A 69,597-nucleotide genomic window follows, 5' to 3' on the forward strand; every position below is an offset into this window, starting at 1 on the left:
GAAGGTGGTGAAAGTAGTAGCTGTAATATGGCACTTGAAAATGGTGCGGTGGTTAAATAACTCCCAGAAGTGTGAAACTAATGACGAGCCCCTTTGTGGTATGATTTTTGAACTTGATGTCAGCCTGTTGCACTGGACGTGGTAATGCTGAAGGGTCCTTGAGATGAGAAGGGAGTGTTTGCCATAGCGAGTTATTGCGTGTTGAGACTGACTCAGTGAAGAAGAAATTGTGTCACCCCAGTGAGTATTTGATTAGCAGACTCCTCCCCCTTTTCAGAATCTGAACTCAGTCTGAATTCTGTGAATTTTTAACTGATTTGTGGAGCAGGAAGAAGCTGAGTGCCTCTAAGATTTGGATTTCAAGAACTTGAGTCTCTCCAGCCCTGTGATAGAGCCACTGCTAGAACTGAGGTGCTTTTTAATACTACTCTTGCCTACTGTGAACAACTTTGAAGTTAATCCTCCTTGAGCTGGAAGTTGGACTAGATGACCTCCAAAAGTCTCCTCCAAGGTAATTCCTTGATCAGGAGCATATTAATGACTAAATGCAAAGCACCAGTGCTATTTTTCCTGTCCAGGCTACGGCAGAGTGCACTTCTTCATCAGCTGGGCAATACCAACAGCAGACTTCCTAGGAGTTTGTCCACAAATGCTCATGGTTGACGGTTATAGGGATACCATCTGACTCTGAGCAGTGAAGTTGGATAAGGGATCACAGTCTGAGATACACCTCTGGGAGCAAAGCCAGGTCATGTGCACTACCCAAGCATGTGCTAAGCACAGCCTTCTCCAGAAGGTGTGAGACAGCATCAGCTCTGGAAGGGAGGGGACTTTCATCTCCTTAATAGCATTCAGCCTTTGGCACCAGCTCTGAGTGCTTGTGCTGCAGTGAATGACTTCTCTGCCCTTGCAAGTTTAGTTTGGTCTTAGCTCCTCCACAGTGGACAAAACGAAGGGCAGAGAAGATCAGGTGTCTGTTCCAGCCACAGAGGGAATGAGGTAGAACTGGGCCAGTCCGAGGAGTGCTGGAACCAGACCCAAAGGGTAGGCTTTTTCTGGAAGGGAAGCTAGCTTGTTCCAACAGTTAGGGATATGATTCATTGTTCAGAAACCCACTTGCACCCTTCCTTGCATGCTGGGCTCCTTGCCACAGAAGCATTCTTCCTTCTGCCCTGAACCTTCTTGCACACTGAAAATATTCTGTTTACTCAATTCCAAACAGGATGCTGCATTCCAAGTAATCAATCATTCAAAGTTTCTTAGTTTATGACACATCTTAATATACTGAGGAATAATTCCTAGCAGCGAAGGGATACTGAGTCATGTGGAAAAATAAACAGTCCTTGTATGCTTTAAACTGTTGATGCTTCACTCAGAAGTTTTGTAACTTCAAACCTTCACTGCTGCCACAGGGCAGAAACAAGCGGTGACTCCTCCTGAGACTGGGTAGTGAGTTCAGAGTTTAGGCAGCACTCTGGGGCTCTGACACATGGCCTTGAGCACACTGAGCTGGTTGCGGTGTTGCTGTCCCTCTGACAGTGGGCAGAGCATGTCCCTGTCCCTGCAGTCCAGGCTCAGGCCAGCAGTGCTCTGTCAGCCCTATGTAGCTGTGAAGGCGATGGTGGACTCCCCAAAACACACCTCTCAGGCAGTAGAGAGGTTGACTCAGTGCTGCTAGTTTAGGTCTTCTGGTGGGCTCCGAGGCCTTGCTGTGCTGCTGGAGGAACTAGGAGCACTCTTGTACCCTGGGTTTGAGTTTCGCGCTGGGAAACAGTACACCCATGTGCAGAACAGGACAGGGGCTGTTCTCCCTGCCGGCACAGGGTGTAGGATTACAGCAAGGGAGTTAAGTTGAAGTTGTGTAGCAATCCTAGCAGCAAGGCCAGGTAATCAGGCCTTGATGGCTAGCAACACTGTAAATACTGCAGGGCCTTGTTTTTGCTAGGCTTGCACATTTAGGTGAGGCAGTGTTGCAAAAATACAGCCTCCCTGGGGTCTTGTTTTAGTGAGGGGATGGTAGAGGTGAGATCAGAACGGATACCCTGAGTCATTTGGAGACTTTATCTTCTGCCCAATAGAAATGTGGCTTTGTTATCGACTAAATGTAAGTGTTGATTATAGCTTTTATCTGTTCCAAACCTGCCTGGGTGACAGCTGAGATGGTTTGTCACGTACTGGAGAATGCATGTTTCGCTCAGGATGCTCTAAGGAGAAGTTAGGTCAACTTTATTAAAAAAAAACAAAACTGTTTTACAACACGAGGCTCCAGAATTTGGCCTTATGCTCAACACCAGCAAAGAGAGATAAGTGGTCCATATAATTTTAGTGTTTAGAGAGGAGAGAAGCAGGACAAATGCTGGTTATGCTGCCAAGGTCTAGGTGAGCACACAGCAAGCTGCAGTCAGAGAGGAGCCTTAGCTCTATGTGAGCTGGCCTGAAACAGGATGGCATCGGGGTCCTTGCTGCTTCCTGCTTTTGCTTGGATGTGCTGCCATAGCTGCCTGGGTCACTGTTCCTAACCCATGTCTGGCAAAGTGAGCTGGGATCAGATAAGCTGTTGTGACTGACTCAGCAGGCTGGTCCTGATCGGTTTGACAGAATGAGGCTAGGGAACAACTAGGGATGCAGTTAGGGAAGAGGGTGTGGTCATCTCAGAGGTTAGCCTTGTAACCTGGTTCTTCTACCCAGTGATCAGGGTAGTGTTTTGGTTGGGATTGAGCAAGCACTGTGAAGGCATGGGAAGCTTTTCCTTCTGGGCAGCTGTAACAAAGCAAGATTGGTAGGAGTGAGATGCTGGGCTCCAAACAATGCTCAACAGCTTGTATAAGGGGCACTCCCTCATTGGTGGTTGAACTGTGTTTGTCTAGCAGCTTGTTTCTTGATGCTTTGATGCCAGTCTGCAGAGCATCTCTGGCTTTTTGCCTGGTCTTGTAGGCAACACTGGTAGCTTTTACTGGTCACTCTAATTTCTAAATTAGAAGCTTGTTTGTTGTTACATGGTTCACGGTGCACAGAAGAGCTTTTAACCTTGTGAGAAGACTGCAGCTCAGGGGTACTGAACTCAGCTTTACAGTATAAGCATCTGAATTATATTCTCTACTGAATTATATTCTCTACTGAATTCAGGCAGAGGCTCTTGCTGTGCTTTGTAGCACGCTAGTGATGCTGTTAGAACCCTGTATGCTGTGGAGTACAAAAGTACAATAAGTTGCTGAGACCCTAGTGTGTGATTGCCATAAGAAAAAGGAAGTGAAAAAAATTCTGTACTATGCCCAGAGTTCATAATTCTCTTATTTCTTAACAGGGCAGCTTACCAGAATCCAGATGGCTCTCTTGCACAGGCGATTGGGATTTTCCTTAACCCATCTGAGCAACACAGTCATCCAGCGACACCTCAGGTGATTTTTAAATCCTGCTTTTGGTTTTATTTTCTTGGTTGGAAGCGATGCTAATAAGTAAATCTAGCATAAGATATAGTGTTTCTAATTAAAAAAGAGTAATATGAGAAAAATATCATAGAAGTCTCTTTGCAGATTGTAAAATGAACCCAAACAAATGCAGGTTCCTGGCAGTCAGAACATGGAATGTCTGCAGAGTTTAAATCATGTTCTCTAAACTTTCCATTTAAGTTTTAACATGAGCTCCTTGCTCATCCATGTGAGTTTCCTGCCACTTTTCCCCGATTTTTACTCTTAGGGATGCACTGATCTTGAGCTTGGAGGAAGTGGCACTTGAACCAACTCTCTTGGCTCCCTTACTTTTTAGTGCTCTAACCCACAGGATACCTCTAACTAGATCTTTGCAGAGATCAGAGTTGGCTTTCTTGATGTCCAGGACTTTAGACATTCAGAACAGAATTCTGGGTATTGCCCTGTTTCTTCCATATAAGACCCTGAGCACTATCTCATGGTCTCTGCAGCCAAGGCTGACATCAGCCTTCACATCCCAAATCTTCCTTGTTTGTAAGTATAAGATCCAGCTGCACACGTCTTCAGCTCCTTCACCACGTATTTAAAGGATATGCACTGACAATGAGAAGGAGGTGAAGACCCTGAGGCAAGGAGTGCTGCTGCTGGAAGGCAAGTCAGCAACCTGAACTGGGAAATCATTCCTGTGTGGTGAGCCTGCTTTTGGATGTGGGGGTTTCCACCCTAAATCTGTGTCAGAAATGAGAAGAAAACTCCACTTTGTGCAGTTATCTTGTCTAGCAGTAATCAGGCAGTCACACATTCATAGTTGTGAGTTTGCTACTACTGCTTCCTAACTTTGTGCAGCCTAGATTTCCCTTTCTCCCTTTGGCAATACTCCTTTCCAGCTTCTGCTGTTCTGCCTTCTGTGTTGTGCAACCATAACCTGGCAGACAGAGGATGGGGTGTGATAAAAGAAGAACAATTCCTGAAAGGGCAGTTAAATTCTCAGCTTATCCTTTCTGCTCCCAAGTGTAGTCAAAGTCATATCTACTAATTTAGAACCATGCAGTGTATTCCTGTTATTTCTTACTCCTGATAATCCCACAGTGCAAGCAGACACAGAAGGGAATGCTTCTTTCTGGGTTCCTCCCACATGGGGATGGCAATTCTAATTAGCAGAAGCTTAGTACAGCCACAGTGGGACTCAGAGGTCTCATTGAGAGCAGAATAAGGTTGGTGAGAGCACCTCATGCACTTCACTGAGAAGAGATTGGTCAGAAAATTGCTGGGTACTGTGTACAAGATCAAAAGAGGCTGACTTGAGTCTTAGCTTTCTGTAGGCTGGTTCTGGGAGAAGCAAGCACATTTTTTTTTGCTTGTAAGTTGAAGTTGAACTGAATCATTCACAGTTGCTTTAAAAAAAAAAAAGGCAGTAAATGCAATCCACTCCTCACTCCTTTTTTTAGTCGTGTTTCAGAGTAGAACAGTTGTCTTATGTTTGATGTTACTGAAGAGTGTGCAAAGCTCAAAGTAGCATCTGGCTTTCAAAGAACGTATTGAATGCAATGAATGTGTCATCCATATGGTATGTATTTGTCGCTGGCGACTTCTGAGTGATCTTGTAGTGACAAGATCCCATGTTGGTTTTGCCCTCGCACCCCAAGGATTACTGGGGAGATCTGTCTCTCATTCTTTCCTGTCTTTTGCCAGTGTCAGTGGAGCATGCCGAGCAATACAGAAACTTACTCGCGTGCGAGTGGTGGACAACAGTGCCTTGGGAAACGCGCCATACCACCGGCCACCAAAGTGTATCCACGTGTATAACAAGACTGGAGTTGGCAAAGTAGGAGATAAGATCCTTCTGGCTATCAAAGGAGAAAAGAAGAAGGCTTTGATTGTAGGACACAAGATGCCTGGTCCTCACATGACACCTAGGTTTGATTCTAACAATGTGGTGCTCATAGAAGACAACGGAAATCCGTTAGGAACGAGAATAAAGACACCCATACCTTATATCCTGCGGCGGAGAGAAGGAGAGTTCTCCAAAGTTTTGGCCATTGCCCGCAACTTTGTATGAGAGCTAAGAAAGATTTCTGGCAATCCTGTTCATACCCTTTCCTACAGTACCCACTCCTTGGTCCTTTTCTAGAAAAAGGTGAAACACGCAGAAGTTGAGGTTAATTAAGAGTCTCTTTTCCTGCTTATGAAATACAAACAGCTAATTTAAGTACTGAAATGCCTTGCTTTTCTCCAGAAGAGACAACAGCATGTTTGGGAAGTGGTCCTATACTCAAACTGCTCTGCTGGTGTTACTTTGGTTTCCAGTTATTAAAGTAAGAAGATGAAAATCCTTATTATTTTGTACTGCCTATGCCTTGTTTTCCCTATTTCTGCTGTTCACAGTTCTGCTGGAGCAAGACACAAAGCCCAGTCCCTGGCCTGATGGTTCTGGGATGTACAAAATGGATTCACTTATAATAAAGTAGGAGAGATGAGAGCAGTATAATGAATTATTGGTCCTTTCAAGAAAAGTGTTAGTTTCCACATCTTTGCCTCAGAAAGAAGACTTTAGGAGTGAATGGGATTGGGAAAACCCTGATGGCCTACAACTTTGATGGTGTGTAGTTGAACAGGATATAGCAGAGCTGGGAAGGGAAGGAGAATGTGGTAGGTCTGGGATATAGCCTATGCTTTCCACCTGATCAACCTAAGGAAATTAACTTCTGTTCTTTCTGGACTGTACAAGGGTTGGGTTCAGACTGAAAGTTTGACAGGGAGAAACATTGTTCCATACAGCTTTTTGAGACTGCATCAGAGAACCTAGGTTTGTCCATTATCTGTTGCTGATAAGCAGCATGTACTCATTGCTGAGGCCAGCTATTGTCCAGAAGTGCTTCCTAAATTTAGGCACAACAATGTGTAGGTGCTGTGCTGTTGTGTTCAGGGGTAACTGTAGTCCAGGAGCCAAACTGCTTCATTCATATGAAGCCAGGCAGAGAAACTTGGTGCTTGCAGTGGGTAAAAGGACGTGGGAGAGCCTGGATCCTCTCCTGCTCCGTTACTCTAAGTAATGTGGATTGGACAACAATTTGTGTTTAAATTGAGCTTTAAGGAGCTGCACTGTTCTCCTTAGTAAAACTTCCCTGTGAACCAGAGGAGCCTAAGCCTATGGGCTTCCCAGTTCAATACAGGCAAAACCCCCCTCTGCCTGCAGCACATTACTTGTTTGCTGCTTTCCATGGGCCAGAAAAAGCTGGATTTGCAGCTCTAGACCCTCCCAGGCCCCAGGCTGTTGCCAGTAAGCCCTCCGCCTGCCTGCTGGATGAAGCAGCACAGCAGGTGCCCAGCTGATGTCAGTCTTTCCAGTCTATCTGAACACAGTTGCTTTCAAGGAGAGATTTCTTTGCTGGAAGGTGACGTTTATATCGCTTTGCTGGGCGGGTTAGTGAACAAACAGTGCATTCTGGTTGCAGCAAGAAACGTGGCTGGGTCCCCTCCTGTTGTTTCCTAGAAGGAGCTGCAGCTGCTGGCCAAGCATCCCCGGGTGTGCATGCTGGCCATCTAGTGGCTTCTGCAGCTGTGGAGCTGTGAGAGCTGTTCTGCAACCTCAGGCATTGGAGACTTACTTCTGCAAAGGTGGGTCTTGCTTGGGCTGCTCAGGTTGGATTCCTGCCCAGGTACAGTGATCACTGGGGTTCTGGGAAGTGTAGCAGAGGGAAACTTCTTATTTCAAGTAGAAAAGAGTGTGTGTCACCTGAAAATGGGAGGATGTAAATTCCCTCAAAATGTATATCCTTTTGAGAACAGAAAAGAAATTTTACTTCTGCTAACTTACGGCTAGAAAATAGCTTTCCACTGCTGCATTTGGTTTCTGTTCAAGGCCATCTGCGTGGTGGAAGAGGGGTCCAATTAGTTCCAGCTAACCCAGTCTGTAACTCACTGACAGAGCTACTCAAGTGGATTGTTTGGTCTTGCTTAGCAACAACTCCAGACTTGGAGCAGTCCCCTGGTAGGACACAAGGACCTCCAAATAATTTTTTGTTTTTCTTGTCCTGACCATAAGGGCTATGAGTTCTTCATGGGATGCGTGGACCCTGCTGTTTGGATATTAAATATTTCACAGAATATTTGTTAATAACTTTGCAGCATTTTGCAGGGATAGAGGTCGTGGGGAGAGGGCACCAGAGGAAGCAGGCAAGACAATAGAGCAGACTTGAGATTAAAACGTGGAGAGACGCTTTATTTGTAAGTAAACTGATATGTGGAACTAAATCCTTAACCTCAGAGCTTAATAAGCAGACATGCAGACAGCTAAGCTCAGCACATCCCACCGAGCAGCTCCTGCAGTTTGTAAGTGTCTTTTCCTGACAAGGAACGTGGCCTCAGCAGAAATCACTGTCTGCACTTGGCAAATCCCAGGCACTCACCAGGGGCAGCTTCTCACTGGGGTCTCTCCTTCGAGCAGGACCCACATGCAGACCCTTGTTCTGTGGGGCACCTGCCTGTGTGGGCTTGCAGCCTGCCCCATGCTGCGCTTGGGATGCAGTGAACCAGGTGATCTTCCAACCCAAGCATTTTGATTTTATGGAATTAACCTGGTTTCTCCTGGGGGTAGTGATTCTTGCAGGTCCTTTCCTTGAAGGAGGCTGGCTGTCTTTCCCTTCCCCTCTCCCTGTTTATTATTCTGCCATTAAAATGATTTTGCTATGGGAAAGTTTCCCAGCAGGGGATGGTGCCAAGGAGGAATCCTCTCCTGTGCAGCCTCTGGAGGAGCTGTAAGCTGCTGTGGAGAGCAAAGGAAGCTGGAAGCCGGAGTTCAGAGTCCTTCCAGAGTCCCTATTTTTGCCCCAAGTAATTGCTCACGGAACTTTACAAATGTGCCTTCCTGGCCAGCTCTGCCTGGGTCCCTGGATTAGTGCTGTTCCTGTGTTTGGATGTGGGACTTAGGTCAGATTCTGCTCCCACGTGGTGCCTGTACCCCTGGTGATGTGACCAGATGTCTTTTGGTGGGTCCTGAGGGAAAGTGGTCCCTTCTTACGGTGTTCTGCGAGGGCAGGGAGAGATGGCCAGTGCCCAGAAAAGACATGGGGTAGAGCTGGCTGCTGGGGCCCAGGGCTGGACTGAGGAAGGCAAACTCTGGGGATTAGCTGGCCGTGAGAAGGGGTGTCTCAAAAGGAAACGGGCAAGACAGATTATCGCTCAGGGATGCTGCACGGAGCTGATGGCTTCCATCTGCCTGGAGACAGAGGCTGGGAGACAGGCTTGTGGCCCCACGCCAGCACAGCAGAGGGACTGTGGGACCAAGGAAGGCAGAAGGGGACATAGCGGGCTGGGAGGGGGAACACAACATATGTCAAAAGCAAGTTGCTGGGCTCATTTGCCAGCTTTTGTTTTCCCCCATAGCATCAGTTACTCCATGCAACTCATTGCTCCAGGACACCAGCAAGTACAACTGGTTAACGGAACTGAAAATGAGCCTGAGCACTCCTCTGTGGCAGTGAGGGTGACTGTGTTCAGCAGTAACAGCAAACACACCTTCCCCAAAGGGAGGTGATGTGCCTGATCATTGTGGTGTGGTCGCTGCAAGCAGGCTGTACCTGGGCTCCTGAAATACGAGGTTCTTCTGAAGGTGGCTCAAGGCTATAAAACTCTGTGCCGTAATGTTGTTCTTTAAAAACAAACATGAGCCCTGAACTATGGGGCTGGGTACTGGAACGCTTCCCAAAGCAAGCTGCAGGCTTTGGACCTAATGTCCTCTGCTGGGCCATGTCATCCCATGTCAATCCTCTTTTCCCGTGTAATCTGCATCTCTCAGGTTTAAAGAATTCATTGCTCTAGCTTACTAGTCTTCACCAGTACCAGAGAACTCGCTGTTGTGAGCAGGAGATGAAGAGAGGAGGTGGTAGGATGGGAGATGTAATCGCGGCCCTTGCTTCCTGAGGTTTCTGCTTGGCTCTTGGTCCTCTTCCAGGAGGCCCTTGGCAGCCCTGGGCACCCTATAGCTATGATTCCTGATGCTGGGAACAGCAAACAGCTGGTTTTACTGGCTTCCCTGGCCTGCCGCTCTGCCTCTGATGTGCCTTGCAGAACAAGGGACCTCGCCTGCAGCCAGGTGAGCTGAAGACAGGGGCCCTGGGGCATCAAGCCCAGACCCACCACAGCTCCTGGGCATACAGGTGTCTGCTCAGTGCACTTACAGCATTTCACATTGCTTGCTGGAAAACTCAGTGGTGAAATGTTCTGCTCATGGCCAGCAGGTAGCATCTTGCATTTCTGAGGAAAGTAGAGTGAATCTTAAAGACTTGCAAGAACTGGGAAATGCAGAGTTAATGGGCTGTGCAAATTTTGGGCCACTGGAAGTTGGCCCTTACACAACCTCCATCTCTAGCTGCCTGGGGTGGATGAAGCGTGAGTGAGATCCCTGGGAGACCCTTGCTGTTCTGCCAGCTGGGAAAGGAACTCTTGCAAGTCAAGAGCAAAGGGACTGTGTAACCTGGGAGGCACACACTGGGGTTTTAGGGCAGGTGTAGGCGGCTCTGATGCTGTGCAAAGGTGGGTGCTGCTGGCAAATCTGGGTATCTGAGGCACTGCTCCCCTAGATAAGCCAGCTCTGTGCCATCAGCCTGGCTTGGTTCTGGGTGCTGGAATGCAGTGTGGCTGTGGCACCAAAATGCCAAACCCCAGCCGTGAGCTGTGCAGAAGGGTTAACAGCTCACTCCCTCTGCTTCGGGGAGCTTTGTTCATTGGAGTATTAAATTCCACAGCTGTAAATAATCTGCAGCAGGAGAGATTATCAAGACCCTGGGAAGAAGCAGCTTTTATTAATAAGATCAGTTCTCCCTGAGCAGCATCACGTAGCCGCTCCCCACCCTTTCTTTGCTGTAGTGCACCTCGCCATGCCTCCGGAGGGCGGTTGGGCAGCTGCCTGCCTCCATCCGTGCCATCCTCAGCCGAACTCTCTCACTCGATAAGAGGGCCCGGTTCCCGCCGGGTTTCCAGGGCACTGTCGGTGTTCCCAGGGTGCACGGTGCCCGTGGTGCAGCACCTCGTCCCGTTACTTCTCTCGCGGAGCCGTCGGGCCCATAGCTACCCCTGGGCAGCCATCAATCCCTCCGCATCCTTCACCGCCAGTCTGCAAGGCGGGTTGCGGCCACACGGTGTCACCCCACGCCGCCCTTTCCGCTCCGGGAGGCGGCAGTTGCGGCTGTGGCTCCTCCCGTGGCGCCGTCCCGCGTGTCCCCATCCCAGCGCGGGGCCGTGTCACCGCACGGCCGGCTTTGGGGACACGCCGCCACCCGATGTTGGGCGCCCGCTGTCACCCTTGTGAGCTCGGAGCGGCTGTGGCACTCGGAGCGTCCCTGTGGCACTTAGGGAAAGGCGCTGCGTTTTGCAGGTGCTCTGTGGATTTGGCGTTTGCTTTGCCACGGGGTGAGATGAGTTGTGTCGGTTCTCAGCAGATTTCGGCAGTGCGCTGCCCCGCGAGGGGAACAAAGAGCAAGCGGCACCGGCAAGCAGGGAGCGTGGCAGCACGGCTGCCATTGCTCAGGGAGGAAGCTCTCGAGGAGGGGTGTGGGGAGAGGCTGGGCACAGGGGTCCCCAGCAGGAAAAAGGGTGCTACCACTTATGCCCTGAAGCAGAGGCAGCAAATGAACCCCAGCCATGGCTCTCCCTGCTCCCTGCTGTGTGCCAGGCGCAGAGGGGAACCCATTTTCCCACTGCCTTTTCACAGTGGAGGAGGGGGTGGTGGGAGGGAGGCAGGCTGGGAGGATGCATCAGGAGGTGACGTGTGATGGTGGAGCGAGCCGTGGCCCAGCCTTGCTCAGGTGCAGCTCTCCGTGCTGCGCCTCACGTACCAAGATGCTGTCTATCCTCCAGCTATTTACTGCCAGCTCATTTTGCAAACGCTGCACTCACAGGATTTTTTTTTCCCTCTCTCCCTCCCTCTCTCCTTCTCTTTCCCTTCCCTGCAGAGATGCTCGCACAGTGCTCCCCATTCAGCCCCAGCAGTGTGCTCTCCCACCTGCACGCACGCTGCACACGCTGCCCCACGTGTGGGCTGTCCTGCGGGGCCGCTCCATGCCCACTCCCTGCCCCTTCTCCCCTGGCTTCAGGCCTGTTGCTGGGGAACAAAGAGCTCCATGGGCCTGGGGGCTGCTGGGGAGTAGGGGCTGCTGGGGAGCCCCAGCCCTGCTGGCTTCCCTCTGGGCTGTGGGGTCACTGCCCTTTGGTGCCTGGGGATAGCCGTTCCCTGGGTGGGGAGCTGGAAGGGGGTTGCTGTGCTGGAAAAGTGGCTGCTGCCACGGTCACCTCATGTAGGGGCAGCTTGGCTGTAGGAGGGTTTCTTCCAAGTGGGGCCTATGGCTGAGGGCTGGCTCTCACCCTTGTCCTGGCCACCATGTGCTCTGGAAGCCTCAGGCCCTAATTAATGAGGCGTAGGGCTTTCATCTCCCCTATCTCCCCATCTCAACTGAGGACTGCGGTTGTACGGAGGTGTTTGGAAACATGAGCTGAGGGCTTCCTAGGGGTGGGAGGCTGCTGCCCGCTGCTTGTCACTGGGGTTCATGGGGCTGAATGGAGGCTCCAAGCCAGCACTAAGGGAGAGGATCCCCTCTGAGTCACTGGAGGGTGCAGGAGGTGGGCTGGGGGGTTGCAGGGTGCCGGTGGGATGAAGGTTTGTGTGGGCTGGAGGGGCTGCAGGCTGCCCGCAGGCCTAGCAGGGTGGTGGGGCGGCCTTTGCACGCTACGGTAGATGGCAGTGCCGCCCGGATTTATGAATGGAGGAGGAGGAGGGGAGGCAGATGGATGCGGGGAGGTGGTGATGGAGCGGAGGGGGGGAATTTGCTGGCTGGGCTCCGGCCTCCACCTCCGTTCCCCCTCGCCCCTGAGCCAGGCGCCCTCCCCCAGCCATTAGCATAGGCCTGCCCGGGGTTTACATGTCAGACTGCACGTTGCAGCGGCCGGATCCAGCAGCCAGCAGCGCTGGCAGCCGCCCCGAGTCAGCTGCTTCCCAGCGAGTGCGAGAAGCGGGAGGCAGCCGCAGGCCGCAGGCTTCCACGTTAAGGTGTCCTCGCCGAGATGCAGCCGTGCACCCGCTGCCTCCCGCCCCGTGCCCCGGCACAGCCCGGTGGTGGTGGCCCGTGTGGTCCGGCACAGCTGGACGGTGGTGGGGAGCAGCCTGACTGCCTGGCAAGGTTTGAGGGCTTGGGAGGTGCAGAGACACCGGGCAGGAGCTTTGGGGAAGGCCCAGTGAGCAGGCAGGAAGCTTCAGTATAGGAAGCTTTGCTCCTACCGTTGGTGGGGACACATCCCAATGTCCCTGCAGTGCAGGAAAGATCTTGCAGAGAGCCTTTGTTTGGGATGGCCCGGGCTCGTGCCCTCACAGGGCCAGTCTGCCTCCGGGCACCACTGCTGCAGAGGGGAAAGCTGCAGAACACAGCCCAAGCCCCTGGCTGTCTGTGGTGGCTGCAGGCCTGGGATACCAGCCGCACCAGTTGGGTACTGGTTCCTGCCCAGGGTTCCCACATTTCCACCTGCCTGACCTACATTCTGCAGAGAGATGCAGGGTTTCTCATCGCCTCTTCTCCAAACCAGTTGTGTAGCATTGCTGCCTCTGTGAGGTGTCATCATTAAGGATTCCACACTCCATGAGCATCCTAAGTCCTGTGGGATCCTCTGCTTGCAGTGTGGGCAACATGGGTATCATCAAACAGCGGGTGGGTGCAGCACCCCTTGCATGTCTGGCTCGAGTGAGAGCCGCTACTCGGCAGCTGCAGGTCTCCCATGCTCTGGGAGTTTGCCGAGCGCTGGGATGGTGCCTTGCTGGGGAGAGCTGACAGTTAGTGGATTTTTGTTTCCACATTAAAACCATCTAAGTATTCAGAACCAGCTCCAGCTACCGCTGTGGGAAGACAGCTCCAAGGTACAGTGCTCCCTGCCAAGCCTGCCTGTGGGGTGCTGTCCTCCAGAGCTCTCTGCAGAGCGCTGGCAGCACATAGGGAGCTTGCCTTGCTCCAGTGGCACCGAGCAGCTTCTTCCAGACCTCAGTCCATCCTTGGGAAGCAGTCAGGATCGTTCAGGTCATGCACCTGCATGGGGAAGAGATGGAGGGGTTTTGGGAAGCGGGAACTGGGAGCACGCACTGCCCAGCACGTAGGACATCATTGGGTAATGAAGGTGAGCGGTTGGCAAGGCTGATGCAACGAGCTAATTAGGAATCTGCCATCACCGCAGCTGGACTCACCTGCCTTGTGTGCTGTCGCTGGGTGATTCTCGCTCTGTGTGACAGTCCCTTGGACCAGGAATAGCAACCAGGGTGTCACATGCCCGCCCTGGCTGTCCCCCGCTGTTCTGCATGAGCGTGCTGCCAGCCACGCACGCCAGCATCCTGAGGCAGCTCTGGCGGCTGCGGAGGAATGTGCTGCTCCTCACCAGCCTTGGGGACAAGCGAGTGACACATCTGATGTGCTAGCAGGAGCCCAGCAGACAGACTTCTTCAGGAGTTGGCATGATGTGCAGGGACCCCATGGCCTAAGCCTACCCCAGATAATGCACAATGCAGAAGACTTTCAGCACCGCTGAGTGGCTTTGTTACCTGTTGAGTTGGCAGGGCTGGCTGCTGGGCCTACGATGCCTTGATGCTTTTGAATATCCCAGCATCAGTGGGTTTTCCCAGGGGAAACTCATGTGAGGACCCCATTCCTAGTATGTCCCAAGGGCTGTGAGTGGACCCCATCCTACAGGGAACAGAGTGGTGGCTGTGACAGAGGTGGGTCCTGTGGAAAACGCACTGGGCACCAGCAGATTGCTGCTGGAGGAGCCTTGGAGAGGAAAGCACTGTGGCCCATAGACAAGGAATTAGTGTTGATGTTTACAGAGCATTTGTTTAGGTTAAGCAACATGGCTCAGAGCTGCTCAGACCGGCTCCCTGCCTCACTGAGTGGCTGTGGTTCAGTGCTGCTGGTCCTGCTGGGTGGCTGATAGTTCCCACAGCACTGCCACCTGTGTTGGGGATGTGCCAGGGATGTGTTGGTGGCACTGGGGGCCTGCAGCCATCTGGGCACCAACTGTCTACCAGCTCCAAAATGCAGAGTTCAGCCCATGGCTGGGGAAGGTGGTGTTGAGCTGTTTGTGTGTGCATGGAAAAAAATGCATCTATTTCATAGAAGCCCATATAAACTGGAACCATCTCCTGATGAGGAGAGTTGAGTTAGGTTTCCCAATGCAAAGCGGCAGCTACAATAAAGAAAGAAAAATCCCATCCGGACCACCCACCGCCTGCAGAGCAGTCCTGGGGTGCGGGGTCCTGCAGGTGGGACGTTTGCTGCCTGCAAATGCAGGGCTGGCTCCCCACAGCTGCCCCAAACCAGGGGGAGCCACCTTAAGAGCTCTCCCTCCATAGGACCGAACGGGATACGCCAGGCATTTCATATACCATATTCTATAGCCAAGGAAACCCTAACAAAGAGCCGTACGCTCTCACGTTTCGCTTCAGGCTTCTCCCTGCTGCAGCTGGGGCTGAGTTTTTAAAAATCTTTGTGTCATTATTTCGTTCCTCTTTTGATTCGGCCATAGAGGGACAAGGAGATGCCAAACGAAAAGAATGGGCATTTAAGCAGAACTGGATTGAAGAGGCAGTGTGTGCGCAGAACAACAAGGCTTTTTACATTTCATATGATCTTATACATGGGCTCCATTCAGTATATTTCCCCTCTGTTTCATTTGAATGTACAGAATTAGCCATTCACATCCTCTGGAATTACGTCTCTCTCACATTTCCATGCGGCGCTGCCTCCATGTTCTGGGGGCTGGGAGCACTGCTAGCTCAGCTGGGAGGCGCGGGCTGAGGTCAGAGCCTGTGCTGCAGGCTGGGAACAGCTTTGTCTTTTTTTGGAAAGTGCCAGATTTGATGCTCGGTGACTGTGGTTGGGGAAATATACGAGCATACACAAATGTATGTGTGTGCTGGAGCATGCGTGCGCCTGGTTGCAGTTGAGGGGGGTCTTTTTAATGTTAATCCTGCTGGATTTATGTCTTCAAATAGAAAGGCGAGCCTTGGGTTTCAGACACGGGCTGCAGTGGTTTGGGGCCACATGCGTGGCCCTATCATCCTGCGTGTCTGCTTGCGGCGGCCGCCTCATTGTCTGCTTGCGGCGGGGCTATTGAAAACAAATATTTATTGTGCTATTTACCAAAGCTCCCCGGATGCTCCTACACATGTAGAAGAATTGGCCCAGAAGACTCAGAGAAACCAAGCTGGGAGTCCTAGGAAGAGAGCCAGCAGGGAGAGGTGCATGAAGCTGGTCTTGCAGAGAGAGGGAGCATCCTGCAGTGTGCACTGCTGGACATGGGGGTCCCAGGGCATTGGCTGCCTTTAGGCCACTCGTGGCCATCTGACCACATTGCAGAGCACAGCTGGCCCAGAGTAGTGTTGGCTCCCGTGCATCGTTCAGCCCCCCACTGAACCTGGTTATTTATACCTTTCCTGTGTGTGTTTAATTATAGCAGAACCTGGCAGCACCGTGGTGCTTAACGGTCTGCTGGCATTTCCATTATGAGCCCAGACTGGAAGGATTATATAGCTGGAGCGTTTGAACCCAGTCTCAGACAGAGACTTGGCATCGGCTCCCAGTGCAAATAAAAAGGTTTTCAGTTGGCTGATGGCAGGTTTGAGAAGGGAACATTTTTCACATCCTTAGCCCCTTCCGTTTGCTTCAGCGGCCTTCCTCTGTTGTAATGATTCTTGTTCACGATAAGGGAGGTGAGGCACTGGAACAGGTTGCCCAGAGAGGTGGTGGATGCCCCATCCTTGGAGACACTCAAGGTCAGGCTGGATGGGGCTCTGAGCACCTGATGGAGCTGTAGGTTCTCGTTCACTGCAAGGGAGTTGGACCAGGTGGGTCCCTTCCAGCTCAAAACATTCTATGATTCTGTGATGACACCAGCAGGCAGCAAGCAAGACCAAAAGCAATGTCTGTTTTTATGCGTGGGCATCTTTGGTTCATCCATTGCAGCCTGGCCAGGGGGCTGCATGAGGTGCCCCAGCTGCTGGTCCCCACGTGCTGAGCTCTTTCACGTCCCACAGGGCATGGGATGGGACATACTCGCCTGCACCTCAGCTCATCCAAAATGGCAAGAAGCCAGCAGGGCTCCTGACGGGATGGTCACCATGGGAACTTTGGGGACTGGGGACATTCACAGAGGGTTGTAAAACCTGCAACTGACAGCAGAGGCTTTCTTCAGTTCTTCCTCTGGGCCTGGCCCTGCTGTCCCCAAGCAGGCAGTCTGGCTCTGCGTGCACATACCTGGCACCGAGTGCTGGCCTGCTGTGTGGGAACCCTGCTACCCGGGGAACCTGTGCCCTATCCATCCATCCTGGCCAAATGGAGTGCAGTGATGAGCTGCTGCAAATCTATGGGAGCTGTGCTTCTTCTCAAAGTCTCAGCATACCTGTGCTCCTCTGCAGGCAGCCCTGCCCACTGTGTGTGCCAGGGCTGTCCTCATGTCCCTGCTACAAGACACCCCCCAGCAGAGCAGCACGCTTGGGAGCAGAATGGACCACTGCAGCTCCATTCTTCTGTGCTTCATGCTCCCTCGTTCCCACAGCAGATGAGTCATCTGCTGGCACCCGTCTGGAAGATGGGCAAGCCCCCCCGTGGCACTGACACAGCCTGGATGCTAACTCTTGGGTTTGCATGGGTTGGGTAAGAGGAGATGCATTTCCCAGGGAAAAGCAACAGGGTCTCCCCTTCCATGTATCTGGGGGCAGGGCACTGTCTGCTCCATGCAGGACTCACTCACCTCCTGCTAAGACAAGCTCTCCAAGTAATATATCTGTGATATGCAGATTTCTTCTCATGCCTCATGTCAGATCTGCAGATCTGTATTTGCAGATGTGATCTCATCCTGATGTCCCCAGGTGTAAGCCCTGATGCTCCTGTGCACCTTTTGGCTGTCACCTCTGCCTGCGATGTTGCCCAGAACCTCCTGGTCTTGTCCTCACTCTGTGCTGATGACGTTCAGCTACCCAGGCTGGGACAAGGGAGCACGTGGGTGCTAGGAAAGGTTGGACTGGGGCACAGAGATCCACATCTCTGCCCTGGCAGTACTGCTTAGCACCCGAGTGGGGAAATGTCAGAGCATTGAGCTGGGGAGTGTTCTCAGGGCAGTACATGTGAAAGGGATTATTTCAAAGGCTTGGCCGATTCGGCAGCAGCAAAGGGTGAGTCTGGACTCAACCAAAGGCCTTCCCTGCTCCTCCTTTTGCCAAACTTCAGGTCTGCGTGCCAGAAACATGCCACGTTGGGATCTCTTCAAAAGAAAGGTCATCAGATTTCCCTGTAACAAAAGCAAGAGAAACCAAATTGTTTGTCCCCGACAATGTTCTTGGAAATGGATGAATCACTTTGGCTGAAATTATATATTTTACATCTATATTTGTGGAGATAGTTAGCACTAGGCAGCCAACAAGCGAGACAAAGCTCTGTTAAAGACGGTAAAGTATGGCCAAGTGGAAACCAGCTGAAACCAGCACTTGGACTGGGAAGGAAAACTGAGTGGAACTCATGGAGCTTGGGATGCACACATGGTCCTCATGATTGGGAGAAGAGGGAGGAGAGCAGGGAGCCAGGTGGCATGGAGTGATGTAGTGGGAAATGCAGATGTGCTAGAAGAGGAGGACTAAATGGTGGGTGGCTTTTGTATACTGGGGTGGAGGCTAAAGCTAAAGAGGATGGAAGGAGCCTCAAGTCCCTGGCTAGAACTCCGTGGTGCAGCACCATGCAATGAGAGATGAGTATGGACATCAGCACAGAGTCCCCTGCACGTCTCTCTTCAGTATTACCATGCTCTGGATGTTAGAAGTTCAGTGGCAAGGAGAGTCAGGCAGACAGTGCATGACCTACTGTAGTTTTGAGGTGCTCTGGGGAGGGCAGAGGACACCCCAAGAGCAGGGGTAGACTCACAGAAGTTAACGTGGTGCCACCAAGATGTGTCAAGCAGCCTCTGAAGATGGGAGCCACTGCCCATCCTTGGTTGTTGTGGCCAGTATGTGCTCAATGCAGAGCCTCCCCAGTCATCTGCTGATGTTTCCCGGCCGTAAGCTGAGGGAGACCGGCGTGTGTGAGTCACCAGGCTCTGCTGGCTGCCATCCACGTGCTCCATTTGGTGCTGCTTTGTGTGTGTGAGAGCATGCTCTCTCTCCCAGCTGTGTGTGCTTGCCTGCCAGCTCGCGGCTGATTGCCTTTGCAGCTGTGCTGGTTTTCGCCTCTCTTCGAGCTCTGAGAGCCTTGTCCATGGGTGAGGGGAGAGGAGGAGGAGGACAAGGAGGAGGGAGGGAAAATGAAAAATAAATTAATAAACCAGCAGAGTGAGAGATGCCGTATAGAAGAGGATGTCTGCTTGCAGAGCTGTTGATCCCCCAGGCATGTGGTGTGCTGTTGTCCCCACCACACCTCCATTAACAGCAAACAGAAGATGTCACCCTCCCACACCTTCCTGAAGATGAATGGGGGTCCCTGCTGGAAGCCCTTCTACTTGGCACAGGGCTACTAGCTCCTCTGGGTGATTCCCACTCAAGTTGGCTGCTTCTAGGGCTGCTTCTGCTCTCTCCATGTGGTGAGGGAGGACACCTTCCCTGCATACAAATGAATGGGACCATCTCCAGTAGGCTCACACCATGGCACCTTGCAAGGAAACAGTGAGATATCCCAGCATCAGGAGGTGTTTGGAGGTAAGTTTTGCTCCCCACCTGCTCCGTTTGCAAAAGATCAGGAATGGGTGTCAAGGTTCCTGGTTCCTGAAGTGTCCCATAGAGCCCAGAAGAGGTGTATCAGGAGCCATTTATGAGCTTGAATCTCATCCTTCTCTCTACTGGGCTTCTGGGGATATGGCACTGTCAGTCCACAGCTTTCCTCTCTATATCACAGAGAACTTTATCAAATGGCCTCAATCCCAGCGCATCCCAAAAAATCTGCAATGGGGTGACATCTCTGCATGGGGCTTTGCAAGGATTGGTAGGACCAGATGTTCTGGCTTTTGGACCAGCCCAAGCAGTATGGGATGTACTGCACACCACCTTGCTTCTCTGCAATTTATGATCAATGGATTTGTTCATGGCCCCACAGCCTTCACAATGTTCTCCCCCCACTGAGGGCTTTCCCAAGTGGTATCTCTTCAAGGGGCTGCTATGGTTTCCTGCTGCCTGGCCATACTCATCCTGCATTTTTCCCAGCAGCAGCCCAGAGCCCCACTTTGCTCTATCTGGCGTGGGTGTGTGTCTGTGGGCTCTGAGGGCACCCACCTGCAGGACACCTGTGCATATGAGATGAGGCAGGGCCCTGGGGACACAGTTAGGCCAGGACAGAGCAGCGGTTTCCTAGCGAGGGACTGGATGGGCCGGAGCTTCCTGAGCAGGTGGGAGCACATGGATATGATGGGAAAAGCACTTGGGAGGAGCCTGAGCTGGTGTTTAGCCAGCCTGGAGCACGACCAGGAGGACTTGATGTTTATAACCTTACAACCTACGAGTGCACTGCAGGCAAAGGCATTTTCCCACCACCTCCTCGTTGCTCAGAGGTGCCCATGCAAGAAAGACCCCTTGTCCCCAAGTGTGCTTCTTGCCACCGACTCAACTTGGTGCACAGTCCATGGACTTTCCCCGTGTTGCAGAGGCCGGGGGTGGTTCTGGCAGAGCTGCTCTAATCAGGGACCCGCCTGAGTAAAGGAGAAACTTGGTGGCACCTCCTGGCACGGGGTTGTCCCCACCATCCAGGCTGACGTGCGTGATGAGGCTGGCATGTGGGTGGAGCGGGGGCTGGGATGGGTAGAAGGGTGCTGCATGCTACCAGAGGCTCCCTCTTTGGAGGGGCAGGAGAGCCGTGGTGCCCCTATAGAACAAGGGGGCACAGCTGGCTCCCAGTCTCAGAAAGGAAGAGCAGTGTGGATGAGGAGCCCAAGGCCCATCTGTCCCTGGGGCACAGATGCCTGCTCTCGCCCCTCTCCTTGGCAGCCTGGCAGCAGGAAGCCCAGGCAGTATCCAGCCTGGCACTGTGCCAAGACAGCCTCCCGCTGTCGCCATTTCCCCTGCCACCTGCAGCTCCCTGTGGCCCCCTCCCACCACCCTGTCCCGTCTCGTCCCGTATGGGTGTGTGAGGGCCTTCCCTCCGCACGCTGCCGCTGCCAGCAGCCCCTCCTCCCCACCTGGGAAACAGGCTCCCTTCTCTTCCCGGCCCTCTGTGCAGACACCAAACTTTGCACGTAGCAAATGGAGGCGATTTCCTCCTTAGTGGTGGCACATGGAAAGTATTGAGCTGTTTGTGGGTTTTTTTTTTTTTCCTCCTTCTGTATTTTTTCCCCCTTCCCTCACCCAACAGGCTGTCAGCATGCCATTGGACACAGTGTTAGGGCTCCCACTCTTCTCTGCTTGTGTACATCTGCTCCTGGTCATCCTGCACGGTGCTGAATGTCAGGAAATGACTTAATCAGGGAGCAAGCAGGGCCAGGCTGACACAGCAGGGGCAGGAAGGGAGGGAGCAGGGAGAATTGGAGGGGATATGGGGGAGCAGGGGAAAGGATGGGGCCTTTGGAGATCCCTTGTGCTGCTTCTTCCCCAGTGGGAGCAGTGCATGGCAGAAGGATGGAGCTGGGGGAGGCGGAGCTACACCCATGGCAGTGAGAGCTGGTGACAGTGTGACAGCTGGGAGGCCCCGGTGTCTCTCCCTTCCCATCTGGTTGGTGTCCCCAGGGTGGGTTTGCTCACAGAGGAAGCACTTCTTTCTTCACATTTCCAATGGAACATTGCCATTTAGTGGGTGGCCACCCTGCCCATTTTTGGGGGTTGGAACTAGATGATCTTGGAGGTCCCCCAAGCCACTCTATGGTGCTATGATTCTAACAGTAAGCAAGGAAGGTAAAACCACTCAGCAAATACTGGAGAAGAGCCCTTTGCTTATCCTGTGAATGGTTTGGGGCCAGAACACATCTACACTGCATGTATTGGTATCAGCTGGAGAGATTGGGATGGCCAAGGGAACCTTCTTTTGGCTGGGATAAGAACTTCTCTGAATACCCAGCACTTGGCATTGTCTGCTCTTACATGGACAGAGGAAGTTCAGGTTGAATGTTAGGAAAGAATTCTTCTCAGAAAGAGTGGTGAGGTAGTGGAACAGGTTACCCAAGAAAGTGGTGGGGTCACCATCCCTGGAGGTGTTCAAGAACTGTGTAGATGTAGCACTGAGGGACATGGTGAGTGGGCATGGTGGGATGGATTGGTGGTTACAGTAAATGAGCTTAGAGGTCTCTTACAACTGTAATGACTCTACTTTTCTATGATTCTAAAAAGATGCCAGGGATCCAAAAAGGACAGTGCCATGCATCAAGAATAGAGGCTGGCAGCACACTTGGCACCAGGGCTTGTGAGCTACATTATGAGGAATTCTGCCATTGAGAGTCCTTGTCCCCAGAGAGAGAAGTGGGTCACAGAATCACAGAATGGCTCGGGTTGGAAGGGACTTCAAGGATCATAAATCACCAACCTCCCTGCCACAGGTAGGGCCACCAACCTCCCCATTTAATACTAGACCAGGTTGCCCAGGGCCCCATCCAATCTGGTCTTGAACACCTTCAGAGACGGGGCATCCACAGCCTCTCTGGGCAGCCTGTTCCAACACCTCACCACTCTCATAGTAAAGAACTTCCCCTGACATCCAACATAAATCTTCCCTCCTTCACCTTAAAACCATTTCCCCTTGTCCTGCTGTTATCTACCCTTTCAAAGAGTTGATTCCCTCTTGTTTATAGGCTCCCTTTAGGTACTAAAAGGCAATTAGGTCACCCCACAGCCTTCTTTTCTCCAGGCTGAACAAGCCCAGCTCCCTCAGCCTGTCTTCGTAGGGGAGGTCCCTTGCAGCACAGCTGTGCTGCCTCTGATCCAAGACAAGGGAAGGCAACAAAGCAGCATGGAGGGGCCAGGGGCTGTGCAAGGTGCCAGTTGCAGAGCCCAAAGGCTGTGTGTGTGTGTGAGACTCTTCTCTGGGAGAGGACAGCAGCTAGGTGGGTGTCTACTCCTAGTATACAGGCACCTAGGAGCTACTGGTGCCAACAGTTGAGCCACCACAAAGACATGGCCCAGGCCCCATTCTGGGAGTAAGCCACTCATATGGAAGCCTGTGGGATCAGAACTTCGTTGCCCTTGGCACTGGGGCCAGCCAGATTTAGCGCCAGGTTGAGTATATCCTTCAGCAAGTGGTAGAGAGAGCTCTTCACAGCATGCTGTGCCATTTCAGGACAGAACATATGCTCTCTAGAACAAACATCCTGTGAGAGCCCATCCTCTTCACCAGCACTCTGCCGTGCACTTGAGGAGTCAAGTAATGTACCATGAACTCTTAAATGGTGTGGGGAGAAGGGTGACTTTTGCAGCTGGCAGCTCACCAGCTCACCTCCATGCTGGGCTGTTGCTGTAGTTTACGAGACTACATATTGAGGAGCTCCCTCATTCCTGCCAGTGTGAGCTGGACAGGTGGAGTGGATGCCTTCCTCCTGCTGCAGCGGTCCTGCTTCCAGGAACCTGCAGTACGTGAGGGCTGGATCGGTGCTTTGGGGAGGAGGCTTTCCACCTGACTGCCTGCTGTTTGTCCTCTGGACCTTTTCCTTCCTCTCAGTAAGCGCGCATCTGAGTCATGTTGGAATCTCTTCCCTGCCACTGCTCCAACAGCACGTTGCACACAGGGATCGCTGTGTATGTGCAGACTTTGTGCTTTGCCATCCCTCACAGTACGCTCCCTGCAAAGCAGTGTCCTCCCACAAACCCCACTCCCTCAGCTTGCTAGAAGATTTCTTTCTTCCTTGGCATATTTTCCATCCGCTCTCTTGTCTCCCAAAATCTAAAAACTCTCCAAGTTCTCCTTACGACCCAAACCATTTTCTGCAAGCTGCAGCCCTGTCATGGCCATTTCTGGATCAAGGTGCCATGTATTCGAACCAGGATCCAGCACAAAAGAAAGACATAAGCAGCACTCATACACAGTGGTGGCAGGGACTTGAATGGCTCAGACATGCAGACGCAAAACTGCTCCAACAACTTGGGACGGGCTGATCTGAACACCACTGATGGACTCAGCTCTTGGGGACCAATGGCGGAAGAGGCCACTGTGGGGTGATGGGAGATGCAGCCCATCAGGAGCCAGGGGAGGGCCCAGGAGACAGGGCCATATGCTGCCCACCCACGCTGTGCAGGAGGCACGCTGAGAAGGCTGGGCTGGGGTCCCCCACCCCTCGCCACCCACAGCTGCAGGTGCACAGTCCTATTTTGGTACCTGTGTCACAGCTCTGCTCTAAGTCTGGGCCTGGGTCCTCCAGCACACTGCCCGCACTGTCTGCATGCTCAGTAGCTACCGTCCTGCTCCTGGAAGCAAATCAGCACCTGGACATCCCTAAGCTTTTCTTGGTCCCCTGGCCATTCCCCAGTTAGTCAGCAAGCTGCATCCCCAGGAGTCACCTGGAGGGAACTGGCACTATCTGGGAGCAGTTCCTGCATCGTAGGAAGATGCGTGAGTGTGACTGGACCCTCCTGCCTGGAAGCAGGAGGTGCTGGGCCATAAGGATGGGACTGTGCTGCCTGTGAGCCCTGGGCGAGGCTTAGTCAGAGCACTGCCGCCGTACGTGCAGCCTGGCACTGAGATGGGGTGTGAGCCTCCGTGAGAGGCAGGGAGGGAGGGCCGTGATAAACCGGCCCTGGTAATTAATTCCCACTCCCGATTGCATGTTTGCTCTTCAAAATGTGAAGAGCCCTGGGCAGGGCTTGGTACAGCATTCAACAGGCATCTTCTTTTATCTGAGCTATTTCATCAAATCTGTTAATTGTATCTATCTCGAGCCCTGGGCCTAGGGTGGAGATTTCACATCAAATAGTGACTGCTTGTAGTAGCTCCTAGCTGGGCACTGGGCTCCACTTTGAGACTGTGAGGAGGGAGAGAAGACCTCACAGATGAGGATTTCATTCCAGGCTCTCTGCAAACATCCTCCTGGCCCTGCTGGGCAGCTGGGGGGCTGAAAAAGACTGTCAGACTCTGCATCTGGCAGCTAAAGAAGGAATAAGGAAGAGTTTCCTGTGCTAGTGACCTCTGAAGGATATCAAAGAACCGTTTAATTATTGTTTGGAAAGACCACTAAGATCATATAGTCCAAACATCAACCCGTCACTACCATGCCCACTAATCATGTCCCACGCTGCCACATCTATCCATGTCCCACCCCTGCTCGTGTCAGTCAGAAGAATATAGCCACCTGAGAGTTGAAAACAAGTCACATCTGCATGGTTTTAAATCGGGAACAAGTAATCTTCATAAAAATCTTATCTGGAAAATCAAGAAATGAGGATTATTCCAAAATATATGGGTTTGGCACCAAAGCTCCTTGTGTAGCATTGACACGAGGGATTGCTTACAATGATGACCCTCTTGCAGAAGTTGGCTGTCAAGCCCTAGGAGGCTCCCAAGGCTCCCAGTCTGTCCTGTTCATGTCCCACTGACAGCTCATTAACTTCCATTGAATGGCCCAATCTATTCTTTCACACAACTCTTCAAAAGCCTCTTTGCAGCCCTCCAGGCATCCCACCCTCTTGCTGGCTCCCCTTTTCACAACCCTCTCCAGCCCTTTTCCACAGCACTTTGCCCCAAGCCTCCATTCAGAAGATCTTAGCTGGGGGCAGGGTGGAGATGCACGGGAAGACCATGGCAGGCACTTATGGGCTCCTTTCCTGCCTCATAGCCTCGATGTGTAGCTCCACCATGGTGGGGCCATCATTCCTGGAAGTGTTCAACAACCACATGGATGTGGAACTGAGAGACATGGTCAGTGGGCATGGTGGGACGTTAGTGATTCAAGCTGACTGATTCAGGCAAAGACATGAGAAGCTCCAACGGAGCCATGGAGGCAGCAGCTGTGATCTGCACATAGAAATGGCAGCAGGTCGGGGGTCTTCCTAAAGCTGCTCTTGGCCAAGAGGCTCCAGACTAATGAGCCAAGTCAACCAGCACAGTTTTGTTTCTCTTGTCAGTCTCTTGTCAGACAAGAGAAACAATGAATGGCTTTGCTGCCTTCAGTGTCTTGCACCTCCGGACAAACCTGGTGGAACCATTTCTAACCAAGTGTTGTTCCTGCAAGCAGAGCTCCTGTGTCTGGGTAATGCAGTGAGGAGGAGTTGTATAGGAAGCTTCTCCCAGGCAGGACCTGCCATCACACAGGAGCACTATGAGGCGGTGAGGGATGATGTCATGATGGAGGTGATTGGGTACGTGAGGAGGAGGGTCTGTATCTGGCAAAGCTGTAATTGCTTGCTGTTGGGACTTCTCCTTTGGGACATGGGTACTGGTCCCATAGGTTTATAAATCTCCTCTCATCTGGCTGGTGCATGAATCACCCCAGAGACACAGCGATACTCAATGCAATTTCATCTCTGCCCTTCCCAAGCAGGGGCTGCTCCCTTCCCCCAGCTGTCTGCCCACACTTGCTGAGGGAGCACCGAGCCCTTTAACTCCAATCACAAATCCTGGAAATGATTAGCGGGCTGTCATCACTCAGCCACACCGGATATCGGGCACGGGCATTTCCGTCCCCTGTAATTAATGGTGTGCAGGGCTGCCTGGCTCTGTGGCAGGCAGGGGAGATGCAAGCGAGCGAAGAGTGTCACGCCTCCCCCTCTCACTGCTCGGCTGGGAAAACTGCTGGACCAAAAAGCAGAGCAAAGAATAAATTCATTCATGGCTAGAGGTAAGGACAAGGCAAAAGGGTTCACCGAGGAGTTGGGCCTCTCCTGTCTGGGAAAAGAAACAGAAAACAGCCCTGGGAGGGGAGACCAAGGCAGCCCCCTTCACTGATGCGCAGCACTGCACTTTGTGCGTCCCCCAGGGGCCTGGGAACTCAGTGGCCTGCTGGTCCCCTGCCCCTTTCCGGGTGCCCAGGGTGGCTGCCAGCTCCTGCCTGGTGGAGGGGGTGTCACCGAGCACCCCAGCCCTGCCTCATGCCCCAGCCTTTGTTCCCCCACTGCCTGCCCTGTTCCCAGGATGCTCCCCAGTTCCCTGGCTGCCAGCTGCCTAGCGAGAGTGCTCCATGCCCTGTGTGAAAGCTGTGCATCCATCCAGCAGCCTGCAGACCCTCCACTCAAATGCTTCATTGTGCAGCTGGCTGGGCTACGTGAGCCTAGCTACGTGGAGGCTGCTCTGCTTTGAAGCTAACTCTTCCTTTTGAATCAACAGAGCTCAGTGGAGCAATTGTAAAATTTCCCCTCGTTGGCCAAACTCCTGATGTTAACAAAAACTCCCTGCTATGTAAACAGGCCAGATGCTGTGGGATGCTGTCTGAAGGCTCACGTACCCTCTGTGTTGTGGGAGATGCTGGATCGGCATCTGTGTGCTCCCTTAGGGGAGCAGAGGCCAGTGCAGAAACGTGGCCCCCCTCATCCTCTCGCTGCTGACCTTGTGTGAGGCTCTCCCTTCTCTGTCAGCTGGCCCTGCCGAAATCCTGGTTGAAACCATCTCCAGCATGATTGTAATCACCTAAGGAAGAAGGCATGAGGTTCCAGATGCCTAGGAAGAAAAGACAGATAGATAGTACCTGGCCTCAAAGGAGTGGAAATGCAGCTAGTTGACCGTGGACCTGCTGGTCTCTGGAGGAGGTAAGCTCTTTGTAGGACTGACCAAGACAGCAAGGTGAGAAGTAATGGCCGGTGTAGATTGTCAGCAGCCTGACTGCCTCAAACAACAGGGCTTTGGGGCTGTAGGGGATGAGGCTGTCATGTCCTGGCACTCATATGGTGAGCTGCTTGTCTGGCCTGCCTGGGTGCTGAGTTGGAAGAGGTGTATTACATTTGTTGCCAATGATTGGCCAAGTGGCAGCTGCAGGCCTTTTGGAGATCAGGATGGGAATTCAAGGAGATTGTGACACTGATGGAATGGATATAAACAGGATGCAATTCAGTGAGAGCAAAAGCAAACCCCAGCATTTAGAAGGATAATCCACAGTGTGCATATCCAGGGGGCAACAAGGCCTTCAGAAAAGGGCATGGGTGTCATTGCGGTGGTGGGTGTCATTACTGACTTGGCAGCATGCAGATGTGAAAACAAATGCCTCTACTGGGGCATGTAAACAAAAGGGCTACATGTACCACATATGCTGCAACCATTTGATTTCATGCAGCATTGGGAAAGGCTTGTGATTTCTGGTTGTCTCCAGTTTTTGGCAATGCAATTTGAGAGAGGTGTAAACTTCTTAGACTCTGTGTAAGCAGCCTAGAAACCATGACCTATGAGTAAAGGTTGAAAGAACTATATTTGTTTAGTCTGCAAAGAAGAAAAGGAAAGGGAAATTGTAACAACGTTCAGATATGTAATGTGCCTAAAAATGGAACAGGATTGGTTGTTCTCCATCTCCAGGAGACATAAGGTTAGACAGTCAGTCTTTCACCTCTTTAAGCTCATAGGAGCTGCCATTACCTTAATACCAAGTACCTTCTCTAGAAATTTCCAAACTCAGGGTGGTCAAAGGCTCCTAACCCTGCAAAAATGGGGGCAACCAGAAAGGCTCATTGCATCATTCTTGTCTGCAATAAGCAGGTGAGAAGTCTTCCTGTATGGATTTCTCATCCTTTTCTGGCTGGATATCAAGGGAGTATTTAGAGAAGTGATGGATGAAGACTACCTTTTATTGTGGCTGAAGTTAAACCACTAAACCAGGGTAAAATGCAAGCGTGGAGCAAACATCAGTCCCTGAATGAGCTTTTGTAAAGGCAAGAGATGGAAGACTCTTCATTAGGCCTTGCAGCAGTCCTTTAGAAGGAGAACAAAATAAAGGTGACAAGGAAAGCTAATCCACAGCAGCCCTTCAGAGCTGTGCCAGCCTTTGTAAGGACTCTGCTAAAGGTAGATCTGAGTTATCTTCCTTTTCACACATACATGGTGCCATAGCCTGCAGCTGCACATCTTGCACAAGAAATCTCCTTGTGCCTTTGCAGTTCAGCCCAATGTGAAGCACACAAACCGCCCCCTTCAAACCCAAAAGCATCTCAAAGAGTGGCTCAAGCCAACGCCTGTCTCTGCGTGGAGGATAAGCACGTTCACAGAGGGTGGATTGAAAAACTAGGCCCTAAGCCTCGATGACACAGAAAAGCCAATTCGCAGTATGCATCAAGGGAGGCACTGGCAAGGAAAGGGATGGCTGTTGCCTGGATTACAGCATCGAAGCAAGAGAGGTCTCTGTGGTGTAAAAAACTGTCAAGAGCAGACGAGGGCTGGAATGGAGATATTCCCCACAGTTTTATAGGATTTTCAGAGGCCAATGATCCATTTTCTGCTTCTCAGTGATTTTACAGACCAGTGACCTCAGTGATCTCATGGCCCTTTAATAAAGGATTGTTCCACACTTATCTCACCGTAATGGTGGGGGATCAAACCAAGGGGAATACCTTCCTCCAGGGCTTCATGTAGCAGGTCAAGAGTATTTGACAAGGCCATCCCAAAGAGACTACAAAATCCCCTGTGCTCTGGGTGGAGAAGAAAAGGGTCATGTTGGAGAATGCAACACAGACCTTGGAAAGTACCTTCTCTGGCTGTCCAGCTCAGCCCTAGCAGCTTGTTCATTCCTACTGGGATGGAGAGGTACATCTGCTCACCCAGAAATCCTTGGGACCTACAAACAGCTCCAGAAATTCCCAGCTTTCACTGGAAACCGAAAGGGATTGTGTCTATACTGTTGATTTCTACCAGCCAGCACTGCTTTGCTGCTTGAGGGTGTGAAGTGGGGAGACCAGCTACACCAGCCAAATATATCATAACATCTCATTTTGGTATCTGGCAAGCTTGTTCTGGGGGCTGAGCTTGGAGGAGTACCATGACCTGCTCTCCTCCATTCTTGACCGTGGTGTTTGAGAGAATGACTCATACATTTTGCATTTGGAGCTCCTCATCGTTCCAAGGGAAAAAGCCATGCTTCCGGCATCCCTTGGTGTGTGGGTTTCCACTCATCTGTCGATGACCGGGCAAGATGCCATCCTCAGAACAAAATGGTTTCTCCTTCGTTTCTTGTGCCATTAGTTTATCCCTTAGGATTTAACGAATTTCCTCCAAGACCTCCAAGACTTTTGAACAGCCTGTCTGTGCGAAGAGAGCTCAGCGCCTAAAGATTTGGCTGTCAATCTCTCAGCATACTGTGGCCGCTCATTTATATCCATGTGCATCACTGGCTGTCTCTTCCTTTCTCTTGATTTCTGCAAGTCAACAACATGCGTGGCAGGAGTGGGTTTGCCCCTTTGCTGCTGCAGTCCTCTATTTTCAGGCAGCAGAGGTGCATCTGTCCCTGCAGATCATCAACTGGCACTATGAGCATCCTTAGGAAAGGGTTAGGAAACCATATTCCATCTTGTTTCCTGGTGGGGGAAACATTAGATGAATAAAAACTCCAAGGCAAACCTGTCAGATCAGGCCTTCTTGATCTGAAGAAGTCAACTAAAAGAGTGCAGGTTGTCACCAAGTAGTCCCTCTCTTTGGGGAACACAAACATAAACATAAACATATTGTTTATGTATATTCCTTATTGTATGGCTAGCTGGCTTTCGCCTTGGCACAAATAGAACCGCTCCCCAGTCTCACAGGAGGTAGTAAACAAGCCCTGGACCTCATCCCTTGGCTCTGGGGCACACAGTTGCAAGGCTCCTCTGATCAGTGTGGGAGGAAGCTCCTCCACCCTCTTTATAGCTGCCCTGTAATGAGCCCCAGCTGTAAGCCTCTCCCTTCTATGCCTGGAAGCCCAGATTGGCCTTGCTGGGTGGGGCAGAGGCTGTTTAACCCATTCTCTGGATGGATGGATGATGGATAATGGATGATGGATAATGGATGGACGGATGGATGGATGGATGATGGATGAATACTCTGCCAGGTTGACCAACTGGGTTTGCCAGAAAGCTGCCAAATAGGTGGTGGTGTTGGAAGGAATGGAAATGGTCCTGCTCATTCCCCATCTGAAGGCACTCCAGGGAGTTGACCCCAATCCCAGGGTTGTCCCCAGCACCTTCTCCACAGGGTGTTCCTGGCATTCAGGGGAAATCTGGGGAAATGCATGAAATGCATGCTGTGAGCACGTGGGTGTGCGGGGTGCTGCAGGATGGCCTTTGTCTCCTGGTTGAGTATCCTGTCAGCACCTGGGATTTGACTCTTTCTTTTAGGCAGCTTTTGTCTGTTAGAGAAAATCCATGGAGAGGAACCATCCCCGTCTGGCTCTGGCGTCCAGGCGCAGGCGAGGGGCCAGGCAGCCGCTGGTGTGATGCCTACGTAGCACCGCGCCATGGAGACGGGACAGGGGATTCCTGAGGTGACGGGGCTGCAGCGCAAGAGTGGAGCGGCACGGGATGGTGAGAAGCCTTCTATACTCATATAGCTAATGGGCTAATTAGCAAGGAGCTCGAAACTTGGCTGTGTTTGTTGTCAAATGCAGGCCTCTTTCCAAGCGGTGTTAACAGCCTTCCCTTTTCATTCTGGGCACATTGTACAGCCGGTGCTTTTCTGCCTCTTCACAGAGGATGCTTCATTTAGTAATGGATACGGACTGAATGGCTGTAGGTGACAAAAGGGTCAGGAGTGAGGGGTGACAAGGAGGGGGCTGAAGCTGGGGCTGGGAGAGCAGCAGGAGGCTGGGAGCGGGGATGAAGGGAGCACGTATCGAGCCATGTGTAACGTGGGAATGACAGGGGGCTGCAGAGTGCTACGTGGGCTGCCAGCAGAAGATGGAGGAAGTGGGTGAGCTGAGTTCTCCAGGCACCTGGTGGTGGAGAGGGGAGCCTGTAGCAGAGAGGAGAGTGCCTTGGCCAAGGTGTGCTCCAAGCCAAAGGTACGGCTCCCTTGCCATTTGCCCGCTTCTAATTAAGATGCCAACGTTTAAACGATCCTTTTGAAAATGGTCCCCTTTCACATGAGAGACAAAAGTTCACACGGGTGAAAGGCTCCGGGCGCTGGCAGGACGCTGGCAGTGTGCGGGCAAGGGATGGGCAAGTTTCCCCGCTGCTGGGCTGCCAATGCAAATCTGCCAGCGCAGCTGAGCTGAGTCCAGGGGGAAGCGGGAAGGTTTCCGCTGGGTTCCCACAAGTGCCGAGCTGTGGCTGTGCCTGCCATCACGTCTGCCCACTGCCTTTGTAGGCAGCCTGGATAATGGTTGTTCAGTGCAGCAGGAGTGGGGAGTCTCGCCTCCATGGGGCCCCCCATCCATCCGGACACCTGGCATGTTGGTTTTGGTTCTCTCTGGCTTCCTAACTGGCATGCTCCAAGCTCTCCAAACCAAGCAGGGAACCTGGCTTCAGCTGGCAGAGCAAGGCTGGGGTGCTGGCAGCATGCTGCTGTCTGCCTTCCTCTTGTGGGACAGCACCAGTCCCTTCCCAACAAAATGGGAATGGGGCAGAGGGAGGCTGGCAGCTGCCCACAGTAACGTAACCTGCCATGAGGACACGTACCTGCTGGGGAGATATCTTGCTGCTTCCCTCTGCTGCTTTTTGCAGCTTTGCAGGAGCCTGTGTGCAATCCAGACCAGAAGCAGGGGAGATGCCTGCTAGCTTGGCTGCTCCTCAAGTGCTCCACAGTGCCTGGAACAAGGTATAATTGACACCTTCACCACACACTTTAAAAACCACCTCAGCCAAAGCACCTGCCAGCCACATACAAATATTATCTGGGTGTCATGGCAAATGTTGGGCTGAGGGCCGAGAGCTGGCCCAGCCTCCCCCCAAGCTCCACAAAGGCTGCTTGCCTGCGGCTGGCTCTCCTGCAGATGCTTGCAGTGACATGGCATCACTACTACTGTTTGCCTTGGATATGGGCCGAATGCTTCTGGAAAAGCAGCGTGGAAGGCAGGTGGTGCCAAGAGGGTGTAGTGTGCCTGCCGACACCATGGCCTACATCTCAGGTATGGCCAGGTGGAAATTGCCCCAAGCCTCAGAAGCAAGATAATGGTTAGGCAGAGGCATGACTCCATGACAAAAGCCATGCCTGAGAGTGTTTGACACATCCACATTCATACATGGGAACCTTGAAGCCAGAAAACATTTCAAAAAGTATGTCCCCTGCTGCTGCTGCTGCTGGAGGTGCAAATAGGATTGGTTCCCTTTAGCAGCAGACAGGAGACCTAATATCATATGTGCCATTTGAGCCCTCTTGTGCCCTGGCCCCTTGCAACCAGGATTTGGCCTCTGTCTGCAGACCATCAGGTTTGCTTTTCTTGCAAACCTCAGACTAGCCAGCCCATGGACTGCCTGGGAGCTGGCCACTGAGTGTGGAGCGTGATGAGCCATCCCTTCACCATGGGTGTGCTCCTGTTCCTCAGCTGAGCCACCAGCAGAACTGCAACGAGGCAGAGGGACATCTGAGGTAGCTGTGTAGCCTGCAGTGCTGAACCTCAGCATTGACAAGCTCAAAGTCTCAATATTTAGACCATGGGCCCAAAGTTTTCCATGAATGTCAGCTTCTAGTCTGGAAAATAAGTTTGGAGACAGGGTCAGGTTTCCAGCTGGGAAGAAAGAATGATCTCACTAGCAAGCAGGTTAATTCCAGAGCGGCGTTTCCCTAACGAAGCACTCAGATGCTAAGCTCCCCAGAGCAGTGCTGGCAATGCATAGCAGGGCCGGGCTGTTTCTGGTGTGCCAGCTCTGCTTCATCATTTCCTTCATTCTCCTGCCTCTTGTCAGTGCAGAGACCTGGCTGCTTCTGCATTTCCTGCTCCTTTCTATGTCTGCCTTTCTCCTCCACCTTCCGGATGCTGGTAATTCCCACCCATTCATCTCCCTCTACACTCATGTGGCTACTTATGTGTTGCTCACTTGGGATCCAGACCTGGAGGCTGGGCAGCCATGGAGGCAGCCCCTCTCCTAAGTAGTTCTCTGCTTAAACTATCCTGCAGTTCCGTTTGAGCAACGTCTTCCTTTCCAGTCCTTCCAGTTCATCCCTGAACTCAGCTCTTTCCACATGCCCTTTCCCTGTCTGACCCAGTCACTCGTTCAGCTCTTCATCCACACTTTCTGCTTCTTGATCTTCTTCCTCCTCTCCCCTGTGACCTGCTTGCTTCCTGTTGAGGACAGCAAGAAGGCAGGGGTTCCTTGCCCTGAAAAGTCTGTGCCTGTAAAAGGGCATTCAACACGTTTTCTATATTGTCAGCAAGACCTGGCTTCTCTCACGTGCCTTCAGGTGTAATGCTCCTAGTGGAGTTAAATCTGAGTGATTTTCAGAGGCAGAAAGGCAGTACCAAACCTCCTAGGACCTTCACTTGGTGCAAGCATTGCAATTAGCCCCACATTTCTGCCATGAATGACGGTAAGCAAAAAACTACCAGACAAACAGACCTTTGTGTATTCATCCATTAAAAGCATGGCACTGAAGAGCCCCCATGTCTGGTTTGCTCTTTAGGCTTGGGTTGCACCCAGAAGCATGGACTTTGCATAGCTACTCACGGTAGCTTTTTGAGTCAGGCTGCCCAGGTTGTCCTACCTCACTGAGCATGGTGAAGGCAGGCCAGGGTGAGCGAAGTGTGTGCAAGCTATCTCCAATGCAGCTTAGTCATGTTTTATAGGTATTTACTTACACATCTGCTTCAAGAAACCTATATCACCTCTCACAAAGGAAATTATTGTTTTGCTACACTGAATGTTTACACTACAAATGTGCCGCATGTCTGTGGTTTGTTATGCTGCAGGGGTGAGGGGCAGGGGCAGAGCCAAGGCCTGGGCCAGGGCCAGGCCAGCAAGGTACGGTATGGATAGGAAGATGTCAGGAGCTGCTTTCATGTAGCAGTCATTGTGTGCCAGGCTGCTTATATGTTTAACACTCCTTAATGCTTTTGCCCTCTGACAGCTAGATGCTGCCCAGGGGCATTGTCTGGGCCAAAAGATGGTGAATGCAGGTGCTGGTAGCAGTGACACATGGCTGGCAGCCATCAGCATGAGGGCCGTGGCAGTGGGAAGTGCCTCAAAGCAGTGCGTGCTTCCCACCGCATGGAGAAACCCTGCTGCGGTCACGCCAGGGCCAGCTTGGAGCAGCCAAGCTGCTACGTGCCTGCTGTCCAGTGCCTGACACTGCTGGGACTTTCCAACCCCAGCCATGTCACCGACGTGTGTGTAACTGTTACCGAAGCTGCTGACTCATGTGTTCAGCACACCTCCGGCTGTGAAACAGCTGGAAACCTCATCTTTGGGAGATGAGGAGGAGACAAAGGTTTAGTTAACTCCTAGCTGGCCCATGACATAATGCACAGAGATGCATGGGAACAAGTCATATCTTAAAAAGTGCTCCACTGTGTCTGCTCTTTCCTTTCTTCTTTTCCTTTCTTTTCCTTGCCTTCCCTTTGTCTTCCCTCTTCTTCCCACCGTCTTTGCACATTCCCTTGCGTTCTCTCTGGGTTTGCTGTGAATGTAGAAGGAAGCGTGCCCGAGCGTGGAGTGTACATTTGGGGTGAATGTGGGCAGGTGTCTGTGGGCAGGACTGTAAGGACCTCTCTCTGCCCCGTGGACAGCTTGAGGGCACAGGCACTGGGCACAGCCTGCATGTTGCTGGCACGGCTGGCAAGCAGCGTGCTCCTGAGCATGGCATCAGAGGAGGAGGCGCATGGCCTTGGGACGGTCACAGTTCCTCTCTCCTGAGCCAAAACCAGCAGGTGGGTTGGGGTGCCAGGAAAGCCTTCCAGCCCGCTGGGAAACTCACGATCAACTCACACGGCCCTGGGGATGTGCCGGGCGGCACGTGCCACCCATGGCCAGCTGCAGCCTGCCACCACTGCGCTGCTGCCAGCTGCTGGGCTGCCGGCTGGGGCATGCGGAGGAGCAGGCCTGCCTGTGGCCCGGCACCCATGGCCCTCGCACGCCGCAGGCCGCACGTAGGTGCCCGCAGCCCCCAGCGCCCTGGCAGCAGCTCCCGGCTGCCCTCCTTGTCTGCCTGCCAGCCCACGTTCCTCACGCGCTTCCTCCTGCTCTCCTTTTTCTGTATTTTTTTTTTTCTTTTTCTTTTTTCCTGTCTCCCAGTCACTATGCAGGGAGGGAGAAGGGGTGTGAGCAGCGAATGGGAAGCAAGAGGAGACGGGAGAAGGGGCGTCATCGTCCTGAAAAGCAGTGGGTGCTCACCCCACTGCCACAGCCGCTTCCAGAGAAGTCACTTCCTTCCCTCCCCGGGCTCTTTGTTTCTCCCCACAAAGGAGAGGGCAGTCTCCACAGCAGCTGCTGTGCCTCAGATTGCCTCTCAGTCCTGCTGCCCTGAGCAGAGGAGCGCTGCTGAGTGCTAAGCCATCTCCTCCCTTCCTCTCCTGGGTCCCCCAGGGCCGGGTGATGGCCCACAGGGCTGGTCTTCCCGGCTCAGGCATTGGGGTAAGTGGCAAGCTCAGCAGGAGACTGCAAAGCCTGGTGTTGGCTGGTAGTGTGTGTCTTTCTTTGTTCCTTTCCCTTACTTTACCTCCAAAAAAACTGTCTTCTTGAGGTCTCTGGATGGGAACCGTGAGCTCATCCCTCATCCAGGCAGGCTCCAGGTTCTCGTGGTTGCTGCTGTAGGTTTCCTGCTCATCATACAGTTCACAGTTCCTCCCTGTTAGTGAGAGGAAGAGCCAAGGGCATGACTTTTCCTTTGGACCCTTTCATGATGAACGTGCCATGTGGCACAACCTTTATTTACCACAGCAACATCTGCTCACATCCCCATCCTCACAGTCTGATCTCTTGCCAGCACTGTGGTCCCATGTCACAGAATCATATCATAGAGTCATAGAATGGCACACCAACCCACAGGTTGGAAGGGACCTTTATGATCATGTAGTTCCAACCCCCTGCTACCGGCAGGGACACCACCCTCTAGACCAGGCTGCTCACAGCCCCATCCTGCCTGGCCTTGAGAACATCTTCAGGGAGGGGGCGTCTACAACCTCTGGGCAACCTGTTTCAGTGTCTCACTGGCCTCACAGTAAAGAATTTCTTCCTAATATCTAGTGTAAATCTACTCTCTTCCACTTTATAACCATTTCTCCTCATCCTCTCACTACATGTCAGCAGCCTCTGCACACAAAGTGACTTGCCATGAGTACATCCTAACTCAGAAGTCGAAGTGGCCGTGTTTCCCCAGACAGATTGCCCCAAGCTGGCACAACAGTCACACACACACTGGCACTTGTGGGTACTGTTGGATATCACAATGTGTCCTCAGTGTGGAGTAGCATTTCCCTTCCCTGCCTCGTGTTTCACCTTTGATTTTTGCTCCTTAATTTGCTACACCACTGAGCTCCTGCTTGCTGATCTGCTACCCCTAAAGTTCTAACCCTAAGTTTCTACCCCCCTCTGCCTGCTTTGCCCATGCAGACTGTGACTCGGGGAAAAGGCAGCGCTACCGTCACAGATGGCAATGAGTTCCCACTAATTTTCTCCTGAGCACATGCAAATGGGGCTTTGGTGCCCTCACCATTCTTTCATTCCAGAGAAGTCTGTCCCCCTGTAGGACTGAAGAGCATGGTTATGCATATTTTCTCAGCTTGGAGGATATCCAGCCAGCCCTGCCAGATTTGAAGGTGTTTTTCACCTTTTAATCCAATTCCTTCCTGTAAGAAGAGCCACGTCTTTTCTCTTTGTGTCCAAAACCTCAGAGAGGCCAGCAGTGGCTTTCTTCTGTCATTATTCCTGGCCTCTACATATCTTTGACTCTCCAAAGTCATATTTGAATGTAGCAAATCTTCCTTCAGCTGATTTGTGCTTTGTTAGCAAAAGGAAATCCCTGAATTCGCTGATGGCAACTTCTCTAGGACCTGTCTCCTTGTATCCCAAGGGCAGCACAGCTAGTGCCGATTGCTTTGTGTGGGCCATGCTCAGTAATGAGGCCAATAATTTATTCTTTCTCGTGGAAAGTTTTACTGAAGCTAAGCACTGTCCCAGTGAGCCTCTTTTAAGGACAGACTTTCTTCTGCACAGTTAAGGCTCAAGCAGCCTATTATTAACCTCAAGTCCTGGTTGCTTGCTTTGCATTGCCATTTTAGTCTGTGTTGTCACTGACTCTGGCACACAATTGCTGCACCCCTACCATCTCCTTGAAGTTACTTTGAGCCCCCTCGCCTTACCAGACCACCTTTCCTGACCTCGAACCTCAGGGAAACCTCTCATAGCCTTTGCCCATCCACAGAGAAGAGGACATGTGTTGAGTTCAGTCAGCCTGCCCTAGTTACTTGTCCCATATTTCCGGTATGGAAATATGGCCTTGCTCTTCTTAAAGGGCAATGGCAGCAAAGCAGCACGCCAGCAGCACGTGGACCACCAGCTGCACAGGCATCATTTGAATGCAAAGCTACAGAGAGCCAGGCTTAGGTCAGGACAAATGTCACCATCCTGAAGGACAATAGCAGGACAAAGTGCGTAATTTGCCCACACCCAAGCAGCTGTGTCACCGCTGATAGCAGGAATGGATGAGAGGAGTTCTGTTAATAAGGATTAATTACAAAGCTGCGCTAGAGCTCAGACCTCCTGCTTAAAAGGTTGCTCTGCATGTGAGCAAGCAGGCAGCGATGACCTTAGCAGGGCAAACCTCAGGGACTGAGGGAGGCCAGCGGGTGCCAGGCAGAAGCGGAGACAAGCTTATGCCAGCCCATCTCTGCACAGAGGTGAAGCAGGCATCCAAAAATAGCCTGCCACCCCGATGCCAAGAGCAGCAAGCCTTTGATAAACAGAGTAAAAATAACCTCAGCGGGAAAGACATCGCAGCTCCCTCCATCGGAGTCTGGTTTGTGTTGGAGCCCGTGTTTGCCTTCCCCAGCCCCAACCAGCTCACATGGTGCCTGCTGCCGGCACACGCTGGCCCAGGCTGGCACACAGGTGACCACGAGGGACTGGTGAGATGCTGGGCTATGTTTTGTTGCTGTGGAAAGGCTTTGGCTTGCCTGGGAGCGGAGAGGCAGCCAGCGGGGACATGCCTCGACGGGGCTACAAAGTGTTCTTCGTGCTGTGGGCTTCCTAGCTGCCTGCAGACACAAGGGGAGGGCTTGTGTGGGGGTCACCATGCACTGGGGAAAGGGCAGGGAGGTCTGCTGCAGGAAACTGGAGCCATGAGTGCTGCTGTGGCCCAGAGTGTCCTGAAGAGCCCTTCTCACAAACAGGGGCAGTGGGGGACCTCTGCTTCATGTGCCTTCGCTCTGCGCCAGGACACAGAAGGGCAGAGGAGAGGGGTCCTCTCTACTCCCCAGGGAATGTGGCAGTGGGGATCAGCCTGAGGGGCAGCTCCTGGCTACACTGAGACGACAGCACTTCTAGAGAAGGTGGGACTTTGTGTGAGGTGGGATGAGTGCCCCAGCATGCTAGTTCTGCATGGTGGGCCTCAAAGCTCTGATGGTTTCATCTGCAGCCCCAGCAAGCAGCAGGATTCATTGCTAGATGAAGGGACAATGCTTACATTCCCCTCACTTCAATCCCACCATGTGCACACCCCCATGGTAGGGGACACAGGCCCTACACAGTTCTCCGCCCCACTGGCCCAGCAAAGCTCCCTCTGGAGAAGTCAGGAGCAGGGCCTGGAAAGACAAGAGTCCTACAAAGACAGAAAAAGCCATGTTTTGGAAGGCTATTGTATTGCTCTTGTGGGTGGGGATAGAAGGAGGGAGGCGGGGCAAGGCAGGGGCCTGCCATCCTTCTCCAAGCGTAGTCACTGCGGCGCAGTAAGCCTTGGAGAGCCCTTGCTGTTCTGCTGCCAACAGGCAGGAGCCAATTAAGGGCAATTAGGGTGGAAGCGGAGAAGGCGCCCCTTTAGCAGCCGCCAAAGCGGCTGCTCCAAGCACTGGCAGGGCTCCACACTGTAAGGTTACTGGAGTTCTCCCTCATATTGTCCTTGGAAGGGGTTCTTCAGAGCTGTCTGCACGGAGTGCCGACATGAAGGAGGGACCTTCTTTGATGTGTTCACGTAACGAGTCCCAGAACTTCTGCAGCATCTTCCACCGCTCTTAATTGCCTAAGCCAGTTACCCCAAAACTTGAGGTCTCCCAGGCAGAGAGAGATAGCCCTGCAGCACAGACGTGGCCTTTGCCTCACACAGTGCCTCCTCCTTCGTGAAACAAGATGCAGCAAGAAAGGACAGGGAGCAGGAAGATAGAGTGCTAGCTGGCCTCCATCTAGGGGAAGACGAGTGTGCTCAGCCAGGCTAGTGGGCTTGCTCACAGCCACATGGGCCTTGGCACAAACCCAGGGCTCTTCCCAATGGCCCACATGCTCAACAACTCAATATGGATGACCTCAAAGTTTCCCTCCTATCTGCACGTACTGATAGTAGACCAAGCAGTGTGGAATATCAGCTGCTGAGCTTGCAATGGCTTTGATGCTGATTTTGTCCCAGCATTTACAACTTCTAGCCCTCCCTCTTTGGCCATCCCTTCCTCCCCTACAGCTCAGGAGCTGAGGTACAGCAGGAGAAGGGACAGCTCTGGTGTCTGTCAAGAAGACGTCCTCTTGGCCTGCGGCAGTGATTCTGACTTGAATCCCTGCTCTGCAAGCCTGAGTATGAAGTGCCTTTGGGCAACAGTGTCCTGCCAACATAGAATTGCACCACGGTACAGAATTTTCTAGTATATGTTGCCCACAACACCCTTATCCTATTTTCCTCTCCCTGTCCTGCTTTTGGATAACCCCTCTCCCTCCTCAAGGGTCACATCTTGTTGTACTTATTCTCACTCTTTGCTGCTCCCGATGTCACTGTGCCTGTCTTGTGTTGCTCTCCCCAGGCAGGGTAGCATGCTGCCCTGCTTTACTATGGCTGCTGGAGGGCTGCAGTGGGGTAAAGCTCAAGAGGAAAGAGGTGCAGCTCTTCCCACCTGGCAGGGGACCAGGATGGGATGGGCAGAAGGTCCTCGGTAACTCATCATCTTTGCAGGAGCTGGGTGGATTTCAACTTTGTCTTTACATGAAAGAGAGTAGGAATGCTGTCAACTCTAGACATCACTCCTCTCATCTGCAGGATCACTGTTGGCTTGGGTCAGGTTCCCTGCAGTCCTTTGCAAAGCAAGTGTCCCTACTTAGGTCACCTGCTGGGCGGGCACATTGCTTTGCCCTGTGCTGGATGTCTCTTCCAGCTACACGAGCCTCCTCACTGCTGCTGCCATTTGCACATGGTGCCTCCTGGCCTCCAAAGGAAAGGTGGACCTGGAGTACTTCCCATGGGTTTGCCACACAGAGTGCCACCTCCCATCCTGTCTGAGCAGCTTGTGGCTGCTGACCCAGAGCAAAGCAACCCATGGCCTCAGAAAGTGAAATGCAGTGTGGAAACATTGCAGCTCACTAGATCACAGTATGTCCAAAGCAGGTCTGGCTTTCCTCCAGCTCTTGTGACAACTGTGCTTTTCCATCTCTGCGAAGAAGAGGAACGATCTAGATTAGTTTCTTTTCCCACCTGGTCCTGATCTTGAGACTGCAAGTGTTGCAGAACAGAATCACAAGCAGACAGACACAGACCTTGGTCTGCTTTGTGAAAATACTTCTGGCGTTGCCAGATTTGGTAAAACTCTTTCATTTACAAATTGCCCATAAAGCACCTGAGATCCTCTCAGAATTCTTGCCAGCATCCGTGATGCTTTTGTGTAGATCCAAACAGGAAATTATGATCTTGGAAAAGCTCCTCGTGGTTCCAGAATGGGTCCTGGGAACTCGAAGGGCAGTTACAGTACAGAGCTCAGATGCACTCTTTTCACAAATGCTACCTCTTGGAATGCAAGGAGGGATTCCTGGGGCCAGGAAGAGAGAGTGGATGCCACCAAGTGGCAGCAGAATCCTGAATGTGGAGCTTATGAGAGCTTCAGGCTCTTTGCTCAGCTGAAGGATGGTCCTGCACATGCAGAATTTCAAGGAGAAATTACAACCTGAGAACCCTCAGAGAGGTGCCGTGCCAGCACACACTACCTTCTCCAAAGACAGCATCCTCAAACTCAGTGGAGGTAAGATTTATTCCACAACTCAACAGCCCCAGAATTTACCACAGTAGCCAATATTTGTTAGAGAATTGTATTCCAGAACCAAAGATCTATTATTCACACTGACAGCCCGAAGAACTGAAAACAAAGAAAGAACAAAGTCAAATCAAGTAGCTTTGGACATAAACGATCCTGCCTCAAGGCAGAAGACAACTTCTAAGCAAGAGAGACAACTTCTATGGGAGGAACTCTTTTGGCAAGCATATTATCCCACTGCTGAGGAACTTCTTGCCTTTCTCACAGAAGCAACTAAGAACAGCCTCCACAAAATGCTGGGCTAGATAGAGGCTTAATTTGAACCAGGCTGGCCACTCTTATCATCTACATTTTCACTATAAAAAAGAAAAAGAAGAAAGAAACAAAAATGCATCTCTCTGGCAATGAGGAGAGCCCTAAATATTTGAAGCTACTACAGAAAAATGCAACTGCATTGTTTGTGGCCTGAAGTATGCTGCAACAACAGGCTCTGAACTGTCATTCCTATCAATAGGCCATTAACTCTAAACACAGCAGTGGCAACTCAAACCTTAGTTTTCTTCACTGTTGGATATTGGCTGAAACTTTCAGCCAGAGAATGTGCTCACCCCCTAAGCTCTTTACTGCCCTGCTTGACGCTTGCTCTCTCCTAGCCACCAGACTACCAATTTGTGCCTCCCCAACAGCCCTTCCAGGACAACATATGCAACTGCAGCCACCTGTAAATACACTGCTGCCAGTGTGAAATATAGTTGAGTATCAAAAAGAACAGAACTGGTAATATTACTTACTTATTTTTTCCCACAAGTGCTGCAGTTTAATTTGAAGGTATAAACGCAACTATGGAAAAGTCTTGACTCGAGCCCAAATTGAGACTTCTACCCTAGAGATCCAGATAGTCCAAAGGGCCCTGTTCCCAAGGAACTGCAATTAGACCTGCCTTAAGCATCTTGTCTGTGCAAACTACTGATATAGGGAGGTTTTGCTGTCTTTGGTTGCTTGGCCATGACCACTCTAGGTGGTTTCCCAGTTCTCCAATTGGAGCTAAGCTGTCAGATCATGCAGGTGGCCTTCTGAGGCTGTGCCCAATGGAGAACCCAGCATCTGGCTGGAGTTTGGGAAGAGTAGGTCCATGCCTCCTTGAGAAGAGCACATAGGAGAAGTAGACTGGGAAAAAATAGAGCTGAACTACTCGTGCTGCTTCAGTCTGTGCATGTGCAGGGTATAATAAACTATCACCTTGAGGGGCAGGATAGCTATGGAAATCTGCAGCATGGAGGAGAAGGAAGGACCTGGCATCTGCAATACCATGGAGTGGGGAGAAATGACTTGGACTTGCAAAGGGCACAGAGTTGAGTTCATACCATCAGTATTTATGTAGTAGAAATGCAGCTGTAGTCACACTGGGAGCAACAGGCCTTGATACACAGCAGTAAGCAGTCAAAACAAAGAAAAAATATTTCAAAATGTTGGTCTGGCCAGATTTTGTAGGGAGCTTGGAGCTGCACAGAGCGCCGTGCTTGCCATCCTGCCCACCAGTTGCATGGCCACAGATCTCATCACCACAGTCACAAGGGATGGCCACCTCAGCTGGCTTAAACCACAGCTGGACTCCAGCTCTGTGCTACCCCTCCCAAGGGAAGATCTCTGGCCACTATGCACATTCCTCCTGTGGTCTCTTTCACAAACCTCTGCTGAGCTGGGAGGAGGGCAGGGAAAGCAGTCAGTGGTGGTCAGAGTCCAAAGAGCAGCCATGTTGAGGCCATGCGATGCAGAGCTCAGGGTGATTCATGCGTCTGGATCTTTGGCCTGTTTTGATTGAATCACAGACTCATGGAATCGTTTGAGTTGGAAAAGACCCTAAAGGACAGCTGGTCCAACTCCCCTGTAGTTAACAGAGACACCTACAGCTACATCAGGGTTCTCAGAGCCCCATCCTGCCTGACCTTGAGTGTCTCTGGGAACAGGGCATCCACCACGTTTTGATACACACAACCAGCTGCTTGCTGGTGTTCTGATGGGAGGTGACTCTCACCTGGGGGATGCGGCTGCCAGCCCAGAGAGAGGCCCAACTCCAGGCCCAAATGATGCCTTTCAGACACCTCCAGCTCCCATCAATTCCTTCCCACTGTCAGTGGTGATACACAGCAAAGGCCTGGGTGGAGGGGCAGCAGAGAGTTCTTGCCAGCCCCACCACACTCCAGCAATCAAAGCCCAGCCTTTGTAATTAATACTATTTAGCCCAGGTTAGTGGCAGAGGAAAATGTCTCTTGTCAGCCTGGCTTTGCCCACTGGCCCTGATTTAGCAACATGAAAGCATTTTTTCTGATTAACTGCTCACTGAAGGAGATAAAAGAGATGACCATGAAATGTTTTCTTTAATGTGATGAATGTAAAGGGACTGGTAGAGCTGGGAAGGGGGAGAGGAGAGGAGAGAGAGTGCTCCCACAGCAGATGGGGCTTTAGGGAAGGGGTGTGGGGCAGGAATGGATGAGCATCAGGATAAAAGTGAATAATTGAAACATTTCTGGAAAGACTGCCTGAGAAAATCTACAATTGTTACAGATATACATACATATATATAGATGTAGTATGAGATTTGTGAAAGGATTTGATGAAGTCACAGTCTGAATGCCAGATTTCACTGCTCATCTCTACTACTAAACTAAAAAAAATGTTGGTAGCTAGGAAACAAAGTGAAATAGTAAATCTCAGTTTCTAATATGGTGTGGTGAGGATATTCTGGGAAGAGTGCTGCTGCCTCTATTTTGTAAAGGCATACCAGCAGGTTCAAACTCTACATCTGAAAGCTAAACATAGTTTCCTAGCAGCCCTTAAAGGGCATTTTGGCAGCATGTCATCCAAAGTGGCCTTCAGTGGCTCCTGATGTACTTTTAACTATGCACACTTGATAGCTTAGATTTTAAATTTTTCTCAAACTGGAATAGGAAGTTGGGCTGACCTCCTGAAGATAAATTCTTGCTTCCAATGTATTATCAGGCAGCAACTGGGGACTCAGACAGGCTCTTGCCAAAATGAAAAAAACTCAGTGATTTAGAAAAAAGAGGGAGAGTCCAATGAGCACCCTCACTTGAGTTAGCTGTTGCACTTATTTTTTCCCCAGAAAGCTTGATTAGAATGTGTTTTGCCACCATATTTTTATGTACTCCGTGGCAGAAGGGAACAGTGCATAGCATAAAATCATTTTCATATACACTATCCTATTGAAAGGCAGCTGGGCAAACTGGGAGACGAAAGCTCCTGCAGATAGGTACTAAATCATACAGACTGATAGGTCTCGTGCAGACTGATTGTGGCAAAATGGGGTCAGCTTTGCAGGTCAGCAAGCCATCACCTTCTCTTCCCAGGTGCTCAGGTGTGCACAAAGGCAGTGGCTGTGCTTAGCACCAGGTTCACAGGGCCACAAGCAGATCAGGTGTCCTCTCCGTGAGCCCCCTTTGATACTGCTCTGCTCCTCTCCCAGAGGTCACAGGAGAGATAGGAGAGGTCCCTGAGCAGGCAGTGGAAGCACTGAAAGGGAGGTGAGGCTTGAATACAGATAAGAGGAGTGAAAACTAATTATCTGGAAAGGCAATGCGATTGTGGGGTATAAAATAATGACTGGAAAGTGCCTTTTATTTACTGCGAGGCAATAATAGCAGAGGGCAGTTGATAACACTGCCAGGGCAACATTTTAGGGCTCTTTAATCTAGCAGAGAGAGGCGTAACAAGCAGCAGAGACTACAATTTAAAGCAAGTTGAATGTAAATAAGAAATGAGACACATTGCATGGGGCGTGCTGGCACACACTGAAGGGAGCCTGAGGCCCCTTATGTCTTTGTGTCCAGGCTGGCTGATTCTTTGGGAGATGGACATAAAGTGCTGAGCTCAGAATGGTGACACTGCCAGCACATCATTTCATCCGGGGCTGAAGCACGAGGAAGCTCCTGATCTCTAATGCTGCCCAAAGTACTGCCTAGCTCTGGTGTAAGCAGCAATGTAAATACTGCACAACAGGTAGGAAAAACACCTGCAGGTGATGGTTAGGCAGTAATGTTTTCCCAGAAAGCGGAAAATCTGTCAGCCTGGGGTTTATCATTGTGAACAGTTTTTCTTTTAAAAGCAAACAAACAAACTGGTAAGAAGTCTCCTAGTAACAGGTGCTGAGCGCCGTGCTGCAGCCCATAAGTCACAGCTGTCTGTTTATCTGACCACTATTTATAGCTGGTTAAACCTCTCCATCCCAGCTTGTGTTTCCCACTTGCTGTATCTTCCTAATTGATGTATTTACTGTCAGTGCTTTAATAAAATAGAACAAATATTGGAATGAAAAAGACATTGTTTGGCCTGGTGCTGCTGATGCGCTCTTTCAGGGCCAGTGGTGGAGGCTGCCCTCAGCCCCAGCTGGCTTTAATGCAGACATTGCCACCCCTTGTCCCTCAACTGATGGTGACATCTCCGTCCCTGCAGGTGCTCAAAGTCAGGTTGGACGGGGCCCTGGGCAGCTGAGCTGGTGGGTGGCAGCCCTGCCCATGGCAGAGGGTTGGAACTAGACGGGCTTTGAGGTCCCTTCCAACCCAACCAAACCTAACACAATTGAAGCCCTTCTATGATTCTATGATTCTGTGACAGGCAGAATGGGAACTAGGCTTGCACCAGGCTGAAGTGGAAAGTGTTCAGGAGGAACACAGCAGTGCTTTGTAGGAGCTAGGCTGGGACATGGGTGCTGCAAGTGAATTATGAAGAGACAACCCACGTCCCAGAGGGTCTCACCTCATTCCCACTCCTCTGAAGATGCCCTTCTGGCTCACCTTCCAGCGGCTGCATGAGCTGAACATGCAGCCACCTTCCTATGCCAGCTCTGCATTTTCTTCATCAGGCTTAGGTTTTCTTACTTAGGTTCAAGTTTAGGCATCACATGATAGCCCCAAGCAGGCACCAGCCATGCCTCTCCCTTATGTTAATTTGTTTTCCTTGCCAAAGCAGCACAAGGTACTGCAGCACAGGGATATAACCGACCCCTGCTTCATACAGAGGTCATTTTCTTTCTGCTGTAACTGCACAGCCCTCTTTAGCCTTGAAGTCCAGAAGCTCATCTCACCCTCTGCCACTGCTTTTCCATGAAGAGCACACTCAGAATTCCTTCAGAAGTCCAGTTATGACTACCTGCATATAAAAATAATGCAGTTGGTCTGAAAGAGAAGCTTAGGGTGTGCTTTGTTACTTTTAGGAGATCTGCACTGAATTAGTTTATTCTATTTTTTTTATACTTGATAGGTTTCAGACCGCTTCATTTCCAGGGCTGCTAATGTAACAATAGGATGTGACCGAATATTAGCAGCCTCAGGCACCGTCCGGTGATTCACCAAAGCATTTCACTTGTACCACAGCTGATATTTGTGTGTATTTCAGTGTGCCAGAATGGAACATTCAATATTTGGATCTCGAGTTCCTCCCAGACAGAAAGGCGCTTGGGAGGGGCTGCAGACTATCTCTGGGCTCCTTCCTTTAAAAAAGAAAAAAAGAGAGATTTGATTAAGTTAATTATATATAAAAAAAAAAAAAAAAAAAAACAAAAACCAGAAAAACCAACTTGCAATCTGTCAGAAAAAAATATAGGAAAAGCTTTCTGAGAGAATGGTTGAAAGCAATGGATTCCTGCCATCTTAGCTGTCTGAACTTCTCCTGCCAGCTAGGCTGTGATTTACATCTGTCCATGAAACAATGATTCTTATGCGAAACAGCATTCTGCCAGGGAGTTCACCCAGTGCAAATAATCCAAGCAAAATCTATGCATCCTTTCGCGGTATTTCAGCTTGTTCGTTTAGTGGAAGGAAAAATGGAAGAAAAATGGGATATATACATATAGTATTTTTGTTTTTTGGAAATTGATGTTTGCTTCGTGCCCCAGGGTGCCTCAGTTTCTGGCATCGCCTTGGCAGAGGCAGCAGGACGTGGCCTGAGCCCTGCAAGAAGTGCAGGCAGCTCTTTCCATAAGGCACTGCCCTGCATTCCAGGCACTCTCACCTAAGCATTTTTTAATGCCAAATACCTTTTCTGACAAGATTTACAGAGGGTCTTAAAGAGCCTTATCAAAAATCAGATTGGAGGATGGTCTTACGGCCTTCCCGTCTGGTACAGAGGGGAGTGAGCAGTGTAACGATGCTAGAAGGTTTAATAGTTTATATGATTACACAAATATTTCTTTTTTTCCTAGAAGTGGGACTCAAAAAACAGCTTTTTGAGTTAAACAGATCACCTCATTCTATGCTGTCTGTTGCTGTTTTTCACCTCCAGTAGTACACAGCTGCAGCACGTTTGATGTCTCTGTGAACTTGAGCGAAAACAGTGAGCATCTCCATAAATATTTTCTTAACAAAACCTGCTGAAGTGGACTAGCTTATGTACAGGAGGAGTCCTACAGGAAGAACCCACACTTGGATATTCAGTCCAGCATTATGTTACCTAATGCTGCTGACCTGTTCTCTGATCTTGAAAAAACCTCTTTCTTTCCTTTCCGATCCCATCACCCTTTTGTCTCCGTACACAGCGGATTCAGCCCCATCTTCTTTGTTTGCAGGAGCATTTGCACATCTTGGTCAAAGCCTGAGCAGAGCGGTGCTGTGTGAATAGTGCCTGTTGCCTGCACAGATGACCCTGGTGTGTGGTAGCATGGCATGCTGTAGTGTGTTGTGCAAGAGGCAGAGATAAGGCCACACCTTTGGATGCTGCTGCAGTTCTGGTCATTGGAGCAGCACCTCATCAGCACAGATGGGTTTCCTGCTGGTGCCCAAGCTGGACAAAACATAAAATAACTGGGTTGTAATACTGAAACTCCCTTCCCATGTCTCTGTACTTAGAATCACAGAATCATAGAATCATTAGGACTGGAAAGACCAGTAAGCTCATCTAGTCCAACCATCAGCTCTAGACCATGTCCCTCAGTGCCACATCCACATATTTCTTGAACACATCCAGGGACAGTGACTGCACCACCTCCCTGGGCTGCCTGTGCCACTGCCTCACTGCTCTTTCTGAGAAGAAATTCTTCTTAATATCTAACCTGAATCCATCTGGTGCAACTCGAAGCCATCAGCTCTTGTCCTATTGCTGCTTAATCCCTACAGTATCCCCTCAGTCCTCCTCAAACCCTCTCCCTTTCTCAGGGCTGTCTTCTAGGCAGCCGAGCCTGCACACAATGCCACCAGCTTAGCCAAGTCCTCTTTTGTGCCCTTTGGCTCCTTCTGCCCTACTCCATGTGTCTGGAGCTTGTGGACAAGAGCACTTTGCATGTGATGGGGCTGCTCTGAAGAGCAATGAATTGGGCAGACACAACATGTCCCAGAGGCCAGTGGGTCTCTAGGAGAGAGGAGGGAATTAATACTAATGTGATCTGAGTTGTGAAGGAAAGAATAAGAGCAGATGATAAAGAAAGGCAGATTTCTGAAGTTGGAGTTGGAGCTGTAAAGACTCCCCAGCTGCACAACAGTTCCATTCTGGACTATTTCAGCCTTTTGTGTATCTAAACTACCTAGCTTTGGGCTGTTCTGTCTCATGGAGCTCCTTGTAGTTGCTGGATGGAAAACTTGGTTGTTTGCAGGTTTTTGTTTTAAGTTTAATGGGGATAAAAACCATACAAAGATAATGAAGATAAAAATCCTGTGACATCTGTTTGCACTTTAAAAAACTGCGTAAAAACTGAAAACATGCAAATAAACCTAGCATTTAATGAGTGATGAGCAGTTTCCCTTCAGCCTCTATGACAGCCTGGAGCTGCTAATGACTAGACAGGATGTAACTGCAGCTAAGAGAAAGCCACAAGAAAATAACTCTTGATGAGTAAAGTCAAGTGCCAGCATACAGCCTCACTGGAGTCCTCAGACAGGTGGAAGCTGGCAACCCCAAGCAGCCCCTATGGCTGTTGACTCTTCCCAAGCCATAGAATCATAGAATTGTTAGGGCTGGAAAAGACCACTAAGACCACCTAGTCCAACCATCAACCCATCAATCCATGCATAGTCCTTAATGATCCTGATGCAGGATCCACTCTGTCAGCACCAGACCCTCTTGCTATGCCCTGAAAATGCAGGTGGTTCCTCAGACTATCACCATGATGGCCAAATTACCCAAAAGTGGAAGCAGGCTATCTAACATGGGATGCTCTGGGTTTCTGTTCAGGTGTGCCAAGCAGGGAAGCTTGAAAGGTTATGGAGGATGTGCTAGCCAACTCCACAACTGGGCTTGCAGCACCAGAGAAGAAAAGGAAAGGGAGAACTGCTGGCAGCATTGGAAATATCCATGTGGGATGCATCCCATCAGAACCCCTGAGGAAGGGGTCAGGGCTGAGAGAGGCAAGTATGGAGCCAACATATCTGCCTTCATCCTTTGTCATGGGTGTCCTCTCCAGCCAAGCAGTTCAGTTCATGAGCAATCAAGACGGGCCCTGGAGCAGGATAGCTCATACCCTGCTGACACATATGGTCATTATTTAATAATCCTGAGCCTTGCTGACTGCATGAAAAATTACAGAAGTCGGCCTGATGGTACAGAGCTAACTTAAGGCAGACAGCACACCCCCCTCCCTGAGAGGGGAACTCACTGAACTCCATGGGCTGACTCTCAGAAGCCAGCAATAAGAACGGGAATAAAAATTGCATAACAGCACTGTTTGCAATGGCCCAGTGCCTTCTAACTATCCAGGCCCCTTCTGGGTATTGCTAAGTTCAGGAATAGCGCTAAGATGTCTGTTATTCCACTGGAATTCCCCACCTTTAAATTTTCTGCCACTTCTGTTGTTATGAAGGAAGGGCAGGTGGTCCCAGTTGTCCCCTGTGAGACCATTAGCACACCTGTATTGAGTTCCCTCTTACTCTTCTCCCTTCTAATGTAATGTATCCCAGCATTTTCAGGGTATTCAGATGAGAGCTAGCCTGGGGCCATTCTCACCATGTTATCTTTCTGGGACCTACTGTGGTGGCTGTATGTTGGGTAAGGTAAAGATGTTGGGACCTCAACAGCATCATTTCCCAAGCCATTAAACATAGTGCCCACCTCCTCCCCAGGCATTTCTACACTATCTTCGAACCCTGTGAAGCCCACAAGTGCTTCAGGCTGCATTAAAATGTATTCAGCATCCTGAGCTTTCTCCTGCAACTGGAATCCCTCATCAGTGAGCATCTCACGGTGTCTCCTCAAGAGTCCTCAAGTTTCTTCTTGTCCAGTAGGTATTTGCATTACTTTTATCCCCTTATATCTTCTTTATCTAATTACACATCCTTCTTGTATCTCTGTACATCTTCCTTTCATTATTGTGGCTGGGCAACAGTATGCTGAGCTCCAGATCTGAGAAATCTGGGAGTGTTGGAGGGATCTCAAGAAGATAAAAATACCAACTTGCCACCAAATGTGACAGTACAGCTCTGCGGCATTGCCTAGTTGATGAATGAAGAGAAATCCTTGCAGCCCTAGATGCTCCCACCTGATCAGTCCCCCAGAAGCTGCCTTTGATGTTGGAGCCTGATGAAGGGGGACTTGAAGAGCTGGACATCTCCTGTATTTTAAGGGGAGCTTTTCATGAGCTTACTGACTCTTACCTCCTTGGCCAGCCTGTGGCAGAGAAATCTTCTAAGCTGTGGACCTAAGCTGGCAGCTCCTCTGATCTGCATAAGTACTGAGCCACTGGATATTTTCTGGGTAGGATGGGAGAGCCTAAAGCAGAATTGTGTTACAGCCTGCTGCCCATCTGATTGTAGATAAAAGAAAAAAAACAAACAAACATAAGACAAATGAGAAAATAAGGAGAGCCATCATGCTCCTTGGGTAGAGCTGGTAAAACCTCACTCTGGGATATCTGTTAAGGTCAGTGGAATTTAAGCACTTTCTTGGAAATGTGTAAGCAGTTTTGTGAGCAAGAGCACTGGAGCAGGCTTGGGCAAGGCCTGGCAGGGCAAACGTGACTGTAGACAGAAGCACTCTCTCTTTCCCTGGGATACAAACTCGCTAACCTCTGTGGGATGGTGGGGACAACATGTGGAATGAGCACATGGATTGCATAACACACTATGTCAGAAACTAGGTTTGATGCTCAGCCAATGTAAATTTAAACCAAGTGCTACATGAGGTCAAATCAAAAGTCCACCTTGTTCATTCTCCTGACTTTGACAACAACTACAAGTGTGAATTCAGGGGTACAGCATAAAAATCGGACCTTTGCAGAATGATCTTTCCCCACTATGGGCTCCTAGATTCAGACATGTCCAAAATAGAGATTTGGCTGGACCACTGTGTTTAGCAGTGAGAGCCTTCTCCAGAAATCTGCCTAGAGCCTTGTTGCAGCCGTGTGGGCATGTTTTTCCCACTCTGTTCTACAGCACTGAATTCCATGGGGTGGTCATGGGTGGCCATGCAGCACATGAAAGGAGGAGCACTACCAAATGGATAGAGGGGCCTCATGGAGGTGTGCTGCACAAAATCCAGCCCTTGCTTTCCACTCACGCTTCTCAGCTCACACACAACAGAAGACTAAAAACTGCTCTGTGCTTCTGGAGAAATCCTGCAGATGGGACATACAGGAGCTAAAGAAGTCCAAGTTTGAAACAAGCTGCTGGTCATTACTGCGTGAGGGATGCCTTCATGGGAATTCTGCAAAGTAATGTTAATCGTGATGCTTTGAAAATGTTGTGTAAACAATTGTTTCTGAGATACATATGTTGCAAGTTATTATGCGGCCATAAAAGAGCAAGGAAAGAAGAAACTGAAACACAAAATGTTCTGTGACGCCAGAACACACTTCTGGAGAGTATCAGTTTGCAAACCGCAGTGTAAGTTTATGCCCACAATTCAATTGACCTCCTGAAAGCAAAGGTAAACAGGAATAGAAGGGCAGGCGTCTGCGGTTCCCTCTCTCCTCTGGAGAAATTTTTTCTCTATCAAGCTCTGTCCTATTTCATCGTGTTCTGTCAACCTCTGAGCAGCTAAAACAGAACCAGTAGACACTTAGGTGTGCCTAAGAGGCCTGGGAGATACGGCTTGCCATTAGGAGAGCACTCAGACAGCTCCCAAATCTCAAGAGGGAACCCTACACCCACCCTGAAAACCACACAAACCAAAACAAAAAGGTGGCTTAAGAAAGCAGCCTGCTCTGAGAGGTTGCGCTTTTATGGTGGGAATCAAATCTTTAGTGGGAGGGAAGGCAAGTCGTGGGAGGAACCTGCCCGCCCAGAGGAGATATAATAAGTAATCATCAGGAAAGTAAAGCCAGAGGTTGGCTCAGCTCCACTGTTGGTTCCAGCTCAGCCTCTCCCACCACAGCCCCTCAGCACGATCCCGGCAGTGATAGGGTTATGGCATGATGAAGAGGCAGGTGCGCACTGGGAGCCTGTTCTCCGGGCTGGAGAGAAGGGTGAGTGGGGAAGGGATGTGCTCTGGCCCCACAGCTCCATGTTTCACATCCCCAGCTGGCGTGAGGGATGGCAGGATGGGGTGCACTGGCAAAGCGTGGCTGCTCATTGCCAAGGTTGTGTCTACCTCCAGAGCCCGGAGCACGCGTGGTGGATGCAAACTGGTTGTGGAGGTTTCTGGCTGGCTTTGCTCTGTGTGTACACATTCCTATTTACATACACCTCCACCCACACAGATTCTGAACTGGAATCAAAATAATTTGAAATCATAGAGTGTGATTTTCCTGTGGCAAATCCAACCTGAGCTTCAACCCTGTGGATGTTCCTTATGCAAACTTCCCATTCTTTCCTCCACTCTTTCCCCTGCTCTCCGTGTATGAACTCCCCTTTCACCACCTTGGCTCCCCAGTTCTGATCTTGCTCAGTGGGACAGCTCATCTTCTGACATCACAACTTCTGAATGGTTCTGCACTCCCATGTGTAGCACTTGCTGCATGGAGGCTGGTGAGATTAAATTCCCAGCAAGCACCCAGGAAGGGCTGCCAGCTGCAGCCTCGCTCCGTTAGTATGACATGTGCCAGGAACTGGGAGCTGATCAGCCCCAGAAGGCAGCTTCCTGATGCAATTAAGATAGAGGTGAATTTAGAGACATCTCGCCAGTCTCCTGGGACACATGCTGCTAATTAAAAGTCAGTCTGTGCATTTAGGACCAAGGACTAGGATGCATGCTCTGGTAGTAGAAGACATTTCTGCATGTTCTCATTACTCTGGTGTCTGAATCTACGGAACGTAGCTGTAGCTGCCTGTGCAAGAGAGGTTTCCTTGGACTTTTGGCTTGCATGGTATGCTTTATCCAATTTAAAAGTTTGAGAAAATCAGTGGCAGGATGTTCTGCAGGTCAGGCACTGGGGTGGGGCTCAAGGGTTTTCAGTTTTGCACTCGAATGATCTGGATTTAAAGCACAGTGCTGGAAAAGTCACTTTCTCTGTGCCTCCATTCACATCATACAGGCAGGGCATGCAGAGGGCTTCTTCTGGTGGGACCCTGCCCAAACAATAAAGCTTTGAGCCAGGGACGGTTTCCTATTCGAAGTGTGCAGCATGGCTGGTCTCTTGTCTCCCTCACCCTTAAGACAGCTGTGATACAAATGGTCAATCATCAGAGGACTGTTTTTTATCCCAACTGTGAATTCAATTTTAACCAGGCATCGTGTTCTCTGCAAATTATGAACATTTCTGTTGGAAGGTTTGCGACCCTGGCAAGTAAGTGAATAGGGGTTGTGCACTGACAGTAATTAAATGATGCATTCACTTTGGGTTTGAGGAGGAAATGTGCTCTAGGGTGGTCCATCGAATCCAGAAGCAGCACTACATGACTGAAGAGGCAGCTCAAACAAAGGATTTCACAACGAGACTTTTACAGCTAAGGCATTTGGGGTCTTTGGATCTGGATTCAGTTCCCAGACACAGATCTGCAGCAAAAGCTGAGGCTCTCAGTTTCACCTGCACAAGGGGATGCACAGCTACCTGGCAGTCTGGGGGAACCTCCAACAGAAGGAGCCACACGGATGTGATGATAACACCCGCCCTAGTGTGATACTGGGAGACTAAAATCCCTTCTTCTAATCATTTGAAATGGCAAACTTAGGAAAGCAGAAAATCAAAAGATAAACCATCTGTTTGTAAAGGGGACAAGAGTTAATGAAGTGTTCATCGTGTAGAGTGAATACTTGGTATGTATTATGTATATAATTACATTTTCCTCTCCTATTTTGCCCTTTTGTATTTCGGTTCTAAAGCTGAGTTTCACAACAGCTCCTTCAGATCAAGCAACCTTTTTCCCACTTCAGCTGTCAAAGGAAGCTGGTGGCTGGGGACTGCTAGCAGAACGGACAAGCATCTGCTGAACACTGCCAGTTCCTAGGACTGATCCAACGCCAGGCAGTGCCCCTTACGGCTCCCAGCTTCTCCCCCCACCATTGTTCCCCTCCCAGGCCTCTCTGATGGCCACCCAGCTGTTCTCCTGCTCCCGCCCTCAGATTTACAGTCTGTCACAGCTTGCAGCTGCCAGCGGGACTTGATCGAGGCTGGCGTGCTGTGGTTGGAAGGGCTGGCCCTTGTTTCTGGGGCTGCCACCTTGCCCTCCAAAAAATCCAAGTGCTCAGAAGAGCGAACAAAACCACACAGTGAAGCCTTCAAGTGGATGGGTCCCAAAGTAGGAAATCTGCCCAAGCATGCCAACAGCTGGACCATGGGCACCATGAAACACAGAGTTACTTAGCTGTTTTGGAGGATTCAACCTCTGTAATCTAGGGAAGATGCTGGAAGGTCAGTACAGATCCCAACATATGGGAAAAGGAGCACTACAAAGATTTGCTTCATCACCTTTTGGCCATTAGGAAGAGGACACCATGCTTTATCAGCTCACTCCTCAGCCCTGGGACCACTGACCAGAGTACCTACCTTCTGTAGGTAGTACTGTAGTTGAAAAGCTGACCTTTTCAGCTCTTCTCCCCAGATTGCTCCCCAGAGATGCTCTGACATATGTGCCTCAGTTTCAAATCCCATCTCTCCATCCCTTGTTAAAGCTCTCACACTGCTCTGCACCCACCCTGCTGTGTCTACATGTTGCTGGCGTTCCGTCTGTGCTCCATCCCTAAGCTCCTTTTTTTGAGGTTGGGAGCAGACTCTCAGACTTAGTGCCAAGCTCAGGCCCTGCAGTTCCCTCTTTCCCTGCTGCCAGGTCGTGCCAAGCTCCAGTTACTGCCTAGGGAGAGAGTGATCCTCTGCAGTCATTCCCCTCCTTCCCCTCAAATACTGGAAGCTGCTTGAGCTTTTTCTATGCTTTTATCCCTCACACCAAGAAAATTAACCACTAATGAAAAACATTTGGCTCGCAAGTTCTTGCTGCTCTTTCCTATCAAGGTTGCCTACAACCACTCCACTGGCCCAGAGACGTGGCAAGTGCTGGCTGTATGGCTTCTGCTCTTCAGCTCTCAAAGCTTTGGTGTTCATAGCCGGCCCAGAAAGCTGTTTCCCCCATTCTCCATCCACTGGGGCTGCTGGCTGGGACTCTCCTGAACATCTCTCACACCAGCAGAGCTTTGCCAGCACCTACATTCACCAGTTTTTCATTGCACTCCCTGGAGCACCAAGGTAGAATCTGCCATTTCCGAGCTCCTTCCCCATGCAGAGATGCCTGAAATTGCTCACATTAAGAAGCCAGATTGCTTTGATCTCCTGGATGCAACCAAGGAGGGAAGAACTTCTGACTCCTGACAGAGCATCTTCCTCTCTGTCAGCTTCCTGCAGCCCAACATTTGGCCCCACTGACAACCATTTCCCTTAATGAGCGGTGACTGCCTTACTTCCCCTGGGCCTTGTGAGGATTAAGGAGTTAATTGCTTCGGAAATGTACAACAAGAGACTAATAATAATAATAGGAGTGGCACAAACATTTCACAACGAGCAGCCTGTCAGATGCAGCCTTCTTCTTGCTCAGCACTTGCTGAGAGGTGGCACTCTCCTTGTGTTGGTTTGCTGGTTTAACAGACAAAAAAAATCTTGTATTTGTGTGTGTGTGTGTGTGCTTGTGTGCATGTGTTTTGCTGTGTCCTGTGACTTGGCAGCAAATATTTGAAATTCTGTACGTGTTAGTGGGAGGGACTCCTCAGAAACAGTGGGCGTTGTGATCCCCATGTGGCAAATGGCCACAACAGTCTTTCTGCTTTGTGCAGGGGACTCAAACGCGATGCCTACAAGGACCTTTGGTGATAAAATGCAGTTTGTCATGAAAGTAAAATAGTATCACACCCTCACAGATCATCTGAAGGATCTGAAGCTGGGAGCTGTTAGCAGTGAACAACCCTTTTTCCACTGTGGCTGTGGTTGCAGTTCTCCGAGGAATGAGGCAGCACCACAAACGCAGCCATCCCAGGACCTGTAGTTTTCCCTTCTGCTTTAATCACCCTTGTGTGCACGGAGCTGCGTGTGTTACTGATTAAGCCCTGGCACGTCGCAGCAGCGCCTGCATCTCGAGGGCACCTTGTGAAGCTCTGCTGTTCAGTCCACACCCTATCGATGTCCAGCTTTCGTGGCACCTTCTCAGCCTTCCCCGCTGCGAAGCCATATGCTGCTGCGGCAATGTTGGGATGTCATCGCCGTATCCACAGCAACGCACCGTGATGTCATACGGAGAGGATTAGGATGACTCTGCGGCCAGCCCGGGCAGAAGAACTGCTGTCTCCAAATAGAGCAGCAGGGTGCAGCCAGAGCCCCGCTTTCCCTGGCCGAACCCCTTCAGCCCTCGCTGCTGGGCAAAGCCCCGGCCCCCGGGTGAGGGCAGCATTCCCTCCCCGACCCAGAGGGGCTGCGGGAGCGCGCACAGACAGCCCCGCCAGCGCTGGGTGCTGGTACTAATTAGCAGCTGGAGCGGGGTTATTACAGGACAAGCTCTGGGGAACTTAACTGCTAACAGACCGGCTCTGGCGGGGGGAAGAAACCAGAGGCGAACAGACTTCACGGGGGCCTAGGGGAGTGCGGGAGGAGGGAGCGTGGGGGCTTCCTCTCCTCTCATGAGCAGTGCACTTTGTAAAACACAGATGTAATTGTCCTTTGGAACACATGTACGCAGGATGGGGAGGAGGGTGGGAGACAGCAAGCGTAGCTCATCAGCTCAAGCACAGAGCTGCATCCCCAACAGCCCGGCTCTCTGCACATCTGGGCTCTTTTTGTCACCAGAAAAAACTAGCAAGAGCTTTCTTGTGCAGCACGGGCTGCCCCAGCATCGCACAGACACAACCTGCATACCTGGTGCTGTGGGGTTTCCCCAGCTCCTTGGGGTCAGCTCCTGGGCCTGTGCTGCTCTAGCCCAGCCTCACAGCTTGCAGCATTGCTGGGGCTGGAGCAGCCAAGCCCAGCTCCCGTGCTGTTCCAGGCACATCTGGGAGGCTGGACATGAGAGAGAAAAGCAAGAGCATGTCTTGCATACACAAAGACTGACTTCAAGTCCTGGGACATAGAATCATTAAGACTGGAAAAGACCACTAAGAGCATCTCATCCAATCATCCAACCATACCAGGGCTTGTCAGTCCTTCCTGCTCAGGCTGCTTGACAGCCTATGGCATCTCATGGCACAGTCAGGTGTGGAAAGGAAAAGTGAGAGTGTGTAAGACAGCTTGTCCCCAGTGGAAGGCAGCAAGGGTGTACTTTGAACACGTTTCCTTATGAGACCTGGACTCCCAGGTCATCATGTGAACACTGAACTGGAGCTGGGCACCTGCTGCTTCCCACAGAGAGCAAGATACTACTGATCAACTTTGGGAGGGGGAACTGCAGCCTGGTGTGCTGCCCTTCAGAGATTGTTGACCCCCAGCCCATGCTACTGAGGTTCTGCTTCTGAGCAGGGACTGGACATGAGTATTACTTGTTCACTGCTAACTAGGCTGGTGGTGAGGCTGTGAGGCAGGAATGAAGGCACTAACAAAGCCGTGTGGTTCTGGATGGTGCTGACATTGCGAAACGGTGATGTACTGAACATGTCTCCCAAAGCAAAGCACCGGCTGCAGTAACAGAGCACACATGGCCTCCTTCTGAGCTACGTTCCCTTGCATGGTATGGCCTTTTAAAATGTGCCAGAGGGATCAAGTACAAGCAGCACGCACATCAGAAGCATGACACAACAGAACAACAAAACATTCCCAAAGAAAGCTGGAAATGCTGCAGAATTTATTGAAAATGTCCCCAGTCCCCCTTGACCTTCATGCCAGGACCTATTATTTTTAATGTTAGTGAAGCTGGTCATAAACAGTGTCACGACAGTGGCAAGCAGGGACTGAAGAAATACAAACAGTAACAGAGCACAGATTTCCATGCTTTTTTTTTTTTTTTCTTTGATAGAACATATTGCAGCCACGAAGAAAATGCCACAAAAGACAGGCAGGTACTGGGTGCATGCATCATCTTGCAGCCATTCCTCAAGCTGATGGGGTCCTGAGCATGCTGGAAAAAATCAGGAAGCGAAAGACTCTGAGGAGTCATGCAAGCCTTTCTCCTGTACCAGGGCCACCACAAAGGGCCAGTGCTACTGAGGTTTATGTGGCCAACACTTTTGCCAAGGTGGAGGGGAGAGGGGGAACTTTTTCCCGATCAAGATGTGTGAATAGTACCCAGAGAATGAAGCAGATCGAGCTGTGGGGGTAGGAAGATGGTTTTGCCTTTCCCCTGTGATGTGCCCACTCCCTGCATCCCATTTGCACCCTCCCTTGGGGTGGGAGCCTGTCACACAGTCCGAATACCTCTGTGTAGATGCAGATATGATCTTTTGAACAAAGAACCAGTGTAACGCTGCAAAACTGCCACAGGGGAGCATGGCCCTCCATTCAAACCACTTGGACTCCGCAAAGCCAGCCCCCCATCAGAGCTCCCTCCTCTACTTGTCCCCTTCCACACCCCTCTGGGAACAGGCTGGTGGGGGGAGGAAGGGGTTAAAAAAAGCCCTTGGGCCTGGACAACCCATCTGCCACCTCATCTCGTGTGACACCAGTCATGCGATGGGGGGCGGAGGGCAGGGAGCAGCTCTCTTTCTCTCCTGTTTGCTGAACCTCTGATTATCATTTCTGTGCCGGCAAGGAGGTGGCATGCCATTGTGCGTCAGCTGGGAGAGCCTGCTGAAAGGGGGGCTTCTCCCTTTCTTAAAGGAGACGGCCCTTCCTAATCCTTCCTGCTTGGAGGATTCACCCTCCTTCCAAAGAACCTTCCTTCCTCGAGAGGAAAGGCCCTGTGGTAGCTCCAGCCCACCCAGCCATCCCAGTTCCAGCTCCCAGGGCACTGGTCAGAGCCTCCCAGGGATGCTGGACAGGGGATGCTGGACAGGCAATGCTCAGGAAAGCTGCCTTGGGACACAGACCTCCAGAGGCAGGGATTGGGGAGCCCCAGCCTTCTGCAGAAGCTCTCTGACAGAAAGGCCAATTAGCAACAATTACAGCACTGGGTTTGCAATAGAGATGCTTGGCCACGAGGAGCTGGTCCAAGCTCCTTACCTCGTTTCACACAGGCAACAGCAATCAGATGGTAATAACCATGGGTCACTAGAAGGTGACCTCGAGGTGAAAGGCTCCATATCCCATTACTGGTTTACTGAGCTAGCAGCCTAACACATCTCTCCAGCGCTTTGAATCAGAAAACTGTATTGAAACCCTTTGAGAATGTCCCTGTTGGCTGGTGTTTAGCATTGTGCATTTCCCAGCAGATATGTGGGAACTGTAATTAAAATCCTCCATGACTACTGAGCACTGGGACCTTGCCATTAGTGTTATGTGACCAGGCAGGAATTTATTGATTTCTTTCTTGGGCTGTGCATGCTTTACAGCAGATGTCAGCTCTGATTTTTCTGCTACTTTATTATGTCTTTGTACTCTCACCATTACGCTTTCCATTGGTATCTGCTGGTATTCCGTGGTGTGAAGAAAGGATTTGAATGAGAAGGATCATTCCTGCTCCCATCTCTGTTGCTCCTGTTTGCATCAAACAGCACCAACAATCCAGCTGGGTCATTTATCCCACCCAAGCCCTGCAGTGTTACTTAGATCTCTTGCAACACCAATTCCAGCTACTCTTTTTTATTCTCCATCCTCACAAGGTCCAAGAGAGTGTTCTCTTCTTCGTGGCCATTTGTGCCATGGCAGGGAAATGAGATATACTGATTTGCATGAAATGCTCCACATGCAAACCCCGAAAGCTAGCTGCTTCCCACTCCAAAGACACCTCTCAAACCTCTGTTGCTCTCTTGGTTCTTCCACCATTATTGCTGAAAGCAGGTGCTTAAGGGACACCAGTTACTTAAGAGCAAGTAGCAATTTCTTTCTGTAGCATGGTAGTCAAAGGAAAAGGTGACCCTGAAGGATTTCAAAACCTGAGCATGTTGGGATGGAGGCTATCATTCCTCTTGAGGCTGATCTGGCTCCTTTTTGAAGAGCTGGAGGAGAGGCAAGGTGAAACAGATTTAGTCAGCTGCAAAGAGCTACCCTAGAGGGATTTTCTACATGATCAACAGATGACTATGGGTCTCTTTTGTCCAAAAGCAAGTCAGTGTGAGTGCAGAGGGGCCACTGGCAAGCACGGCAAAGTCCCAACAGCCCAGGTGTGCAGCTGGTCAGCTCCATGGATGTTGCCACATCACAACTGGTCCTGCTTTGCTCCAGCTGTGTTGCTGACACCCTTCTTGCCAGCAGACCTCCTATTGCTGCAGGAGCAATTCAGGGGAATGAAGGACTGGACAGTGCCATGACACGTTTGAAGAGACATCCCAACATGGGCAGCACGACCACCTGGTGCTTCCCTGTGCATGATGCACTGTGAAGCCAGGCTCTGCCAGTCCTTGCTCCCAAGTGGCCTGCGGGTGTATAATGGAGCCTGTTAGAGCAGTTCCTTAAGCCTTCACTTTGCTGGGAGTCTCCTGGGCTTCTCCAGTGAGGCACCACAAGTGACCAATGGCTGAGACAGCATGAACTAGCGGAGAGGATTTTGAAGTTGCTGCGGGGTGTTGCATAGGGCGCTGTAACACAGGGAAATGCAACTGGCTTCTGCAATTACACATTCATGACTCCTGTAGTAATTCAGGTTAGAAGGCACCTCTAGAGGTCATCTGATCACACCCTCTGCATCATGACGGACCTCTGAAGGTCAGTTGCTCCAACCCTTTGCACAGTGTGGCCAATCTTTGTACCAAATCCACTTTCAGAGCCAGATCAGGGCTTTGATTTGTCGAGCTGTGAAGATCACCAAGGCTGGTGTTACACAATCTCTGGACAGTGTGTTCCAGGTCTGACCACTCTAATTGTGAAAAAATATTTCCTAATATCTAATCGTATTTTCTCCTGCTACAGCTTGTTCTGTTGCTTCTTGCACTTTTGTGGTGCACCTTCAATTTTCTATATTATTTCTATATAATTTCTAATTAAGTATTTGAGGAGATTATACCTGAGAATATACAAAATCATTTCAGTGTGAAGAGGAGAAGCAGTATCACATCTTGACCTTGAATTACCTTCATGCTGTTCAAAGATGCACCTGCCGCTGGGATCAGAACAAGCCAAATGATTATTTTATAAGCCAATACAAATTGTTCTCAGGAAACAGGTATGATCTGACTTAGCCTGGAGAATTAATTTGCACTGAGCAAACTCCTGGTAAACAGTCCAATCTCTTTCTCTGGATTGTGCAAATGAGGAGAAGGAGGGGGAAGGGAGGCAGTTCTGGGGAAGTCAGTGGTGTGGAATTGTAAGGAATGACAGGGAGAAGGATCACAAGGGGGGACAAAGTGTCTTGTCAGGCTGGCAGCTTGGTGGAGCAAAATAGGATAGGGCAAATTTGTCAAGGAAAGAACACTGTCATATGTGCCTTTCTGTAATAGTGATTTTCCTTCAGCCGTAGCAGTGCTACAAGAATCAGTGGAGAAAAAGGCAGGCCAAAAGGGACTGTGAACCTCCCAAGCAGCCCAGGTGATCTGTATCATGTAGCTAAGGGCTGGCATTACCTCTGCAGCAAGAGCCCCGTGACATCCTGTCTGAGATTGTGTGATGTAGGTTTATGCAATGTACATCACAAAGGTAGTTCCACAAGTTTAAGGCAATATGGTTTGCTCCAAACAATCTATAGCTGGTAAGTGAAAGAGCAGAACTTCTTTGGGTCAGTTACAGATCCTGTATGCCCTTCCTAAGAATGAGTTTGCCTCATGAATGACAACTACCCAGACTTTGCCTTTGAATAGACAGACAAGCAATAACACCGGGATGGGGAGAAAATGTGTCCAATTTTTTGAGAGGCTTTTCTAGTGGGATTGTGGTCTGTTTTTAGGGAGGAAGAAAAAAATGGGAAAATAACATGGTGTCCAGCTAAGCTTTAATTCATGCTTCTGAAAACAAGAGAAGGGGCCCATGAGGCCTTGGCCCTCCTTTACAGTGGAGAGAGACAAACGTGCAGAGAATGATGCAGGCCACCTAAGGTCTGTCTTGCTTTTTGTGAAGGTCTGTGTGTCCTGTGACTACACAAAGGGTAGAAGCTGCTTACCAGAACCCTGCATCTAAGGTATGGCATTCAAGTAAGATCCTATGGGATGAACACTACTTTGTAGAGGTGGATTGTCATGGCAGTCTTTCCCTTCATTCCAGAGGGAAAGAGACCAGAGAGTAATGAGAGAATTGGGACTGTAAAATTAGTGTGGAGTGGGTGCTGCTTTCATATGGACATTTAGAGTGGAGTAATGGGGAGAAATCCAGGAAAAAAATAGACTGCAAAAAGTAGTAGAGAAAAAAAAACAAGAGAGTAAGCAGAAGTCTAGGGCAGAGTGCTGGTAAACATTTGGGTTCCTCAGCTGGCCGAGAACAATGGCTGGAAGATGGGTGGACCAGAGAAGGATTTAAGGCCAAGCTCTGACTTGCAAACAAAATTCATGTTTGGATTTGACCCTGCTGATTGTCATGGGTGTTGCTGAGTTTACAGTTTTCCTCACTGGGGAAGGAACACGTAGGGACAGGAGCAGCAGGGTCAGGTGTGGCTGCTCACTACTTCAGGCTTGGTGTTTTCCTCTCTGTGGACTTTTCTCTGGGAAAGTCCATTGTTGCTACAGAATCATTTACCATCATTTTCCTTCTAACCTTTGTTCAGAGGATGGAAAGTTTGCAGCAAGTCAGAGGGACTTTGATATTGGATTTTATTAAATACAATTAATACTTGGTATTGCATACATGCTTATTTTTATTTTGTTGAAATATGTTGCTTATCCTGGGACATGCCCAGGTGCATGTATCAGAAGTAGTTTCCACTGCTTTTCTTTGTTTTAGTGGCAAGAACTCTAGTATTATCTTGGATTCTACCTTCTAGTGCAAAAGGAGAAAATCCCTTTCCTTCCAACACCATTTTGTCTCTTAGGGTTGCCAGAAGTGCAAACATTGTTGATACTATTGCATCTTCTCCTCTTCCATATGTTTTTTTTTTAAATATTATTATTATTATTATTTTAATAATAATAATAATTATTATTATTATTTTGAATATGAATGCTCAAAGCCTGTTCTCAGGTGCTGCAATGTACACATGCTTTGGGACAGTTAGCAGCTTCAGCATCACGTTTACAAACAGATCCTGACACAATTCACACAGAGCTCTGCTGTGCACAGTTCTGATGCAAAAACCTGGCACAGACACACTACAGTAGCATGTGGCAAGACACCCTATTTGACAGCAGCATGGTGGCCCAAGGCTTTGCACTGTGACCACAAACCCACCTCTAGACAAACATCATGGAGAGGTGAAGCAGAGACTGGTCAGGGCAGAAAGTTCAGTGATGATAGCAGTGAGGTAACTCAGGGAAGGGGAGCACGTGGAGAAGGCAAAGACTTACTGAAGGATTTGAAAGAAGGCAGGATAAAATGTGTCAGGCTGGGATGGTGACTACGCAGAAAGAATGAAAAACTGGAAGGGATCAGACAGATGGGCTATCAGGGATCCTTCACTGATTTCAAGTGGAAAAAGTGTCATGGCCAAAATGAAGGAGGGGAAAAGCCATGCAAAAGAGGAAGCTGGAAAGTTTTTATTTCAGGGTTGCAAAGATCTGGGCAAATCCATCATTAGTGGAGAGGCAGATGTACATAGAAGAGAAAGAAAAGCCAGTGTGATCAGTGAGCAGAAGCGATGGTTCTCCAGTGCAGTCAGTCACGGCCACAGCTGCAGTGAGCCATGGATGTACACAGGATAGATTTAAATTAGAGCCAATGCTGCTGCATAGGTAGGAACACCAGTGTTGGTGGTGTAGCTGTGGTAGCAAGGGCTGCCAGCAGTCCTGGAGGTAGGCCAGTGAGCTGCATCTCCACGACCTGAAGAAATCTTTTCAGGATGGCAACCAGAGCCACTCAGGGAGGGAACAGCAGAAAGGAATCAGAGCAGAGCTATTTTCTGTTCATAGTGGATCAGATACATTTCTTAATTCCCGCATTTACATTCTCCCATGATCCTGGCCCCTCTAACCTGCAGACAATGATCCCCCGTGCTGGCTCAGTATTACCAGTACGTGTATCACCAGTACCAGCCTGTGGTACAGCCACCCTAAGGGCTTCCAGGTGGTCCATGAATGAGAGCTTTTCCCCCGTGTTAGGCTTCAGCACTCACAGGGCCAAGGTTGGAATAACCTCTCCCTCCACAATGAAAATGAAATGAAAGAGCCCTCCACCTCCTTCTCACAAGCAGAGTCCTGCCCTATTAATCAGGATGGCTGGAAGGGGGGTGCAAAGCAGGGGAGAAACATATCTTTGTGTCTGCTTGACAACTTTGTAAGAGGCAATGTTACCATGGCAATGGGTGGTCTTTAGCGAGAAGGGGAGTGAGCTATAGTGTCAGGGTGAGGAGAAGGGGGAGCAATGCTAAAGGAAGGCAGCTTGAAAGTAGAAGGGGAAAAGGGGAGAAGGGACTGCAGAGCAGTCATCAGTGGGTGACGGTCAGAGATGTACATTCAGAGATGTACATTCAACAAAGGGCAGGCAGCTCTGACAGCAAATCTGGGGATTGGCATGGCTTCCTCGAACACAGGCTCTCTCCCGAGCTGCTACAAGACGGGCACCTCTATAAGGGTCTGCATCTTTCAGAGGGATCACCGCCTCTGGCAAATGGGGCACCTTGCTGAGCCCCTGAAGCCTCTGCCTGGCCTGAAAGCCACCACTTAGATGTCAGCAGGCTGCTCACCTCCATCCTACCCCCAAGTCCCAGTGAGTGTTAGAGGAAGCCTGTTGCCCATCCCAAGGCGACCACACACCATGGCCACCACAGAACAGTCGGCTGGCAACAGAAACCAGTTGTCTGGGTTGGAGCCAAAGAGGTACTCCAGCGCCGTAGCAAAAAGCCGCTGAAAAGCCGGCCCTGCATGGGAAAGGTCTCCTCCCCACCTCGCTCGGATGCGGATGGAGAGGAGTTCCTCCGGTCTCGTGTTTTTTGCGAGGGGAGGGGCGGGGTGGCCAGATCGTCGCACAGTCGGATGATTGTGCGGTAGGTGGGGAGGAGAGGGAACAAAAGCTCAGCGCTGAAAGCGGAGCGTGACCCGCAACCGCTGAGAAAAACCCAAACCCAGGAGTTTCCCGCGAGCTCTGCGGCCTTGTCCAGGCCTCTCCGTGCGCCAGCACTGGAGCTGCTCGGCGTCACGGCCGACACGGTGACAACACGGAGGTGCCTGGGGGCCCAGCAGTCCTCCACTCGGGCCCCCGGCCGGGCCGTGCCGCGGGAGGTGCGCGGCCCGGCGGTGCCGGCAGGTGGCAGGGCTGCCCCGCGCCTCGGCCCGGCCGCGGGCGGCCCTGCGGGCACGGCGTCTCCGTGCGGGGGTCGAGGAAGCCCGGCGCGCTCCTCGCCTCGCGGGGCCCGGAGAGCTCGGAGCTGGGGCCGCGGGCGTGTGCCGCTTCAGTCTTCCTGTGTCGTCAGCCCTGCGACGCGTGGCGGCACGCAGCGTGAAGCTGGGCCTGGTGGCGGCAGCGGGGAGCCCAGCGAGCGCCCTGCCCTGCGAGCGATTCCCTGCTAGTCTGCGAGGGAAGGCTGCTCGAAAGAGCGATGGGCGTTTTTATTATTATTAATGTCAGCCTGTTCGCACTGAGGTTAGATTACAGCCCCATTGTGAGTGGCTCGGAGACAGCCTGTACTCCGGGGAACGCGCCGTCCGAACGGGAACGGCAGCAGAAAGGGCAGGGAACGAGCAGAGCCGGAGGAGAGGAAGCGCTTTTCCCCCGGTTCGTGCAGCAGAAAACAGACCTCCTGCACCCATGCAGGCCCCTCATCCTTTGGACCTCGCGGTCCTCTTGTGTAAGTGGGATAAATAACCTGTGACTGGCTGTTTTTTGGTGGTTCAGCATTTGTAAATGCTGACTGTTTACCTCTTGGTTAAAGCTAAACTTGCCTTCTCTTTCCCCAGCGGTTTGACATAGATACAGAGAGCCCAGAGCCCACTTGGGCCCGCAGAGGCAATCATTAACCTGTGGGTGCCAGAGCTCTGATGGAGGAGTGCTGCCCACCCATGGGACAGCCCGCAGGCAGCTGTCTGCTGGGGACTGCTGCAGGCAGCTGAACTGTTCGCTCCAGCTTACTGATCGATTCCAGAGATGTTTCAAGGGGAAATAAGATTTGCAGAGAGAACTGGCCTGGCCTTTTTGAATTCAACTGCAGAGTTAGTTAGTTAACAAAGTTGCAGGTTCTCAGTCTCCTTTTCTCTTTCTTTGCCAATTCTTTTTTTTTTTTTTCCCCCTTTTCTTTTCCCTTCCTCAATATAAATACCCTGGGGCAGTTTCTTTTCTTTTTGGTATGAATGTGATGATCTTTCAGGCCTGCGATTGGCTCCGCGGCTTGTCATCGGGGACACACCTCCTGGCGAGGGGCCACCGCCTCCCCCCTCTTGTGAAAGCTTCCCCTTGTAACAAGTGAGCGTAATTACATCAGTTACTCACTAGAGCACAGACCTGCTTTAAATTTTGGCCTCTCTGAGCCTGTGAAAAGCTGAAGGACTAGAAAATGCGGTTTCAAAGGCCTGTAACACTCTGGAGCGTGCAACTCAAGCTGGGCTTTTCCCTCCCAGGAATGAAGACTCCCAGTCACATGTGAGGAGGAATGAATATCCCTACTAGCCACTGAAATGGCTAAGAGAGCAGACCTGCTGCAACAGAAGAGGATTTCCACTTTGCCAAAGCCTGGCCCACTGAAAAAAAAATGCATATCTGATCCCCTTTGCTTCTAGAGGTACTGGGAAGGAAGATTGCTGAGTGAATTGCAGGAGGTGTAGGCGATCTCTGCAAAAGAGCAGAGCCAGCTAAAACAAGGCATCTGCTACCAAAAGAAAATGTATTTCATCCAGCAGCCAGGGCCTGCAAGATAGGGCCAGACATATCAGGGGAAGAGTGGCCCTGAAGAGCAGCATTTATGTGCTGGGTGGACATGACAGTAGCAGCTTGACACCTGTCTGATGGGTCAGGATGGGAACTTGCAGTGCTTCTGCGGGCTTGTTCTGGAAAGGGCTGAGTGTGAGTGAAAGCATTCTACTCATGCTCCAGATGGAGGGTTCTCCACTGGGTAAATCACTGTAGCACATGGAAAGCCAGTATTGTCCCAGCTGAACCCCTGCTACACGCTGCTGTGGCGGACTGTAGCCATTAAAAAAGAAAGTTTCTGTGCAAGAAAACAGAAGTGATGTTCTGAGTGGAGGAGAGGACTCACTTCTTATCCCAGGACATTTGGTCCTTGAGGGACACAGCCCTGATGTATGTCAAAGATGCTACTGCTGCTTGGTGAGCTGGAAGGATGAAGATGAGGTGCAGACGATTTGTCTGACTAAAGCTGAATCCTCACGTGTAGGCATTTACAGAGTGTCAGAACAGCAGCAGTTCTGACACAAGATGAACCTGAGCCTTTTCAAACATGTCTTGCAAAAATTATACAAAGGAGAGACATCTTTCTCCTCTTGCCCTCTAGATATTATCTAGCACATAGATGTTTGCTGAGACCAAACAACTGAACAAATTCAGCCCTGGTCTAGATCAGGCAGAGCAAACCTTGAGCTGGCTCTCTCATCTGTAATTGCTTTAGTGGATTGACTGGAACCTTTTTTCCATGTCTCTGTCCTTCAGTTCTCCACCTTCCTCCAAAATAAAAATAACCACCTGCTTCCTACCCTGCATTAGAGGATCTTCTTTCTGGGCTTGCCATCGGAACTGATGTAACCCTATGAAAAATGTAGGTTTTGTTGAGACAGCATTTTCCCATGGAAGAAAAAGCTCCTTTGTTTCTCTCATTAGCTCTCAAAGCAGTTGGCTCAATGACATGCTGTCTGTGTTTTCTCCCAGGGTCCTGTTCATGGAGCTGCTGAGAAGCTTCCTAGGTCATGGTCCATTCAAAAGCTGCCAGGAGTTGCAGGATGGTGCAGGCCTGGTCTGAAAACCAGCAAAGAGCACTAATTCATTATGACAGCCTTGGAAATATGACAGATAATGTTAGGTACTTTTCATGGTACCAACAGTTCTCTGTATCATTTTTTGTAAGACTGGGATTGGGGTACCCAAAACTGAGTGTACCCTCTCTGAGGTGTGCTTCAGGGTACCTGGCATCTCTGCAAGCCAGGACTTCCCTGCCCCATGCATCCTATGGGCTGGAGAGCTGGGATAGAGTGAACAGTGTTTAAGGTCTGGATATCTGGCACAGAGGGAGCAGGCAGAACAATGGGAGGTTGTGGTGCCGGGGACAGGTGTATCAGCAGGCCACAGAGCATTTCTGCATTGCCAGATGTTCTGTCCACCTCTGCCCTGACCTCTGGGCTGGGGTGGGAGTGTTTGCTCCCAGCTTTGCTCTGCAGGATGTCAAAGAACATTTACTCACTTCCCTTGCCTGTAAACATCTACCAATTCACCTTTCTTATATATGCTTTTTAGGTGAGATCAAGCTTTCATTCTTTCTATTACTATTCTCCGTGACGTTCTCTGCAAGCAGACTATTGGCAAGTGATGAAATTCTCTACATAGAGACTGAAATGTAGGGACCGCATGGACAAAATAATAACCCTAGTCATAATAATAAATAACAGCCCCATTCGCTTTACTCTGCAGCTCGCAAAACAACAGCCCAGTCCAAATTCTCATCTGCCGTGAAGATAAAAAGTGTGATTTACTCTGTCGGCTATGGAGAGCAGACACACATGGGGCAGTTATCTCTGGCCATAAACAAACTGGAGTGGCGTTGCCTTTTAACAGGCTCCCTTCTCCTCTCCTGTGGAGTGCTACTTTCCGCCTTACGTAACCCTCTGGGCAACTCCA

General features: G+C 50.6%; 1 protein-coding gene and 4 long non-coding RNA genes across 11 annotated transcripts in view; 3 read left to right on the top strand and 2 right to left on the bottom strand.

Annotated features, from left to right (window-relative positions):
• Positions 1-311: 311 nt before the first annotated feature.
• MRPL14 (mitochondrial ribosomal protein L14) lies at positions 312-5,764 on the top strand. Its single transcript, XM_031593822.2, has 3 exons — positions 312-511; positions 3,305-3,398; positions 5,121-5,764. The coding sequence occupies exons 1-3, from the start codon at positions 487-489 to the stop codon at positions 5,485-5,487; spliced, it is 486 nt and encodes a 161-aa protein (XP_031449682.1). The 5' UTR covers positions 312-486; the 3' UTR covers positions 5,488-5,764.
• An 18,947-nt stretch (positions 5,765-24,711) lies between these two features.
• On the bottom strand, positions 24,712-37,532 carry LOC116229360 (uncharacterized). Of its 3 annotated transcripts, XR_016464113.1 has the most exons (5): positions 36,089-37,532; positions 35,873-36,001; positions 31,900-32,028; positions 25,533-26,992; positions 24,712-24,763 (listed from the first exon to the last, which is right to left on the bottom strand). It is a non-coding gene; the product is annotated as an uncharacterized LOC116229360 (long non-coding RNA). The 3 variants fall into 3 exon arrangements; XR_016464114.1 differs by lacking the exons at positions 24,712-24,763; positions 25,533-26,992 and adding an exon at positions 28,027-29,667; XR_004167001.2 differs by lacking the exons at positions 24,712-24,763; positions 25,533-26,992 and adding an exon at positions 28,027-29,826.
• LOC149918924 (uncharacterized) lies at positions 26,059-31,884 on the top strand. Its single transcript, XR_016464115.1, has 3 exons — positions 26,059-26,177; positions 26,743-27,081; positions 30,622-31,884. It is a non-coding gene; the product is annotated as an uncharacterized LOC149918924 (long non-coding RNA).
• Positions 37,533-59,852: 22,320 nt separating the features above from the next.
• Positions 59,853-66,001, bottom strand: LOC149918925 (uncharacterized). Of its 2 annotated transcripts, none has more exons than XR_016464120.1 (3): positions 65,507-66,001; positions 61,751-61,846; positions 59,853-60,746 (listed from the first exon to the last, which is right to left on the bottom strand). It is a non-coding gene; the product is annotated as an uncharacterized LOC149918925 (long non-coding RNA). The 2 variants fall into 2 exon arrangements; XR_016464121.1 differs by lacking the exon at positions 65,507-66,001 and adding an exon at positions 62,307-62,347.
• A 166-nt stretch (positions 66,002-66,167) lies between these two features.
• The window catches only part of LOC149918926 (uncharacterized), a 6,191-nt gene continuing 2,761 nt past the window's right edge, over positions 66,168-69,597 (top strand). For 2 of the 4 annotated variants that reach the window (XR_016464119.1, XR_016464116.1), the window contains exons 1-2: positions 66,168-68,524; positions 68,635-68,785. This is a non-coding gene — a long non-coding RNA (uncharacterized LOC149918926). The remainder of the gene's footprint in view (positions 68,525-68,634; positions 68,786-69,597) is intronic. The other 2 variants (XR_016464117.1, XR_016464118.1) reach the window with 2 other exon arrangements.

Source organism: Phasianus colchicus, chromosome 2, assembly GCF_987193195.1.
Source record: "Phasianus colchicus chromosome 2, bPhaCol1.hap1.1, whole genome shotgun sequence".
NCBI lineage: Eukaryota > Metazoa > Chordata > Aves > Galliformes > Phasianidae > Phasianus > Phasianus colchicus.

Coding starts and splice junctions, on each gene's coding strand:
- MRPL14 (XM_031593822.2), top strand. CDS start 487: ATGACCTCCAAAAGTCTCCTCCAAG. Junction 512..3,304: donor CTCCAAAAGTCTCCTCCAAG/GTAATTCCTTGA, acceptor ATTTCTTAACAG/GGCAGCTTACCAGAATCCAG. Junction 3,399..5,120: donor GTCATCCAGCGACACCTCAG/GTGATTTTTAAA, acceptor GTCTTTTGCCAG/TGTCAGTGGAGCATGCCGAG.